The sequence below is a fragment of the Squalius cephalus genome, assembly GCF_949319135.1.
Source record: "Squalius cephalus genome assembly, chromosome: 14".
NCBI classification, from domain to species: domain Eukaryota; kingdom Metazoa; phylum Chordata; class Actinopteri; order Cypriniformes; family Leuciscidae; genus Squalius; species Squalius cephalus.
This window is the reverse complement of record NC_137135.1, coordinates 9,197,137-9,269,225: the sequence shown is the minus strand read 5'-3', so window position 1 is coordinate 9,269,225 and position 72,089 is coordinate 9,197,137.

Sequence of the window (72,089 nt, the reverse complement as noted above, 5' to 3'; positions counted from 1 at the left end):
TGACCTCCTGAACATATTTCTGGCCAAAGAGTCCTCGATCTTGGGCTTTCTATACATACTCATAGACTCCTTCTGATGCTTCATAAGCCATATAGATGTCCATATCTGACCTTTTGAACTTATCTGTGGTCAAAGTCTCCTCAAAATTTTTCAAACTATATAAAGTTATAGAATCCTTTTGATGATCAGCAAATTCAGAGGTTTTGACCTCCTGAACATATTTCTGGCCAAAGAGTCCTCGATCTTGGGCTTTCTACACATACTCATAGACTCCTTCTGATGCTTCATAAGCCATATAGATGTCCATATCTGACCTTTTGAACTTATTTGTGGTCAAAGTGTCCTCAAAATTTTTCAAACTATATAAAGTTATAGATTCTTTCGATGATAAATCAGCTATTCAGAGGTCACCTTTTGACCTCCTGAACATATTTCTGGCCAAAGAGTCCTCGATCTTGGGCTTTCTATACATACTCATAGACTCCCTCTGATGCTTCATAAGCCATATAGATGTCCATATCTGACCTTTTGAACTTATTTCAGGTTAAAGGGTCTTCAAAAATTTTCAAACTATATAAAGTTATAGACTCCTTTTGATGATAAATCAGCTATTCAGAGGTCCCTTTTTGACCTCACGAACATATTTCTGGCCAAAGAGTCCTCGATCTTGGGCTTTCTATACATACTCATAGACTCCTTCTGATGCTTCATAAGCCATATAGATGTCATATCAGACCTTTTGAACTTATTAGTGGTCAAAGTGTCCTCAAAAATTTTCAAACTATATAAAGTTATAGAATCCTTTTGATGATCAGCAAATTCAGAGGTTTTGACCTCCTGAACATATTTCTGGCCAAAGAGTCCTTGATCTTGGGCTTTCTACACATACTCATAGACTCCTTCTGATGCTTCATAAGCCATATATATGTCCATATCTGACCTTTTGAACTTATTTGTGGTCAAAGTGTCCTCAAAATTTTTCAAACTATTTAAAGTTATAGATTCTTTCGATGATAAATCAGCTATTCAGAGGTCCCCTTTTGACCTCCTGAACATATTTCTGGCCAAAGAGTCCTCGATCTTGGGCTTTCTATACATACTCATAGACTCCTTCTGATGCTTCATAAGCCATATAGATGTCCATATCTGACCTTTTGAACTTATTTCTGGTTAAAGTGTCCTCAAAATTTTTCAAATTATATAAAGTTATAGACTCCTTTTGATGATAAATCAGCTATTCAGAGGTCCCCTTTTGACTTCCTGAACATATTTCTGGCCAAAGAGTCCTCGATCTTGGGCTTTCTATACATACTAATAGACTCCTTCTGATGCTTCATAAGCCATATAGATGTCCATATCTGACCTTTTGAACTTATCTGTGGTCAAAGTGTCCTCAAAATTTTTCAAACTATATAAAGTTATAGAATCCTTTTGATGATCAGCAAATTCAGAGGTTTTGACCTCCTGAACATATTTCTGGCCAAAGAGTCCTCGATCTTGGGCTTTCTACACATACTCATAGACTCCTTCTGATGCTTCATAAGCCATATAGATGTCCATATCTGACCTTTTGAACTTATTTGTGGTCAAAGTGTCCACAAAATTTTTCAAACTATTTAAAGTTATAGAATCCTTTTGATGATCAGCAAATTCAGAGGTTTTGACCTCCTGGACATATTTCTGGCCAAAGAGTCCTCGATTTTGGGCTTTCTACACATACCCATAGACTCCTTCTGATGCTTCATAAGCCATATAAATGTCCATATCTGACCTTTTGAACATTTGTGGTCAAAGTGTCCTCAAAATTTTTCAAACTATATAAAGTTATAGATTCTTTCGATGATAAATCAGCTATTCAGAGGTCACCTTTTGACCTCCTGAACATATTTCTGGCCAAAGAGTCCTCGATCTGGGGCTTTCTATACATACTCATAGACTCCTTCTGATGCTTCATAAGCCATATAGATGTCCATATCTGACCTTTTGAACTTATTTCTGGTCAAAGGGTCCTCAAAATTTTTCAAACTATATAACTTTATAGACTCTTTCTGATGATAAATCAGCTATTCAGATGTCCCCTTTTGACCTACTGAACATATTTCTGGCCAAACAGTCCTAAAAGATTAATACAATACATTCAGACTGAAATCTTCGGATGTTACATCCTCCTGACAAAAGTCCAATTTTGACATACTGAATTTTTTTCTGGCTAAGGAGTATTCGAATCTTGGGCTTTCTATCAATACTCCTTCTGATGCTTCATATAAGCCATATATATGTCCATATCTGACCTTTTGAACTTATTTGTGGTCAAAGTGTCCTCAAAGTTTTTCAAACTATATAAAGTTATAGAATCCTTTTGATGATAAATCAGCTATTCAGAGGTTTTGACCTTCTGAACATATTTCTGGCCAAAGAGTCCTCGATCTTTGGTTTTCTATACATACTCATAGACTCACTCTGATGCTTTAAAACCCATATAGATGTCCATATCTGATCATTTGAACTTATTTCTGGTCAAGGGTCCTCAAAATTTTTCAAACTATATAAAGTTAAAGACTCTTTCTGATGATAAATCAGCTATTCAGAGGTCCCCTTTTGACCTACTGAACATATGTCTGGCCAAACAGTCCTAAAAGATTAATACTGTACATTCAGACTGATATCTTCGGATGTTATATCCTCCTGACAAAAGTCCATATTTGACATACTGAATTTTTTTCTGGCTAAGGAGTATTCGAAACTTGGGCTTTCTATACATAATCCTTCTGATGCTTCATAAGCCATATATATGTCCATATCTGACCTTTTGAACTTATTTGTGGTCAAAGTGTCCTCAAAATTTTTCAAAATATATAAAGTTATAGAATCCTTTTGATGATAAATCAGCTATTTAGAGGTTTTGACCTCCTGAACATATTTCTGGCCAAAGAGTCCTCGATCTTGGGCTTTCTATACATACTCATAGACTCCTTCTGATGCTTCATAAGCCATATAGATGTCCATATCTGACCTTTTGAACTTATTTGTGGTCAAAGTGTCCTCAAAATTTTTCAAACTATATAAAGTTATAGAATTCTTTTGATGATAAATCAGCTATTCAGAGGTTTTGACCTCCTGAACATATTTCTGGCCAAAGAGTCCTAAAAGATTAATACAATACATTCAGACTGATATCTTCGGATGTTATATGCTCCTGACAAAAGTCCATATTTGACAAACTGAATCTTTTTCTGGCCAAGGAGTATTCGAAACTTGGGCTTTCCATACATACTCCTTCTGATGCTTCATAAGCCATATCTATGTCCATATCTGACCTTTTGAACTTATTTGTGGTCAAAGTGTCCTCAACATTTTTCAAACTATATAAAGTTATAGAATTCTTTTGATGATAAATCAGCTATTCAGAGGTCCCTTTTTGACCTCCTGAACATATTTCTGGCCAAAGAGTCCTCGATCTTGGGCTTTCTATACATACTCATAGACTCCTTCTGATGCTTCATAAGCCATATAGATGCCCATATCTGACCCTTTGAACTTATTTGTGGTCAAAGTGTCCTCAAAAATTTTCAAACTATATAAAGTTATAGAATCCTTTTGATGATCAGCAAATTCAGAGGTTTTGACCTCCTGAACATATTTCTGGCCAAAGAGTCCTCGATCTTGAGCTTTCTATATATACTCATAGACTCCCTCCGAAGCTTCAAAAGCCATATAGATGTCCATATCTGACCTTTTGAACTTATTTCTGGTCAAAGGGTCCTCAAAATTTTTCAAACTATATAAAGTTATAGATTCTTTCTGATGATAAATCAGCTATTCTGAGGTCCCCTTTTGACCTACTGAACATATTTCTGGCCAAAGAGTCCTAAAAGATTAATACTGATATCTTCAGACTGATATCATCGGATTCTATATCCTCCTGACAAAAGTCCATATTTGACATACTAAATTTTTTTCTGGCCAAGGAGTATTCGAAACTTGGGCTTTCTATACATAATCTTTCTGATGCTTCAAAAGCCATATAGATGTCCATATCTGACCTTTTGAACTTATTTGTGGTCAAAGTCTCCTCAAAATTTTTCAAACTATATAAAGTTATAGAATTATTTTTATGATAAATCAGCTATTCAGAGGTCCCCTTTTGACCTAATGAACATATTTCTGGCCAAAGCGTCCTCGATCTTTGGTTTTCTATACATACTCATAGACTCCTTTTGATGCATCATAAGCCATATAGATGTCCATATCTGACCTTTTGAAATTATTTGTAGTCAAAGTGTCCTCAAAAATGTTCAAACTATATAAAGTTATAGAATCCTTTTGATGATAAATCAGCCATTCAGTGGTTTTCACCTCCTGAACATATTTCTGGCCAAAGAGTCCTCGATCTTGGGCTTTCTATACAAACTCGTAGACTCCTTCTGATGCATCACAAGCCATATAGATGTCCGTATCTGACCTTTTGAACTTATTTGTGGTCAAAGTGTCCTCAAAAATTTTCAAACTATATAAAGTTATAGAATTATTTTGATGATAAATCAGCTATTCAGACGTCCCCTTTTGACCTACTGAACATATTTCTGGCCAAAGAGTCCTCGATCTTGGGCTTTCTATACATACTCATAGACTCCTTCTGATGCTTCATAAGCCATATAGATGTCTGGTTAAAGTGTCCTCAAAAGTCTATGAGTATGTATAGAAAGCCCAAGATCGAGGAATCTTTGGCCAGAAATATGTTCAGGAGGTCAAAAAGGGACCTCTGAATAGCTGATTTATCATCAAAAGGAGTCTATAACTTTATATAGTTTGAAAATTTTTGAAGACCCTTTAACCAGAAATAAGTTCAAAAGGTCAGATATGGACATCTATATGGCTTATGAAGCATCAGAAGGAGTCTATGATTATGTATAGAAAGCCAAAGATCGAGGACTCTGGCCAGAAATATGTTCAGGAGGTCAAAAGGGGACCTCTGAATAGCTGATTTATCATAAAAAGCATTCTATAACTTTATATAGTTTAAAAATTTTGAGGACACTTTGACCACAAATAAGTTCAAAAGGTCAGATATGACTATCTATATGGCTTATGATGCATCAGAAGGAGTCTATGAGTATGTATAGAAAGCCCAAGATCGAGGACGGTTTGGCCAGAAATATGTTCAGGAGGTCAAAACCTCTGAATAGCTGATTTATCATCAAAAGTATTCTATAACTCTATATAGTTTGAAAAATTTTGAGGACACTTTGACCACAAATAAGTTCAAAAGGTCAGATATGGACATCTATATGGCTTATGAAGCATCAGAAGGAGTCTATGAGTATGTATAGAAAGCCCAAGATCGAGGACTCTTTGGCCAGAAATATGTTCAGGAGGTCAAAAGGGGACCTCTGAATAGCTGATTTATCATCAGAGAGAATCTATAACTTTATATACTTTGAAAACTTGTGAGGACCCTTTGACCACAAATAAGTTCAAAAGGTCAGATATGGACATCTATATGGCTTATGAAGCATCAGAGGGAGTCTATGAGTATATATAGAAAGCCCAAGATCGAGGACTCTTTGGCCAGAAATATGTTCAGGAGGTCAAAACCTCTGAATAGCTGATTTATCATCAAAAGAATTCTATAACTTTATATAGTTTGAAAAATTTTGAGGAGACATTGACCACATATAAGTTCAAAAGGTGAGATATGGACATCTATAAGCTTATGATGCATCAGAAGGAGTCTATGAGTATGTATAGAAAGCCCAAGATCGAGGACTCTTTGGCCAGAAATGTGTTCAGGAGGTCAAAAGGGGACCTCTGAATAGCTGATTTATCATAAAAAGCATTCTATAACTTTATATAGTTTAAAAATTTTGAGGACACTTTGACCACAAATAAGTTCAAAAGGTCAGATATGACTATCTATATGGCTTATGATGCATCAGAAGGAGTCTATGAGTATGTATAGAAAGCCCAAGATCGAGGACGGTTTGGCCAGAAATATGTTCAGGAGGTCAAAACCTCTGAATAGCTGATTTATCATCAAAAGGATTCTATAACTCTATATAGTTTGAAAAATTTTGAGGACACTTTGACCACAAATAAGTTCAAAAGGTCAGATATGGACATCTATATGGCTTATGATGCATCAGAAGGAGTCTATGAGTATGTATAGAAAGCCCAAGATCGAGGACTCTTTGGCCAGAAATATCTTTAGTAGGTCAAAACCTCTGAATAGCTGATTTATCATCAAAAGGAGTCTATAACTTTATATAGTTTGAAATATTTTGAGGACACTTTGACCACAAATAAGTTCAAAAGGTCAGATATGGACATCTATATGGCTTATGAAGCATCAGAAGGAGTCTATGAGTATGTAAAGAATGCACAAGATCGAGGACTCTTTGGGCAGAAATATGTTCAGGAGGTCAAAAGGGGACCTCTGAATAGCTGATTTATCATAAAAAGCATTCTATAACTTTATATAGTTTGAAAAATTTTGAGGACACTTTGACCACAAATAAGTTCAAAAGGTCAGATATGGACATCTATATGGCTTATGAAGCATCAGAAGGAGTCTATGAGTATGTGTAGAAAGCCCAAGATCGAGGACTCTTTGGCCAGAAATATATTCAGGAGGTCAAAACCTCTGAATTTGCTGATCATCAAAAGGATTCTATAACTTTATATAGTTTGAAAAATTTTGAGGACACTTTGACCACAAATAAGTTCAAAAGGTCAGATATGGACATCTATATGGCTTATGATGCATCAGAAGGAGTCTATGAGTATGTATAGAAAGCCCAAGATCGAGGACTCTTTGGCCAGAAATATGTTCAGGAAGTCAAAAGGGGACCTCTGAATAGCTGATTTATCATAAAAAGCATTCTATAACTTTATATAGTTTGAAAAATTTTGAGGACACTTTGACAACAAATAAGTTCAAAAGGTCAGATATGGACATCTATATGGCTTATGAAGCATCAGAAGGAGTCTATGAGTATGTATAGAAAGCCCAAGATCGAGGACTCTTTGGCCAGAAATATGTTCAGGAGGTCAAAAGGGGACCTCTGAATAGCTGATTTATCATCGAAAGAATCTATAACTTTATATAGTTTGAAAAATTTTGAGGACACTTTGACCACAAATAAGTTCAAAAGGTCAGATATGGACATCTATATGGCTTATGATGCATCAGAAGGAGTCTATGAGTATGTATAGAAAGCCCAAGATCGAGGACTCTTTGGCCAGAAATATGTTCAGGAAGTCAAAAGAGGACCTCTGAATAACTGATTTATCATAAAAAGGAGTCTATAACTTTATATAGTTTGAAAAATTTTTAGGACCCTTTAACCAGAAATAAGTTCAAAAGGTCAGATATGGACATCTATATGGCTCATGAAGCATCGATGGAGTCTATGAGTATGTATAGAAAGCCCAAGATCGAGGACTCTTTGGCCAGAAATATGTTCAGGAGGTCAAAACCTCTGAATTTGCTGATCATCAAAAGGATTCTATAACTTTATATAGTTTGAAAAATTTTGAGGACACTTTGACCACAAATAAGTTCAAAAGGTCAGATATGGACATCTATATGGCTTATGAAGCATCAGAAGGAGTCAATGAGTATGTATAGAAAGCCCAAGATCGAGGACTCTTTGGCCAGAAATATGTTCAGGAGGTCAAAAGGGGACCTCTGAATTGCTGATTTATCATAAAAAGCATTCTATAACTTTAAATAGTTTGAAACATTTTGAGGACACTTTGACCACAAATAAGTTCAAAAGGTCATATATGGACATATATATGGCTTATGAAGCATCAGAAGGAGTCTATGAGTATGTATAGAAAGCCCAAGATCGAGGACTCTTTGGCCAGAAATATGTTCAGGAGGTCAAAAGGGGACCTCTGAATAGCTGATTTATCATCGAAAGAATCTATAACTTTATATAGTTTTAAAAATTTTGAGGACACTTTGACCACAAATAAGTTCAAAAGGTCAGATATGGACATCTATATGGCTTATGAAGCATCAGAAGGAGTCTATGAGTCTGTGTAGAAAGCCCAAGATCGAGGACTCTTTGGCCAGAAATATGTTCAGGAGGTCAAAACCTCTGAATTTGCTGATCATCAAAAGGATTCTATAACTTTATATAGTTTGAAAATTTTATAGGACACTTTGACCACAAATAAGTTCAAAAGGTCAGATATGGACATCTATATGGCTTATGAAGCATCAGAAGTTGTCTATGAGTATGTAGAAAGCTCAAGATCGAGGACTCTTTGGCCAGAAATATGTTCAGGAGGTCAAAAAGGGACCTCTGAATAGCTGATTTATCATCAAAAGGAGTCTATAACTTTATATGGTTTGAAAAATTTTGAGGACCCTTTAAGCAGAAAGAAGTTCAAAAGGTCAGATATGGACATCTATATGGCTTATGAAGCATCAGAAGGAGTCAATGAGTATGTATAGAAAGCCCAAGATCGAGGACTCTTTGGCCAGAAATATGTTCAGGAGGTCAAAAGGGGACCTTTGAATTGCTGATTTATCATAAAAAGCATTCTATAACTTTATATAGTTTGAAAAATTTTGAGGACACTTTGACCACAAATAAGTTCAAAAGGTCATATATGGACATCTATATGGCTTATGAAGCATCAGAAGGAGTCTATGAGTATGTATAGAAAGCCCAAGATCGAGGACTCTTTGGCCAGAAATATGTTCAGGAGGTCAAAAGGGGACCTCTGAATAGCTGATTTATCATCGAAAGAATCTATAACTTTATATAGTTTGAAAAATTTTGAGGACACTTTGACCACAAATAAGTTCAAAAGGTCAGATATGGACATCTATATGGCTTATGAAGCATCAGAAGGAGTCTATGAGTATGTATAGAAAGACCAAGATCGAGGACTCTTTGGCCAGAAATATGTTCAGGAAGTCAAAAGGGGACCTCTGAATAGCTGATTTATCATAAAAAGCATTCTATAACTTTATATAGTTTGAAAAATTTTGAGGACACTTTGACCACAAATAAGTTCAAAAGGTCAGAAATGGACATCTATATGGCTTATGAAGCATCAGAAGGAGTCTATGAGTATGTATAGAAAGCCCAAGATCGAGGACTCTTTGGCCAGAAATATGTTCAGGAGGTCAAAAGGGGACCTCTGAATAGCTGATTTATCATCGAAAGAATCTATAACTTTATATAGTTTGAAAAATTTTGAGGACACTTTGACCACAAATAAGTTCAAAAGGTCAGATATGGACATCTATATGGCTTATGAAGCATCAGAAGGAGTCTATGAGTATGTATAGAAAGACCAAGATCGAGGACTCTTTGGCCAGAAATATGTTCAGGAAGTCAAAAGAGGACCTCTGAATAACTGATTTATCATAAAAAGGAGTCTATAACTTTATATAGTTTGAAAAATTTTGAGGACCCTTTAACCAGAAATAAGTTCAAAAGGTCAGATATGGACATCTATATGGCTCATGAAGCATCGATGGAGTCTATGAGTATGTATAGAAAGCCCAAGATCGAGGACTCTTTGGCCAGAAATATGTTCAGGAGGTCAAAACCTCTGAATTTGCTGATCATCAAAAGGATTCTATAACTTTATATAGTTTGAAAAATTTTGAGGACACTTTGACCACAAATAAGTTCAAAAGGTCAGATATGGACATCTATATGGCTTATGAAGCATCAGAAGGAGTCAATGAGTATGTATAGAAAGCCCAAGATCGAGGACTCTTTGGCCAGAAATATGTTCAGGAGGTCAAAAGGGGACCTCTGAATTGCTGATTTATCATAAAAAGCATTCTATAACTTTATATAGTTTGAAACATTTTGAGGACACTTTGACCACAAATTAGTTCAAAAGGTCATATATGGACATATATATGGCTTATGAAGCATCAGAAGGAGTCTATGAGTATGTCTGAATAGCTGATTTATCATCGAAAGAATCTATAACTTTATATAGTTTTAAAAATTTTGAGGACACTTTGACCACAAATAAGTTCAAAAGGTCAGATATGGACATCTATATGGCTTATGAAGCATCAGAAGGAGTCTATGAGTCTGTGTAGAAAGCCCAAGATCGAGGACTCTTTGGCCAGAAATATGTTCAGGAGGTCAAAACCTCTGAATTTGCTGATCATCAAAAGGATTCTATAACTTTATATAGTTTGAAAATTTTATAGGACACTTTGACCACAAATAAGTTCAAAAGGTCAGATATGGACATCTATATGGCTTATGAAGCATCAGAAGGAGTCTATGAGTATGTAGAAAGCTCAAGATCGAGGACTCTTTGGCCAGAAATATGTTCAGGAGGTCAAAAAGGGACCTCTGAATAGCTGATTTATCATCAAAAGGAGTCTATAACTTTATATGGTTTGAAAAATTTTGAGGACCCTTTAAGCAGAAAGAAGTTCAAAAGGTCAGATATGGACATCTATATGGCTTATGAAGCATCAGAAGGAGTCAATGAGTATGTATAGAAAGCCCAAGATCGAGGACTCTTTGGCCAGAAATATGTTCAGGAGGTCAAAAGGGGACCTTTGAATTGCTGATTTATCATAAAAAGCATTCTATAACTTTATATAGTTTGAAAAATTTTGAGGACACTTTGACCACAAATAAGTTCAAAAGGTCATATATGGACATATATATGGCTTATGAAGCATCAGAAGGAGTCTATGAGTATGTATAGAAAGCCCAAGATCGAGGACTCTTTGGCCAGAAATATGTTCAGGAGGTCAAAAGGGGACCTCTGAATAGCTGATTTATCATCGAAAGAATCTATAACTTTATATAGTTTGAAAAATTTTGAGGACACTTTGACCACAAATAAGTTCAAAAGGTCATATATGGACATATATATGGCTTATGAAGCATCAGAAGGAGTCTATGAGTCTGTGTAGAAAGCCCAAGATCGAGGACTCTTTGGCCAGAAATATGTTCAGGAGGTCAAAACCTCTGAATTTGCTGATCATCAAAAGGATTCTATAACTTTATATAGTTTGAAAATTTTATAGGACACTTTGACCACAAATAAGTTCAAAAGGTCAGATATGGACATCTATATGGCTTATGAAGCATCAGAAGGAGTCTATGAGTATGACCACAAATAAGTTCAAAATGTCAGATATGGACATCTATATGGCTTATGAAGCGTCAGATGGAGTCTATGAGTATGTATAGAAAGCCCAAGATCGAGGACTCTTTGGCCAGAAATATATTCAGGAGGTCAAAAAGGGACCTTTGAATAGCTGATTTATCATCAAAAGGAGTCTATAACTTTATATAGTTTGAAAAATTTTGAGGACCCTTTAACCAGAAAGAAGGTCAAAAGGTCAGATATGGACATCTATATGGCTTATGAAGCATCAGAAGGAGTCTATGAGTATGTGTAGAAAGCCCAAGATCAAGGACTCTTTGGCCAGAAATATGTTCAGGAGGTCAAAACCTCTGAATTTGCTGATCATCAAAAGGATTTTATAACTTTATATAGTTTGAAAAATTTTGAGGACACTTTGACCACACATAAGTTCAAAAGGTCAGATATGGACATCTATATGGCTTATGAAGCATCAGAAGGAGTCTATGAGTATGTATAGAAAGCCCAAGATCGAGGAATCTTTGGCCAGAAATATGTTCAGGAGGTCAAAAACGGACCTCTGAATAGCTGATTTATCATCAAAAGGAGTCTATAACTTTATATAGTTTGAAAATTTTTGAAGACCCTTTAACCAGAAATAAGTTCAAAAGGTCAGATATGGACATCTATATGGCTTATGAAGCATCAGAAGGAGTCTATGAGTATGTATAGAAAGCCCAAGATCGAGGACTCTTTGGCCAGAAATATGTTCAGGAGGTCAAAAGGGGACCTCTGAATAGATGATTTATCATCGAAAGAATCTATAACTTTATATAGTTTGAAAAATTTTGAGGTCACTTTGACCACAAATAAGTTCAAAAGGTCAGATATGGACATCTATATGGCTTATGAAGCATCAGAAGGAGTCTATGAGTATGTATAGAAAGCCCAAGATCGAGGACTCTTTGGCCAGAAATATGTTCAGGAAGTCAAAAGGGGACCTCTGAATAGCTGATTTATCATAAAAAGGAGTCTATAACTTTATATAGTTTGAAAAATTTTGAGGACCCTTTAACCAGAAATAAGTTCAAAAGGTCAGATATGGACATCTATATGGCTCATGAACCATCGATGATTATGTATAGAAAGCCCAAGATCGAGGACTCTTTGGCCAGAAATATGTTCAGGAGGTCAAAACCTCTGAATTTGCTGATCATTAAAAGGATTCTATAACTTTATATAGTTTGAAAAATTTTGAGGACACTTTGACCACAAATAAGTTCAAAAGGTCAGATATGGACATATATATGGCTTATGAAGCATCAGAAGGAGTCTATGAGTATGTATAGAAAGCCCAAGATCGAGGACTCTTTGGCCAGAAATATGTTCAGGAGGTCAAAAGGGGACCTCTGAATAGCTGATTTATCATCGAAAGAATCTATAACTTTATATAGTTTGAAAAATTTTGAGGACACTTTGACCACAAATAAGTTCAAAAGGTCATATATGGACATCTATATGGCTTATGAAGCATCAGAAGGAGTCTATGTGTATGTGTAGAAAGCCCAAGATCGAGGACTCTTTGGCCAGAAAAATGTTCAGGAGGTCAAAACCTCTGCATTTGCTGATCATCAAAAGGATTCTATAACTTTAAATAGTTTGAAAATTTTATAGGACACTTTGACCACAAATAAGTTCAAAAGGTCAGCTATGGACATCTATATGGCTTATGAAGCATCAGAAGGAGTCTATGAGTATGTATAGAAAGCCCAAGATCGAGGACTCTTTGGCCAGAAATATGTTCAAGAGGTCAAAAAGGGACCTCTGAATAGCTGATTTATCATAAAAAGGAGTCTATAACTTTATATAGTTTGAAAAATTTTGAGGACACTTTGACCACAAATAAGTTCAAAAGGTCAGATATGGACATATATATGGCTTATGAAGCATCAGAAGGAGTCTATGAGTATGTATAGAAAGCCCAAGATCGAGGACTCTTTGGCCAGAAATATGTTCAGGAGGTCAAAAGGGGACCTCTGAATAGCTGATTTATCATCGAAAGAATCTATAACTTTATATAGTTTGAAAAATTTTGAGGACACTTTGACCACACATAAGTTCAAAAGGTCAGATATGGACATCTATATGGCTTATGAAGCATCAGAAGGAGTCTATGAGTATGTATAGAAAGCCCAAGATCGAGGAATCTTTGGCCAGAAATATGTTCAGGAGGTCAAAAAGGGACCTCTGAATAGCTGATTTATCATCAAAAGGAGTCTATAACTTTATATAGTTTGAAAATTTTTGAAGACCCTTTAACCAGAAATAAGTTCAAAAGGTCAGATATGGACATCTATATGGCTTATGAAGCATCAGAAGGAGTCTATGAGTATGTATAGAAAGCCCAAGATCGAGGACTCTTTGGCCAGAAATATGTTCAGGAGGTCAAAAGGGGACCTCTGAATAGATGATTTATCATCGAAAGAATCTATAACTTTATATAGTTTGAAAAATTTTGAGGTCACTTTGACCACAAATAAGTTCAAAAGGTCAGATATGGACATCTATATGGCTTATGAAGCATCAGAAGGAGTCTATGAGTATGTATAGAAAGCCCAAGATCGAGGACTCTTTGGCCAGAAATATGTTCAGGAAGTCAAAAGGGGACCTCTGAATAGCTGATTTATCATAAAAAGGAGTCTATAACTTTATATAGTTTGAAAAATTTTGAGGACCCTTTAACCAGAAATAAGTTCAAAAGGTCAGATATGGACATCTATATGGCTCATGAACCATCGATGATTATGTATAGAAAGCCCAAGATCGAGGACTCTTTGGCCAGAAATATGTTCAGGAGGTCAAAACCTCTGAATTTGCTGATCATTAAAAGGATTCTATAACTTTATATAGTTTGAAAAATTTTGAGGACACTTTGACCACAAATAAGTTCAAAAGGTCAGATATGGACATATATATGGCTTATGAAGCATCAGAAGGAGTCTATGAGTATGTATAGAAAGCCCAAGATCGAGGACTCTTTGGCCAGAAATATGTTCAGGAGGTCAAAAGGGGACCTCTGAATAGCTGATTTATCATCGAAAGAATCTATAACTTTATATAGTTTGAAAAATTTTGAGGACACTTTGACCACAAATAAGTTCAAAAGGTCATATATGGACATCTATATGGCTTATGAAGCATCAGAAGGAGTCTATGTGTATGTGTAGAAAGCCCAAGATCGAGGACTCTTTGGCCAGAAAAATGTTCAGGAGGTCAAAACCTCTGCATTTGCTGATCATCAAAAGGATTCTATAACTTTAAATAGTTTGAAAATTTTATAGGACACTTTGACCACAAATAAGTTCAAAAGGTCAGCTATGGACATCTATATGGCTTATGAAGCATCAGAAGGAGTCTATGAGTATGTATAGAAAGCCCAAGATCGAGGACTCTTTGGCCAGAAATATGTTCAAGAGGTCAAAAAGGGACCTCTGAATAGCTGATTTATCATAAAAAGGAGTCTATAACTTTATATAGTTTGAAAAATTTTGAGGACACTTTGACCACAAATAAGTTCAAAAGGTCAGATATGGACATATATATGGCTTATGAAGCATCAGAAGGAGTCTATGAGTATGTATAGAAAGCCCAAGATCGAGGACTCTTTGGCCAGAAATATGTTCAGGAGGTCAAAAGGGGACCTCTGAATAGCTGATTTATCATCGAAAGAATCTATAACTTTATATAGTTTGAAAAATTTTGAGGACACTTTGACCACAAATAAGTTCAAAAGGTCATATATGGACATCTATATGGCTTATGAAGCATCAGAAGGAGTCTATGTGTATGTGTAGAAAGCCCAAGATCGAGGACTCTTTGGCCAGAAAAATGTTCAGGAGGTCAAAACCTCTGCATTTGCTGATCATCAAAAGGATTCTATAACTTTAAATAGTTTGAAAATTTTATAGGACACTTTGACCACAAATAAGTTCAAAAGGTCAGCTATGGACATCTATATGGCTTATGAAGCATCAGAAGGAGTCTATGAGTATGTATAGAAAGCCCAAGATCGAGGACTCTTTGGCCAGAAATATGTTGAAGAGGTCAAAAAGGGACCTCTGAATAGCTGATTTATCATAAAAAGGAGTCTATAACTTTATATAGTTTGAAAAATTTTGAGGACCCTTTAACCAGAAATAAGTTCAAAAGGTCAGATATGGACATCTATATGGCTTATGAAGCATCAGAAGGAGTCTATGAGTATGTATAGAAAGCCCAATATCGAGGACTCTTTGGCCAGAAATATGATCAGGAGGTCAAAACCTCTGAATATGCTGATCATCAAAAGGATTCTATAACTTTATATAGTTTGAAAAATTTTGAGGACACTTTGACCACAAATAAGTTCAAAATGTCAGATATGGACATCTATATGGCTCTTGAACCATCGATGGAGTCTATGAGTATGTATAGAAAGACCAAGATCGAGGACTCTTTGGCCAGAAATATGTTCAGGAGGTCAAAACCTCTGAATTTGCTGATCATTAAAAGGATTCTATAACTTTATATAGTTTGAAAAATTTTGAGGACACTTTGACCACAAATAAGTTCAAAAGGTCAGATATGGACACCTATATGGCTTATGAAGCATCAGAAGGAGTCTATGAGTATGTATAGAAAGCCCAAGATCGAGGACTCTTTGGCCAGAAATATGTTCAGGAGGTCAAAAAGGAACCTCTGAATAGCTGATTTATCATCAAAAGGAGTCTATAACTTTACATGGTTTAAAAAATTTTGAGGACCCTTTAACCAGAAAGAAGTTCAAAAGGTCAGATATGGACATCTATATAGCTTATGAAACATTAGAAGAAGTCAATGAGTATGTATAGAAAGCCCAAGATCGAGGACTCTTTGGCCAGAAATATGTTCAGGAGGTCAAAAGGGGACCTCTGAATAGCTGATTTATCATAAAAAGCATTCTATAACTTTATATAGTTTGAAAAATTTTGAGGACACTTTGACCACAAATAAGTTCAAAAGGTCATATATGGACATATATATGGCTTATGAATCATCAGAAGGAGTCTATGAGTATGTATAGAAAGCCCAAGATCGAGGACTCTTTGGCCAGAAATATGTTCAGGAGGTCAAAAGGGGACCTCTGAATAGCTGATTTATCATCGAAAGAATCTATAATTTTATATAGTTTGAAAAATTTTGAGGACACTTTGACCACAAATAAGTTCAAAAGGTCATATATGGACATCTATATGGCTTATGAAGCATCAGAAGGAGTCTATGTGTATGTGTAGAAAGCCCAAGATCGAGGACTCTTTGGCCAGAAAAATGTTCAGGAGGTCAAAACCTCTGCATTTGCTGATCATCAAAAGGATTCTATAACTTTAAATAGTTTGAAAATTTTATAGGACACTTTGACCACAAATAAGTTCAAAAGGTCAGCTATGGACATCTATATGGCTTATGAAGCATCAGAAGGAGTCTATGAGTATGTATAGAAAGCCCAAGATCGAGGACTCTTTGGCCAGAAATATGTTCAAGAGGTCAAAAAGGGACCTCTGAATAGCTGATTTATCATAAAAAGGAGTCTATAACTTTATATAGTTTGAAAAATTTTGAGGACCCTTTAACCAGAAATAAGTTCAAAAGGTCAGATATGGACATCTATATGGCTTATGAAGCATCAGAAGGAGTCTATGAGTATGTATAGAAAGCCCAATATCGAGGACTCTTTGGCCAGAAATATGTTCAGGAGGTCAAAACCTCTGAATTTGCTGATCATCAAAAGGATTCTATAACTTTATATAGTTTGAAAAATTTTTGAGGACACTTTGACCACAAATAAGTTCAAAAGGTCATATATGGACATCTATATGGCTTATGAAGCATCAGAAGGAGTCTATGAGTATGTATAGAAAGCCCAAGATCAAGGACTCTTTGGCCAGAAATATGTTCAGGAGGTCAAAAGGGGACCTCTGAATAGCTGATTTATCATAAAAAGCATTCTATAACTTTATATAGTTAGAAAAATTTTGAGGACACTTTGACCACAAATAAGTTCAAAAGGTCAGATATGGACATCTATATGGCTTATGAAGCATCAGAAGGAGTCTATGAGTATGTATAGAAAGCCCAAGATCGAGGACTCTTTGGCCAGAAATATGTTCAGGAGGTCAAAAAGGGACCTCTGAATAGCTGATTTATCATCAAAAGGAGTCTATAACTTTATATAGTTTGAAAAATTTTGAGGACCTTTAACCAGAAATAAGTTCAAAAGGTCAGATATGGACATCTATTTGGCTTATGAAGCATCAGAAAGAGTCTATGAGTATGTATAGAAAGCCCAATATCGAGGACTCTTTGGCCAGAAATATGTTCAGGAGGTCAAAACCTCTGAATTTGCTGATCATCAAAAGGATTCTATAACTTTATATAGTTTGAAAAATTTTGAGGACACTTTGACCACAAATAAGTTCAAAAGGTCAGATATGGACATCTATATGGCTTATGAAGCATCAGAAGGAGTCTATGAGTATGTATAGAAAGCCCAAGATCGAGGACTCTTTGGCCAGAAATATGTTCAGGAGGTCAAAACCTCTGAATTTGCTGATCATCAAAAGGATTCTATAACTTTATATAGTTTGAACAATTTTGAGGACACTTTGACCACAAATAAGTTCAAAAGGTCAGAAATGGACATCTATATGGCTTATGAAGCATCAGAAGGAGTCTATGAGTATGACCACAAATAAGTTCAAAAGGTCAGATATGGACATCTATATGGCTTATGAAGCATCAGGAGTCGTCTATGAGTATGTATAGAAAGCCCAAGATCGAGGACTCTTTGGCCAGAAATATGTTCAGGAGGTCAAAAAGGGACCTCTGAATAGCTGATTTATCATCAAAAGGATTCTGTAACTTTATATAGTTTGAAAAATTTTGAGGACCCTTTAACCAGAAAGAAGTTCAAAAGGTCAGATATGGACATCTATGGCTTATGAAGCATCAGAAGGAGTCAATGAGTATGTATAGACAGCCCAAGATCGAGGACTCTTTGGCCAGAAATATGTTCAGGAGGTCAAAACCTCTGAATTTGCTGATCATAAAAAGGATTCTATAACTTTATATAGTTTGAAAAATTTTGAGGACACTTTGACCACAAATAAGTTCAAAAGGTCAGATATGGACATCTATATTGCTTATGAAGCATCAGAAGGAGTCTATGAGTATGTATAGAAAGCCCAAGATCGAGGACTCTTTGGCCAGAAATATGTTCAGGAGGTCAAAAAGGGACCTCTGAATAGCTGATTTATCATCAAAAGGAGTCTATAACTTTATATAGTTTGAAAAATTTTGAGGACCTTTAACCAGAAATAAGTTCAAAAGGTCAGATATGGACATCTATATGGCTTATGAAGCATCAGAAAGAGTCTATGAGTATGTATAGAAAGCCCAATATCGAGGACTCTTTGGCCAGAAATATGTTCAGGAGGTCAAAAGGGGACCTCTGAATAGCTGATTTATCATCACAAGGAGTCTATAACTTTATATAGTTTGAAAAATTTTGAGGACACTTTGACCACAAATAAGTTCAAAAGGTCAGATATGGACATCTATATGGCTTATGAAGCATCAGAAGGAGTCTATGAGTATGTATAGAAAGCCCAAGATCGAGGACTCTTTGGCCAGAAATATGTTCAGGAGGTCAAAAAGGGACCTCTGAATAGCTGATTTATCATCAAAAGGAGTCTGTAACTTTATATAGTTTGAAAAATTTTGAGGACCCTTTAACCAGAAAGAAGTTCAAAAGGTCAGATATGGACATCTATATGGCTTATGAAGCATCAGGAGGAGTCAATGAGTATGTATAGACAGCCCAAGATCGAGGACTCTTTGGCCAGAAATATGTTCATGAGGTCAAAAGGGGACCTCTGAATAGCTGATTTATCATCACAAGGAGTCTATAACTTTATATAGTTTGAAACATTTTGAGGACACTTTGACCACAAATAAGTTCAAAAGGTCAGATATGGACATCTATATGCCTTATGAAGCATCAGAAGGAGTCTATTAGAAAGCCCAAGATCGAGGACTCTTTGGCCAGAAATATATTCAGGAGGTCAAAAGGGGACCTCTGAATAGCTGATTTATCATCAAAAGGATTCTATAACTTTATATAGTTTGAAAAATTTTGAGGACACTTTGACCACAAATAAATTCAAAAGGTCAGATATGGACATCTATATCGCTTATGAAGCATTCGAAACAGTCTATGAATATGCATAGATAGCCCAAGATCGAGGACTCTTTGGCCAGAAAAATTTTCCTTGGGTCAAAAATGGACTTCTGTATGGTTTCCGTAACATCAGAAAGAGTCAACGTGTATATATGGAAAGGTCAAGTTTCGAGTACTCCTTGGCCAAAAAAAAATTCAGTATGTCAAATATGGACTTTTGTCAGGATGATTTAACATAAGGATGTTATATATCAGTCTGAATGTATTGTATAAATCGTTTAGGACTCTTTGGCCAGAAATATGTTCAGGAGGTCAAAAGGGGACCTCTGTATAGCTGATTTATCATCAAAAGGAGTTTATAACTTTATATAGTTTGAAAAATTTTGAGGACTCTTTGATCACAAATAAGTTCAAAAGGTCAGACATAGACTACAGTCTGGCTGATATAACATCATGAGAAGTCTGTATAGTAGAAGAAATATATGGTTCAAGGTCTCTGGCCAGAAATAGGTTCAAAAGGTAAGCCATAAGCCATATAGATATCCATATCTGTATGCTTATGAAGCATCAGGAGTCAATGTTACTTTGGTCAAATAAGGACTTCTGTATGGCTGACGTAACATCAGGAGTCGAAGAGTATGTATAGAAAGTTAACATCAGTGACTGAATGTATAAGTAGGTTAATGTGCATTGAAGGAAAATCATTACACTAGCTGTTGCATTACAATGGACACAATTAACTTATTCCTTTGGGCAACGATAGAATGCAATGAAGATTAAACATATAGATAATGCACTTTTCGCATTGCATTGCAGACTAGATCTAATTCATTCCCATGTTCATTAAAGAGATAACATGTGTTGTTGCATTGCATTGCACAAACGATCTATCGCTGTGCATCATTGAAGAAAAACATATAGACTATGCACTTCTATCCCTGCATTGCACACCAGAACTAACTCCTTCAAATATTTATTAAAGAGATAACGTTTTGCATTGCATTGCACAAACGATCTAACGTTGTGTGCATTGAAGAATAATATAGGCTATGCATTTCTTGCATTACATTGAACACCCGAACTAACTCATTCGCATTTTCTTTAACGAGATAAGTTGAAATGTTGTTGCACTGCACAAACGATCTAACGTTGTGTGCATTGAAGAGTAACATAGACCATGCACTTTTTGCATTGCATTGCATTGCACACTAGATCTAACTCCTTCCCATGTTCAGTAAAGAGATAACATGTTGCATTGCATTGCAAAAACGATCTAACGCTGTGCACTGCAGAATAATATATAAGCTATGCACTTTTTGCATTGCATTGCATTGAACACCAGAACTAACTCCTTCCCATGTTCAATAAAGAGATAACATTTTGCATTGCATTGCATTGCAGAAACGATCTAACTTTGTGCACTGAAGAATAATATTTAGGGTATGCACTTTTTGCATTGCATTGCACACCAGAACTAACTCCTTCAAATGTTTATCAAAGAGATAAAATTTTGCATTGCATTACACAATCTAACGTTGTGCATTGAAGAGTAACATATAGGTCATGCCCTTTTTGCATTGCATTGCACACCAGAACTAACTCCTTCACATGTTTATTAAAGAGATAACAATTTGCATTGCATTGCACAAACGATCTAACGTTGTGTGCATTGAAGAATAATATAGGCTATGCAATTCTTGCATTACATTGCACACCCGAACTAACTCATTCCCATTTTCTTTAAAGAGATAAGTTGCAATGTTGTTGCATTGCATTGCACAAACGATCTAACGTTGTGCATTGAAGAGTAACATAGACCATGCACTTTTTGCATTGCATTGCATTGCACGCTACATCTAACTCCTTCCCATGTTCAGTAAAGAGATAACATGTTGCATTGCATTGCAGAAACGATCTAACGTTGTGTGCATTGAAGAGTAACATAGGACATGCACTTTTTGCATTGCATTGCACATTACAACTAACTACTTCAAATGTTTATTAAAGAGATAACATTTTGCATTGCATTGCACAATCGATCTTACGTTGTGCATTGAAGAATAACATTCATGCCCTTTTTGCATTGCATTGCACACCAGAACTAACTCCTTCAAATGTTTGTTAAAGAGATAACATTTTGCATTGCATTGCAACAAACGATCTAACGCTGTGCACTGAAGAATAACATATAGGCTAAATGCATGCATTGTATTGCATTGCACACCCATTCCCATTTTCTTTAAAGAGATAAGTTGCAATGTTGTTGCATTGCATTGCACAAACGATCTAACGTTGTGCTTTGAAGAGTAACATAGACCATGCACTTTTTGCATTGCATTGCATTGCACACTACATCTAACTCCTTCCCATGTTCAGTAAAGAGATAACATGTTGCATTGCATTGCAGAAACGATCTAACGTTGTGTGCATTGAAGAATAACATAGGACATGCACTTTTTGCATTGCATTGCACATTAGAACCAACTACTTCAAATGTTTATTAAAGAGATAACATTTTGCATTGCATTGCACAATCGATCTTACGTTGTGCATTGAAGTTATCATTTATGCCCTTTTTGCATTGCATTGCACACCAGAACTATCTCCTTAAAATGTTTATTAAAGAGATAACATATGTTATGCAACATTTCATTGTTTTGCACAAACGATCTAACGTTGTGCATTGGCTACTATGTATATAACTATGCACTTTTTGCTTTGCATTGCATTGCACACCAGAACTAACTCCTTCCCATGTTCATTAAAGGGATAACAAGTTGCATTGCATTGTATTGCACAAACGATCTATCGTTGTGCATCATTGAAGAAAAACATATAGACTATGCACTTCTATCCCTGCATTGCACACCAGAACTAACTCCTTCACATGTTCATTAAAAAGATAACATTCTGCATTAACATTCTGCATTGCATTGCACAAACGATCTAACTTTGTGCACTGAAGAATAACATTCATGCCCTTTTTGCATTGCATTGCACACCAGAACTAACTCCTTCAAATGTTTATTAAAGAGATAACATTTTGCATTGCATTGCACAAACGATCTAACGTTGTGTGCATTGAATAATAATATAGGCTATGCAATTCTTGCATTACATTGCACACCCGAACTAACTCATTCTCATTTTCTTTAGAGATAAGTTGCAATGTTGTTGTATTGCATTGCACAAACGATCTAACGTTGTGCATTGAAGAGTAACATAGACCATGCACTTTTTGCATTGCATTGCACACTAGATCTAACTCCTTCCCATGTTCAGTAAAGAGATAACATGTTGCATTGCATTGCAAAAACGATCTAACGCTGGGCACTGCAGAATAATATACAAGCTATGCACTTTTTGCATTGCATTACACACCAGAACTAACTCCTTCAAATGTTTATCAAAGAGATACAATTTTGCATTGCATTGCACAATCTAACGTTGTGCATTGAAGAGTAACATATAGGTCATGCACTTTTTGCATTGCATTGCATTGAACACCAGAACTAACTTCTTCCCATGTTCATTAAAGAGATAACATGTTGCATTGCATTGCATTGCAGAAACGATCTAACTTTGTGCACTGAAGAATAACATTTAGGTCATGCCCTTTTTGCATTGCATTGCACACCAGAACTAACTCCTTCACATGTTTATTAAAGAGATAACAATTTGCATTGCATTGCACAAACGATCTAACGTTGTGTGCATTGAAGAATAATATAGGCTATGCAATTCTTGCATTACATTGCACACCCGAACTAACTCATTCGCATTTTCTTTAACGAGATAAGTTGAAATGTTGTTGCACTGCACAAACGATCTAACGTTGTGTGCATTGAAGAGTAACATAGACCATGCACTTTTTGCATTGCATTGCATTGCACACTAGATCTAACTCCTTCCCATGTTCAGTAAAGAGATAACATGTTGCATTGCATTGCAAAAACGATCTAACGCTGTGCACTGCAGAATAATATATAAGCTATGCACTTTTTGCATTGCATTGCATTGAACACCAGAACTAACTCCTTCCCATGTTCAATAAAGAGATAACATTTTGCATTGCATTGCATTGCAGAAACGATCTAACTTTGTGCACTGAAGAATAATATTTAGGGTATGCACTTTTTGCATTGCATTGCACACCAGAACTAACTCCTTCAAATGTTTATCAAAGAGATAAAATTTTGCATTGCATTACACAATCTAACGTTGTGCATTGAAGAGTAACATATAGGTCATGCCCTTTTTGCATTGCATTGCACACCAGAACTAACTCCTTCACATGTTTATTAAAGAGATAACAATTTGCATTGCATTGCACAAACGATCTAACGTTGTGTGCATTGAAGAATAATATAGGCTATGCAATTCTTGCATTACATTGCACACCCGAACTAACTCATTCCCATTTTCTTTAAAGAGATAAGTTGCAATGTTGTTGCATTGCATTGCACAAACGATCTAACGTTGTGCATTGAAGAGTAACATAGACCATGCACTTTTTGCATTGCATTGCATTGCACGCTACATCTAACTCCTTCCCATGTTCAGTAAAGAGATAACATGTTGCATTGCATTGCAGAAACGATCTAACGTTGTGTGCATTGAAGAGTAACATAGGACATGCACTTTTTGCATTGCATTGCACATTACAACTAACTACTTCAAATGTTTATTAAAGAGATAACATTTTGCATTGCATTGCACAATCGATCTTACGTTGTGCATTGAAGAATAACATTCATGCCCTTTTTGCATTGCATTGCACACCAGAACTAACTCCTTCAAATGTTTGTTAAAGAGATAACATTTCGCATTGCATTGCAACAAACGATCTAACGCTGTGCACTGAAGAATAACATATAGGCTAAATGCATGCATTGTATTGCATTGCACACCCATTCCCATTTTCTTTAAAGAGATAAGTTGCAATGTTGTTGCATTGCATTGCACAAACGATCTAACGTTGTGCTTTGAAGAGTAACATAGACCATGCACTTTTTGCATTGCATTGCATTGCACACTACATCTAACTCCTTCCCATGTTCAGTAAAGAGATAACATGTTGCATTGCATTGCAGAAACGATCTAACGTTGTGTGCATTGAAGAATAACATAGGACATGCACTTTTTGCATTGCATTGCACATTAGAACCAACTACTTCAAATGTTTATTAAAGAGATAACATTTTGCATTGCATTGCACAATCGATCTTACGTTGTGCATTGAAGTTATCATTTATGCCCTTTTTGCATTGCATTGCACACCAGAACTATCTCCTTAAAATGTTTATTAAAGAGATAACATATGTTATGCAACATTTCATTGTTTTGCACAAACGATCTAACGTTGTGCATTGGCTACTATGTATATAACTATGCACTTTTTGCTTTGCATTGCATTGCACACCAGAACTAACTCCTTCCCATGTTCATTAAAGGGATAACAAGTTGCATTGCATTGTATTGCACAAACGATCTATCGTTGTGCATCATTGAAGAAAAACATATAGACTATGCACTTCTATCCCTGCATTGCACACCAGAACTAACTCCTTCACATGTTCATTAAAAAGATAACATTCTGCATTAACATTCTGCATTGCATTGCACAAACGATCTAACTTTGTGCACTGAAGAATAACATTCATGCCCTTTTTGCATTGCATTGCACACCAGAACTAACTCCTTCAAATGTTTATTAAAGAGATAACATTTTGCATTGCATTGCACAAACGATCTAACGTTGTGTGCATTGAATAATAATATAGGCTATGCAATTCTTGCATTACATTGCACACCCGAACTAACTCATTCTCATTTTCTTTAGAGATAAGTTGCAATGTTGTTGTATTGCATTGCACAAACGATCTAACGTTGTGCATTGAAGAGTAACATAGACCATGCACTTTTTGCATTGCATTGCACACTAGATCTAACTCCTTCCCATGTTCAGTAAAGAGATAACATGTTGCATTGCATTGCAAAAACGATCTAACGCTGGGCACTGCAGAATAATATACAAGCTATGCACTTTTTGCATTGCATTACACACCAGAACTAACTCCTTCAAATGTTTATCAAAGAGATACAATTTTGCATTGCATTGCACAATCTAACGTTGTGCATTGAAGAGTAACATATAGGTCATGCACTTTTTGCATTGCATTGCATTGAACACCAGAACTAACTTCTTCCCATGTTCATTAAAGAGATAACATGTTGCATTGCATTGCATTGCAGAAACGATCTAACTTTGTGCACTGAAGAATAATATTTAGGTCATGCCCTTTTTGCATTGCATTGCACACCAGAACTAACTCCTTCACATGTTTATTAAAGAGATAACAATTTGCATTGCATTGCACAAACGATCTAACGTTGTGTGCATTGAAGAATAATATAGGCTATGCAATTCTTGCATTACATTGCACACCCGAACTAACTCATTCCCATTTTCTTTAAAGAGATAAGTTGCAATGTTGTTGCATTGCATTGCACAAACGATCTAACGTTGTGCATTGAAGAGTAACATAGACCATGCACTTTTTGCATTGCATTGCACGCTACATCTAACTCCTTCCCATGTTCAGTAAAGAGATAACATGTTGCATTGCATTGCATTGCAGAAACGATCTAACGTTGTGTGCATTGAAGAGTAACATAGGACATGCATTTTTTGCATTGCATTGCACATTACAACTAACTACTTCAAATGTTTAATAAAGAGATAACAATTTGCATTGCATTGCAACAAACGATCTAACGCTGTGCACTGAAGAATAACATATAGGCTAAATGCATGCATTGTATTGCATTGCACACCCGAACTAACTCATTCCCATTTTCTTTAAAGAGATAAGTTGCAATGTTGTTGCATTGCATTGCACAAACGATCTAACGTTGTGCTTTGAAGAGTAATATAGACCATGCACTTTTTGCATTGCATTGCATTGCACACTACATCTAACTCCTTCCCATGTTCAGTAAAGAGATAACATGTTGCATTGCATTGCAGAAACGATCTAACGTTGTGTGCATTGAAGAGTAACATAGGACATGCACTTTTTGCATTGCATTGCACATTAGAACTAACTACTTCAAATGTTTATTAAAGAGATAACATTTTGCATTGCATTGCACAATCGATCTTACGTTGTGCATTGAATAATAACATTTATGCCCTTTATGCATTGTATTGCACACCAGAACTAACTCCTTCAAATGTTTATTAAAGAGATAACATATGTTATGCAACATTTCATTGTTTTGCACAAACGATCTAACGTTGTGCATTGAAGAGTAACATTTATGCACTTTTTGCATTGCATTGAATTGCACACCAGAACTAACTCCTTCCCATGTTCATTAAAGGGATAACAAGTTGCATTGCATTGTATTGCACAAACGATCTAACGCTGTGCACTGAAGAATAACATATAGGCTAAATGCATGCATTGTATTGCATTGCACACCCGAACTAACTCCGTCCCATGTTCATTAAAGAGATAACATATGTTATGCAACATTTCATTGTTTTGCACAAACGATCTAACGTTGTGCATTGAAGAGTAACATAGGCTACTATGCACTTTTTGCTTTGCATTGCATTGTATTGCACAAACGTTGTGCACTGAAGAATAACATTTATGCACTTTTTGCATTGCATTGCATTGAATTGCACACCAGAACTAACTCCTTCAAATGTTTATTAAAGAGATAATATTTTGCATTGTATTGCACAAACGATCTAACGTTTGCATTGAAGAGTAACATAGGCTAAATGCATGCATTGTATTGCATTGCACACCAGAACATGTGTTGCATGTACAGCCGAACTAACTCCTTCCCATGTTCATTAAAAAGATAACATATGCTCTGCAACATTGCGATTTAATGAACATGGGAAGGAGTTAGTTCTGGTGTGCAATGCAATACAATGCATGCATTTAACCATTATTCTTCAATGCACAACATTGATCGTTGAGACAAACGATCGTTTTGTGCAATGCTATTCAAAATATTATCTCTTTAATGAACATGGGAAGGAGTTAGTTCTGGTGTGCAATGCAATGCAAAAAGTGCATAAATGTTATTCTTCAGTGCACATCGTTAGATCGTTTGTGCAAAGCAATGCAATGTTGCATAACATATGTTATCTCTTTAATGAACATGTGAAGGAGTTAGTTCGGGTGTGCAATGCAATACAATGCATGCATTTAGCCTGTATGTTATTCTTCAATGCACAACGTTAGATCGTTTGTGCAATGCTATGTATATGTATTATATTAATGTATATTATTAAACATATTATCTCTTTACTGAACATGGGAAGGAGTTTGATCTGATGTGCAATGCAATGCAATGCAAAAAGTGCATGGCCTATGTTACTCTTCATTGCACAACATTAGATCGTTTGTGCAATGCAATGCAACAACAGATGTTATCTCTTTAATGAACATGGGAAGGAGTTAGTTCTGGTGTGCAATGCAATGCAATCCAAGAAGTGCATAGCCTATATGTTACTGTTCAGTGGACAACGTTAGGTCGTTTGTGCAATGCAATGCAACAACATAAATGTTATCTCTTTAATGAACATGGGAAGGAGTTAGTTCTGGTGTGCAATGCAATGCAATGCAAAAAGTGCATGACCTATATATTACTCTTCAATGCACAACGTTAGATTGTGCAATGCAATGCAAAATGTTATCTCTTTGATAACCATTTGAAGGAGTTAGTTCTGGTGTGCAATGCAATGCAAAAAGTGCATAGCTTATATATTATTCTGCAGTGCACAGCGTTAGATCGTTTTTGCAATGCAATGCAATGCAACATGTTATCTCTTTACTGAACATGGGAAGGAGTTAGATCTAGTGTGCAATGCAATGCAGTGCAAAAAGTGCATGGTCTATGTTACTCTTCAATGCACAACGTTAGATCGTTTGTGCAATGCAACAACATTATGCATTATGCATTATCTATATGTTTATTCTTTAGTGCATTCTATCGTTGTCCAACGGAATGAGTTCATTGTGTCCATTGTAAAGCAAAAGCCAGTGCAATGATTTTCCTTTACTGCACATTAATTAATCTACTTATACATTCAGTCAGCTGATTTTAACTTTCTATACATACTCTTCGACTCCTGATCCAGCCATACAGAAGTCCATATTTGACCAAAGTAACATATTTCTGGCCAAAGATTCCTCGATCTTGGGCTTTCTACACAGACTCCTTCTGATGCTTCATAAGCCATATAGATGTCCATATCTGACCTTTTGAACTTATTTGTGGTCAAAGTGTCCTGCAATTTTTTCAAACTATATAAAGTTATAGAATGCTTTTTATGATAAATCAGCTATTCAGAGGTCCCCTTTTGACTTCCTGAACATATTTCTGGCCAAATAGTCCTCGATCTTGGGCTTTCTATACATACTCATAGACTCCTTCTGATGCTTCATAAGCCATATAGATATCTGACCTTTTGAACTTATTTGTGGTCAGTGTCCTGCAATTTTTTCAAACTATATAAAGTTATAGAATGCTTTTTATGATATATCAGCTATTCAGAGGTCCCCTTTTGACCTCCTGAACATATTTCTGGCCAAAGAGTCCTCGATCTTGGGCTTTCTATACATACTCATAGACTCCTTCTGATGCTTCATAAGCCATATAGATGTCCATATCTGACCTTTTGCACTTATTTCTGGTTAAAGGGTCTTCAAAAATTTTCAAACTATATAAAGTTATAGACTCCTTTTGATGACTAATCAGCTATTCAGAGGTCCTTTTTTGACTTCATGAACATATTTCTGGCCAAAGAGTCCTCGATCTTGGGCTTTCTATACATACTCATAGACTCCTTCTGATGCTTCATAAGCCATATAGATGTCCATATCTGACCTTTTGAACTTGTGGTCAAAGTGTCCTCAAAATTTTTCAAACTATATAAAGTTATAGAATCCTTTTGATGATCAGCAAATTCAGAGGTTTTGACCTCCTGAACATATTTCTGGCCAAAGAGCCCTCGATCTTGAGCTTTCTACACATACTCATAGACTCCTTCTGATGCTTCATAAGCCATATAGATGTCCATATCTGACCTTTTGAACTTATTTGCGGTCAAAGTGTCCTCAAAATTTTTCAAACTATATGAAGTTATAGAATCCTTTTGATGATCAGCAAATTCAGAGGTTTTGACCTCCTGAACATATTTCTGGCCAAAGAGTCCTCGATCTTGGGCTTTCTATACATACTCATAGACTCCTTCTGATGCTTCATAAGCCATATAGATGTCCATATCTGACCTTTTGAACTTATTTGTGGTCAAAGTGTCCTCAAAATTTTTCAAACTATATAAAGTTATAGAATCCTTTTGATGATCAGCAAATTCAGAGGTTTTGACCTTCTGAACATATTTCTGGCCAAACAGTCCTCGATCTTGGGCTTTCTATACATACTCATAGACTCCTTCTGATGCTTCATAAGCCATATAGATGTCCATATCTGACCTTTTGAACTTATTTCTGGTTAAAGGGTCCTCAAAATTTTTCAAACTATATAAAGTTATAGACTCCTTTTGATGATAAATCAGCTATTTAGAGGTCCCTTTTTGACCTCCTGAACATATTTTTGGCCAAAGAGTCCTCGATCTTGGGCTTTCTACACATACTCATAGACTCCTTCTGATGCTTCATAAGCCATATAGATGTCCATATCTGACCTTTTGAACTTATTTGTGGTCAAAGTGTCCTCAAAATTTTTCAAACTATTTAAAGTTATAGAATCCTTTTGATGATCAGCAAATTCAGAGGTTTTGACCTCCTGAACATATTTCTGGCCAAAGAGTCCTCGATCTTGGGCTTTCTACACATACTCATAGACTCCTTCTGATGCTTCATAAGCCATATAGATGTCCATATCTGACCTTTTGAACTTATTTCTGGTTAAAGTGTCCTCAAAATTTTTCAAACTATATAAAGTTATAGACTCCTTTTGATGATAAATAAGCTATTTAGAGGTCCCTTTTTGACCTCCTGAACATATTTCTGGCCAAAGAGTCCTCGATCTTGGGCTTTCTATACATACTCATAGACTCCTTCTGATGCTTCATAAGCCATATAGATGTCCATATCTGACCTTTTGAACTTATTTGTGGTCAAAGTGTCCTCAAAATTTTTCAAACTATATAAAGTTATAGACTCCTTTTGATGATAAATAAGCTATTTAGAGGTCCCTTTTTGACCTCCTGAACATATTTCTGGCCAAAGAGTCCTCGATCTTGGGCTTTCTATACATACTCATAGACTCCTTCTGATGCTTCATAAGCCATATAGATGTCCATATCTGACCTTTTGAACTTATTTGTGGTCAAAGTGTCCTCAAAATTTTTCAAACTATATAAAGTTATAGAATTCTTTTGATGATCAGCAAATTCAGAGGTTTTGACCTCCTGAACATATTTCTGGCCAAACAGTCCTCGATCTTGGGCTTTCTATACATACTCATAGACTCCTTCTGATGCTTCATAAGCCATATAGATGTCCATATCTGACCTTTTGAACTTCTTTCTGGTTAAAGGGTCCTCAAAATTTTTCAAACTATATAAAGTTATAGACTCCTTTTGATGATAAATCAGCTATTTAGAGGTCCCTTTTTGACCTCCTGAACATATTTCTGGCCAAAGAGTCCTCGATCTTGGGCTTTCTATACATACTCATAGACTCATTCTGATGCTTCATAAGCCATATAGATGTCCATATCTGACCTTTTGAACTTATTTGTGGTCAAAGTTTCCTCCAATTTTTTCAAACTATATAAAGTTATAGAATGCTTTTTATGATAAATCAGCTATTCAGAGGTCCCTTTTTGACCTCCTGAACATATTTCTGGCCAAAGAGTCCTCGATCTTGGGCTTTCTACACATACTCATAGACTTCTTCTGATGCTTCATAAGCCATATAGATGTCCATATCTGACCTTTTGAACTTATTTCTGGTTAAAGTGTCCTCAAAATTTTTCAAACTATATAAAGTTATAGATTCTTTCGATGATAAATCAGCTATTCAGAGGTCCCCTTTTGACCTCCTGAACATATTTCTGGCCAAAGAGTCCTCGATCTTGGGCTTTCTATACATACTCATAGACTCCTTCTGATGCTTCATAAGCCATATAGATGTCCATATCTGACCTTTTGAACTTATTTCTGGTTAAAGTGTCCTCAAAATTTTTCAAACTATATAAAGTTATAGACTCCTTTTGATGATAAATCAGCTATTCAGAGGTCCCCTTTTGACCTACTGAACATATTTCTGGCCAAAGAGTCCTCGATCTTGGGCTTTCTATACATACTCATAGACTCCTTCTGATGCTTCATAAGCCATATAGATGTCCATATCTGACCTTTTGAACTTATTTGTGGTCAAAGTTTCCTCCAATTTTTTCAAACTATATAAAGTTATAGAATGCTTTTTATGATAAATCAGCTATTCAGAGGTCCCTTTTTGACCTCCTGAACATATTTCTGGCCAAAGAGTCCTCGATCTTGGGCTTTCTACACATACTCATAGACTTCTTCTGATGCTTCATAAGCCATATAGATGTCCATATCTGACCTTTTGAACTTATTTCTGGTTAAAGTGTCCTCAAAATTTTTCAAACTATATAAAGTTATAGATTCTTTCGATGATAAATCAGCTATTCAGAGGTCCCCTTTTGACCTCCTGAACATATTTCTGGCCAAAGAGTCCTCGATCTTGGGCTTTCTATACATACTCATAGACTCCTTCTGATGCTTCATAAGCCATATAGATGTCCATATCTGACCTTTTGAACTTATTTCTGGTTAAAGTGTCCTCAAAATTTTTCAAACTATATAAAGTTATAGACTCCTTTTGATGATAAATCAGCTATTCAGAGGTCCCCTTTTGACCTACTGAACATATTTCTGGCCAAAGAGTCCTCGATCTTGGGCTTTCTATACATACTCATAGACTCCTTCTGATGCTTCATAAGCCATATAGATGTCCATATCTGACCTTTTGAACTTATTTGTGGTCAAAGTGTCCTCAAAATTTTTCAAACTATATAAAGTTATAGAATCCTTTTGATGATCAGCAAATTCAGAGGTTTTGACCTCCTGAACATATTTCTGGTCAAACAGTCCTCGATCTTGGGCTTTCTATACATACTCATAGACTCCTTCTGATGCTTCATAAGCCATATAGATGTCCATATCTGACCTTTTGAACTTATTTCTGGTTAAAGTGTCCTCAAAATTTTTCAAACTATATAAAGTTATAGACTCCTTTTGATGATAAATAAGCTATTTAGAGGTCCCTTTTTGACCTCCTGAACATATTTTTGGCCAAAGAGTCCTCGATCTTGGGCTTTCTATACATACTCATAGACTCCTTCTGATGCTTCATAAGCCATATAGATGTCCATATCTGACCTTTTGAACTTATTTGTGGTCAAAGTGTCCTCAAAATTTTTCAAACTATTTAAAGTTATAGAATCCTTTTGATGATCAGCAAATTCAGAGGTTTTGACCTCCTGAACATATTTCTGGCCAAAGAGTCCTCGATCTTGGGCTTTCTACACATACTCATAGACTCCTTCTGATGCTTCATAAGCCATATAGATGTCCATATCTGACCTTTTGAACTTATTTCTGGTTAAAGTGTCCTCAAAATTTTTCAAATTATATAAAGTTATAGACTCCTTTTGATGATAAATCAGCTATTCAGAGGTCCCCTTTTGACTTCCTGAACATATTTCTGGCCAAAGAGTCCTCGATCTTGGGCTTTCTCTACATACTCATAGACTCCTTCTGATGCTTCATAAGCCATATAGATGTCCATATCTGACCTTTTGAACTTATTTGTGGTCAAAGTGTCCTCAAAATTTTTCAAACTATATAAAGTTATAGACTCCTTTTGATGATAAATAAGCTATTTAGAGGTCCCTTTTTGACCTCCTGAACATATTTCTGGCCAAAGAGTCCTCGATCTTGGGCTTTCTACACATACTCATAGACTCCTTCTGATGCTTCATAAGCCATATAGATGTCCATATCTGACCTTTTGAACTTATTTCTGGTTAAAGTGTCCTCAAAATTTTTCAAATTATATAAAGTTATAGACTCCTTTTGATGATAAATCAGCTATTCAGAGGTCCCCTTTTGACTTCCTGAACATATTTCTGGCCAAAGAGTCCTCGATCTTGGGCTTTCTATACATACTCATAGACTCCTTCTGATGCTTCATAAGCCATATAGATGTCCATATCTGACCTTTTGAACTTATTTGTGGTCAAAGTGTCCTCAAAATTTTTCAAACTATATAAAGTTATAGACTCCTTTTGATGATAAATAAGCTATTTAGAGGTCCCTTTTTGACCTCCTGAACATATTTCTGGCCAAAGAGTCCTCGATCTTGGGCTTTCTATACATACTCATAGACTCCTTCTGATGCTTCATAAGCCATATAGATGTCCATATCTGACCTTTTGAACTTATTTGTGGTCAAAGTGTCCTCAAAATTTTTCAAACTATATAAAGTTATAGAATCCTTTTGATGATCAGCAAATTCAGAGGTTTTGACCTCCTCAACATATTTCTGGCCAAACAGTCCTCGATCTTGGGCTTTCTATACATACTCATAGACTCCTTCTGATGCTTCATAAGCCATATAGATGTCCATATCTGACCTTTTGAACTTATTTCTGGTTAAAGGGTCCTCAAAATTTTTCAAACTATAAAAAGTTATAGAATCCTTTTTATGATCAGCAAATTCAGAGGTTTTGACCTCCTGAACATATTTCTGGCCAAAGAGTCCTTGATCTTGGGCTTTCTACACATACTCATAGACTCCTTCTGATGCTTCATAAGCCATATAGATGTCCATATCTGACCTTTTGAACTTATTTCTGGTTAAAGGGTCTTCAAAAATTTTCAAACTATATAAAGTTATAGACTCCTTTTGATGATAAATCAGCTATTCAGAGGTCCCTTTTTGACCTCCTGAACATATTTCTGGCCAAAGAGTCCTCGATCTTGGGCTTTCTACACATACTCATAGACTTCTTCTGATGCTTCATAAGCCATATAGATGTCCATATCTGACCTTTTGAACTTATTTGTGGTCAAAGTGTCCTCAAAATTTTTCAAACTATTTAAAGTTATAGAATCCTTTTGATGATCAGCAAATTCAGAGGTTTTGACCTCCTGAACATATTTCTGGCCAAAGAGTCCTCGATCTTGGGCTTTCTACACATACTCATAGACTCCTTCTGATGCTTCATAAGCCATATAGATGTCCATATCTGACCTTTTGAACTTATTTCTGGTTAAAGTGTCCTCAAAATTTTTCAAACTATATAAAGTTATAGACTCCTTTTGATGATAAATAAGCTATTTAGAGGTCCCTTTTTGACCTCCTGAACATATTTCTGGCCAAAGAGTCCTCGATCTTGGGCTTTCTATACATACTCATAGACTCCTTCTGATGCTTCATAAGCCATATAGATGTCCATATCTGACCTTTTGAACTTATTTGTGGTCAAAGTGTCCTCAAAATTTTTCAAACTATATAAAGTTATAGACTCCTTTTGATGATAAATAAGCTATTTAGAGGTCCCTTTTTGACCTCCTGAACATATTTCTGGCCAAAGAGTCCTCGATCTTGGGCTTTCTATACATACTCATAGACTCCTTCTGATGCTTCATAAGCCATATAGATGTCCATATCTGACCTTTTGAACTTATTTGTGGTCAAAGTGTCCTCAAAATTTTTCAAACTATATAAAGTTATAGAATTCTTTTGATGATCAGCAAATTCAGAGGTTTTGACCTCCTGAACATATTTCTGGCCAAACAGTCCTCGATCTTGGGCTTTCTATACATACTCATAGACTCCTTCTGATGCTTCATAAGCCATATAGATGTCCATATCTGACCTTTTGAACTTCTTTCTGGTTAAAGGGTCCTCAAAATTTTTCAAACTATATAAAGTTATAGACTCCTTTTGATGATAAATCAGCTATTTAGAGGTCCCTTTTTGACCTCCTGAACATATTTCTGGCCAAAGAGTCCTCGATCTTGGGCTTTCTATACATACTCATAGACTCATTCTGATGCTTCATAAGCCATATAGATGTCCATATCTGACCTTTTGAACTTATTTGTGGTCAAAGTTTCCTCCAATTTTTTCAAACTATATAAAGTTATAGAATGCTTTTTATGATAAATCAGCTATTCAGAGGTCCCTTTTTGACCTCCTGAACATATTTCTGGCCAAAGAGTCCTCGATCTTGGGCTTTCTACACATACTCATAGACTTCTTCTGATGCTTCATAAGCCATATAGATGTCCATATCTGACCTTTTGAACTTATTTCTGGTTAAAGTGTCCTCAAAATTTTTCAAACTATATAAAGTTATAGATTCTTTCGATGATAAATCAGCTATTCAGAGGTCCCCTTTTGACCTCCTGAACATATTTCTGGCCAAAGAGTCCTCGATCTTGGGCTTTCTATACATACTCATAGACTCCTTCTGATGCTTCATAAGCCATATAGATGTCCATATCTGACCTTTTGAACTTATTTCTGGTTAAAGTGTCCTCAAAATTTTTCAAACTATATAAAGTTATAGACTCCTTTTGATGATAAATCAGCTATTCAGAGGTCCCCTTTTGACCTACTGAACATATTTCTGGCCAAAGAGTCCTCGATCTTGGGCTTTCTATACATACTCATAGACTCCTTCTGATGCTTCATAAGCCATATAGATGTCCATATCTGACCTTTTGAACTTATTTGTGGTCAAAGTGTCCTCAAAATTTTTCAAACTATATAAAGTTATAGAATCCTTTTGATGATCAGCAAATTCAGAGGTTTTGACCTCCTGAACATATTTCTGGTCAAACAGTCCTCGATCTTGGGCTTTCTATACATACTCATAGACTCCTTCTGATGCTTCATAAGCCATATAGATGTCCATATCTGACCTTTTGAACTTATTTCTGGTTAAAGTGTCCTCAAAATTTTTCAAACTATATAAAGTTATAGACTCCTTTTGATGATAAATCAGCTATTTAGAGGTCCCTTTTTGACCTCCTGAACATATTTTTGGCCAAAGAGTCCTCGATCTTGGGCTTTCTATACATACTCATAGACTCCTTCTGATGCTTCATAAGCCATATAGATGTCCATATCTGACCTTTTGAACTTATTTGTGGTCAAAGTGTCCTCAAAATTTTTCAAACTATTTATAGTTATAGAATCCTTTTGATGATCAGCAAATTCAGAGGTTTTGACCTCCTGAACATATTTCTGGCCAAAGAGTCCTCGATCTTGGGCTTTCTACACATACTCATAGACTCCTTCTGATGCTTCATAAGCCATATAGATGTCCATATCTGACCTTTTGAACTTATTTCTGGTTAAAGTGTCCTCAAAATTTTTCAAATTATATAAAGTTATAGACTCCTTTTGATGATAAATCAGCTATTCAGAGGTCCCCTTTTGACTTCCTGAACATATTTCTGGCCAAAGAGTCCTCGATCTTGGGCTTTCTCTACATACTCATAGACTCCTTCTGATGCTTCATAAGCCATATAGTTGTCCATATCTGACCTTTTGAACTTATTTGTGGTCAAAGTGTCCTCAAAATTTTTCAAACTATATAAAGTTATAGACTCCTTTTGATGATAAATAAGCTATTTAGAGGTCCCTTTTTGACCTCCTGAACATATTTCTGGCCAAAGAGTCCTCGATCTTGGGCTTTCTACACATACTCATAGACTCCTTCTGATGCTTCATAAGCCATATAGATGTCCATATCTGACCTTTTGAACTTATTTCTGGTTAAAGTGTCCTCAAAATTTTTCAAATTATATAAAGTTATAGACTCCTTTTGATGATAAATCAGCTATTCAGAGGTCCCCTTTTGACTTCCTGAACATATTTCTGGCCAAAGAGTCCTCGATCTTGGGCTTTCTATACATACTCATAGACTCCTTCTGATGCTTCATAAGCCATATAGATGTCCATATCTGACCTTTTGAACTTATTTGTGGTCAAAGTGTCCTCAAAATTTTTCAAACTATATAAAGTTATAGACTCCTTTTGATGATAAATAAGCTATTTAGAGGTCCCTTTTTGACCTCCTGAACATATTTCTGGCCAAAGAGTCCTCGATCTTGGGCTTTCTATACATACTCATAGACTCCTTCTGATGCTTCATAAGCCATATAGATGTCCATATCTGACCTTTTGAACTTATTTGTGGTCAAAGTGTCCTCAAAATTTTTCAAACTATATAAAGTTATAGAATCCTTTTGATGATCAGCAAATTCAGAGGTTTTGACCTCCTCAACATATTTCTGGCCAAACAGTCCTCGATCTTGGGCTTTCTATACATACTCATAGACTCCTTCTGATGCTTCATAAGCCATATAGATGTCCATATCTGACCTTTTGAACTTATTTCTGGTTAAAGGGTCCTCAAAATTTTTCAAACTATAAAAAGTTATAGAATCCTTTTTATGATCAGCAAATTCAGAGGTTTTGACCTCCTGAACATATTTCTGGCCAAAGAGTCCTCGATCTTGGGCTTTCTATACATACTCATAGACTCCTTCTGATGCTTCATAAGCCATATAGATGTCCATATCTGACCTTTTGAACTTATTTGTGGTCAAAGTGTCCTCAAAATTTTTCAAACTATATAAAGTTATAGAATACTTTTGATGATCAGCAAATTCAGAGGTTTTGACCTCCTGAACATATTTCTGGCCAAAGAGTCCTCGATCTTGGGCTTTCTACACATACTCATAGACTCCTTCTGATGCTTCATAAGCCATATAGATGTCCATATCTGACCTTTTGAACTTATCTGTGGTCAAAGTGTCCTCAAAATTTTTCAAACTATATAAAGTTATAGAATCCTTTTGATGATCAGCAAATTCAGAGGTTTTGACCTCCTGAACATATTTCTGGCCAAAGAGTCCTCGATCTTGGGCTTTCTATACATACTCATAGACTCCTTCTGATGCTTCATAAGCCATATAGATGTCCATATCTGACCTTTTGAACTTATTTGTGGTCAAAGTGTCCTCAAAATTTTTCAAACTATATAAAGTTATAGAATCCTTTTGATGATCAGCAAATTCAGAGGTTTTGACCTCCTGAACATATTTCTGGCCAAAGAGTCCTCGATCTTGGGCTTTCTACACATACTCATAGACTCCTTCTGATGCTTCATAAGCCATATAGATATCCATATCTGACCTTTTGAACTTATTTGTGGTCAAAGTGTCCTCAAAATTTTTCAAACTATATAAAGTTATAGATTCTTTCGATGATAAATCAGCTATTCAGAGGTCACCTTTTGACCTCCTGAACATATTTCTGGCCAAAGAGTCCTCGATCTTGGGCTTTCTATACATACTCATAGACTCCTTCTGATGCTTCATAAGCCATATAGATGTCCATATCTGACCTTTTGAACTTATTTCAGGTTAAAGGGTCTTCAAAAATTTTCAAACTATATAAAGTTATAGACTCCTTTTGATGATAAATCAGCTATTCAGAGGTCCCTTTTTGACCTCACGAACATATTTCTGGCCAAAGAGTCCTCGATCTTGGGCTTTCTATACATACTCATAGACTCCTTCTGATGCTTCATAAGCCATATAGATGTCATATCAGACCTTTTGAACTTATTAGTGGTCAAAGTGTCCTCAAAAATTTTCACACTATATAAAGTTATAGAATCCTTTTGATGATCAGCAAATTCAGAGGTTTTGACCTCCTGAACATATTTCTGGCCAAAGAGTCCTTGATCTTGGGCTTTCTACACATACTCATAGACTCCTTCTGATGCTTCATAAGCCATATATATGTCCATATCTGACCTTTTGAACTTATTTGTGGTCAAAGTGTCCTCAAAATTGTTCAAACTATTTAAAGTTATAGATTCTTTCGATGATAAATCAGCTATTCAGAGGTCCCCTTTTGACCTCCTGAACATATTTCTGGCCAAAGAGTCCTCGATCTTGGGCTTTCTATACATACTCATAGACTCCTTCTGATGCTTCATAAGCCATATAGATGTCCATATCTGACCTTTTGAACTTATTTGTGGTCAAAGTGTCCTCAAAATTTTTCAAACTATATAAAGTTATAGATTCTTTCGATGATAAATCAGCTATTCAGAGGTCACCTTTTGACCTCCTGAACATATTTCTGGCCAAAGAGTCCTCGATCTTGGGCTTTCTATACATACTCATAGACTCCTTCTGATGCTTCATAAGCCATATAGATGTCCATATCTGACCTTTTGAACTTATTTCAGGTTAAAGGGTCTTCAAAAATTTTCAAACTATATAAAGTTATAGACTCCTTTTGATGATAAATCAGCTATTCAGAGGTCCCTTTTTGACCTCACGAACATATTTCTGGCCAAAGAGTCCTCGATCTTGGGCTTTCTATACATACTCATAGACTCCTTCTGATGCTTCATAAGCCATATAGATGTCATATCAGACCTTTTGAACTTATTAGTGGTCAAAGTGTCCTCAAAAATTTTCACACTATATAAAGTTATAGAATCCTTTTGATGATCAGCAAATTCAGAGGTTTTGACCTCCTGAACATATTTCTGGCCAAAGAGTCCTTGATCTTGGGCTTTCTACACATACTCATAGACTCCTTCTGATGCTTCATAAGCCATATATATGTCCATATCTGACCTTTTGAACTTATTTGTGGTCAAAGTGTCCTCAAAATTGTTCAAACTATTTAAAGTTATAGATTCTTTCGATGATAAATCAGCTATTCAGAGGTCCCCTTTTGACCTCCTGAACATATTTCTGGCCAAAGAGTCCTCGATCTTGGGCTTTCTATACATACTCATAGACTCCTTCTGATGCTTCATAAGCCATATAGATGTCCATATCTGACCTTTTGAACTTATTTCTGGTTAAAGTGTCCTCAAAATTTTTCAAATTATATAAAGTTATAGACTCCTTTTGATGATAAATCAGCTATTCAGAGGTCCCCTTTTGACTTCCTGAACATATTTCTGGCCAAAGAGTCCTCGATCTTGGGCTTTCTATACATACTCATAGACTCCTTCTGATGCTTCATAAGCCATATAGATGTCCATATCTGACCTTTTGAACTTATTTGTGGTCAAAGTGTCCTCAAAATTTTTCAAACTATATAAAGTTATAGACTCCTTTTGATGATAAATAAGCTATTTAGAGGTCCCTTTTTGACCTCCTGAACATATTTCTGGCCAAAGAGTCCTCGATCTTGGGCTTTCTATACATACTCATAGACTCCTTCTGATGCTTCATAAGCCATATAGATGTCCATATCTGACCTTTTGAACTTATTTGTGGTCAAAGTGTCCTCAAAATTTTTCAAACTATATAAAGTTATAGAATCCTTTTGATGATCAGCAAATTCAGAGGTTTTGACCTCCTGAACATATTTCTGGCCAAACAGTCCTCGATCTTGGGCTTTCTATACATACTCATAGACTCCTTCTGATGCTTCATAAGCCATATAGATGTCCATATCTGACCTTTTGAACTTATTTCTGGTTAAAGTGTCCTCAAAATTTTTCAAACTATATAAAGTTATAGACTCCTTTTGATGATAAATCAGCTATTTAGAGGTCCCTTTTTGACCTCCTGAACATATTTCTGGCCAAAGAGTCCTCGATCTTGGGCTTTCTATACATACTCATAGACTCCTTCTGATGCTTCATAAGCCATATAGATGTCCATATCTGACCTTTTGAACTTATTTTTGGTTAAAGGTCCTCAAAATTTTTCAAACTATATAAAGTTATAGACTCCTTTTGATGATAAATAAGCTATTTAGAGGTCCCTTTTTGACCTCCTGAACATATTTCTGGCCAAAGAGTCCTCGATCTTGGGCTTTCTATACATACTCATAGACTCCTTCTGATGCTTCATAAGCCATATAGATGTCCATATCTGACCTTTTGAACTTATTTGTGGTCAAAGTGTCCTCAAAATTTTTCAAACTATATAAAGTTATAGAATCCTTTTGATGATCAGCAAATTCAGAGGTTTTGACCTCCTGAACATATTTCTGGCCAAACAGTCCTCGATCTTGGGCTTTCTATACATACTCATAGACTCCTTCTGATGCTTCATAAGCCATATAGATGTCCATATCTGACCTTTTGAACTTATTTCTGGTTAAAGTGTCCTCAAAATTTTTCAAACTATATAAAGTTATAGACTCCTTTTGATGATAAATCAGCTATTTAGAGGTCCCTTTTTGACCTCCTGAACATATTTCTGGCCAAAGAGTCCTCGATCTTGGGCTTTCTATACATACTCATAGACTCCTTCTGATGCTTCATAAGCCATATAGATGTCCATATCTGACCTTTTGAACTTATTTGTGGTCAAAGTTTCCTCCAATTTTTTCAAACTATATAAAGTTATAGAATGCTTTTTATGATAAATCAGCTATTCAGAGGTCCCCTTTTGACCTCCTGAACATATTTCTGGCCAAAGAGTCCTCGATCTTGGGCTTTCTATACATACTCATAGACTCCTTCTTATGCTTCATAAGCCATATAGATGTCCATATCTGACCTTTTGAACTTATTTCTGGTTAAAGGGTCTTCAAAAATTTTCAAACTATATAAAGTTATAGACTCCTTTTGATGATAAATCAGCTATTCAGAGGTCCCTTTTTGACCTCCTGAACATATTTCTGGCCAAAGAGTCCTCGATCTTGGGCTTTCTACACATACTCATAGACTTCTTCTGATGCTTCATAAGCCATATAGATGTCCATATCTGACCTTTTGAACTTATTTCTGGTTAAAGTGTCCTCAAAATTTTTCAAACTATATAAAGTTATAGATTCTTTCGATGATAAATCAGCTATTCAGAGGTCCCCTTTTGACGTCCTGAACATATTTCTGGCCAAAGAGTCCTCGATCTTGGGCTTTCTATACATACTCATAGACTCTTTCTGATGCTTCATAAGCCATATAGATGTCCATATCTGACCTTTTGAACTTATTTGTGGTCAAAGTGTCCTCAAAATTTTTCAAACTATATAAAGTTATAGAATCCTTTTGATGATCAGCAAATTCAGAGGTTTTGACCTCCTGAACATATTTCTGGCCAAAGAGTCCTCGATCTTGGGCTTTCTACACATACTCATAGACTCCTTCTGATGCTTCATAAGCCATATAGATGTCCATATCTGACCTTTTGAACTTATCTGTGGTCAAAGTGTCCTCAAAATTTTTCAAACTATATAAAGTTAGAGAATCCTTTTGATGATCAGCAAATTCAGAGGTTTTGACCTCCTGAACATATTTCTGGCCAAAGAGTCCTCGATCTTGGGCTTTCTATACATACTCATAGACTCCTTCTGATGCTTCATAAGCCATATAGATGTCCATATCTGACCTTTTGAACTTATCTGTGGTCAAAGTGTCCTCAAAATTTTTCAAACTATATAAAGTTATAGAATCCTTTTGATGATCAGCAAATTCAGAGGTTTTGACCTCCTGAACATATTTCTGGCCAAAGAGTCCTCGATCTTGGGCTTTCTACACATACTCATAGACTTCTTCTGATGCTTCATAAGCCATATAGATGTCCATATCTGACCTTTTGAACTTATTTGTGGTCAAAGTGTCCTCAAAATTTTTCAAACTATATAAAGTTATAGAATCCTTTTGATGATCAGCAAATTCAGAGGTTTTGACCTCCTGAACATATTTCTGGCCAAAGAGTCCTCGATCTTGGGCTTTCTACACATACTCATAGACTCCTTCTGATGCTTCATAAGCCATATAGATGTCCATATCTGACCTTTTGAACTTATCTGTGGTCAAAGTGTCCTCAAAATTTTTCAAACTATTTAAAGTTAGAGAATCCTTTTGATGATCAGCAAATTCAGAGGTTTTGACCTCCTGAACATATTTCTGGCCAAAGAGTCCTCGATCTTGGGCTTTCTATACATACTCATAGACTCCTTCTGATGCTTCATAAGCCATATAGATGTCCATATCTGACCTTTTGAACTTATCTGTGGTCAAAGTCTCCTCAAAATTTTTCAAACTATATAAAGTTATAGAATCCTTTTGATGATCAGCAAATTCAGAGGTTTTGACCTCCTGAACATATTTCTGGCCAAAGAGTCCTCGATCTTGGGCTTTCTACACATACTCATAGACTCCTTCTGATGCTTCATAAGCCATATAGATGTCCATATCTGACCTTTTGAACTTATTTGTGGTCAAAGTGTCCTCAAAATTTTTCAAACTATATAAAGTTATAGATTCTTTCGATGATAAATCAGCTATTCAGAGGTCACCTTTTGACCTCCTGAACATATTTCTGGCCAAAGAGTCCTCGATCTTGGGCTTTCTATACATACTCATAGACTCCCTCTGATGCTTCATAAGCCATATAGATGTCCATATCTGACCTTTTGAACTTATTTCAGGTTAAAGGGTCTTCAAAAATTTTCAAACTATATAAAGTTATAGACTCCTTTTGATGATAAATCAGCTATTCAGAGGTCCCTTTTTGACCTCACGAACATATTTCTGGCCAAAGAGTCCTCGATCTTGGGCTTTCTATACATACTCATAGACTCCTTCTGATGCTTCATAAGCCATATAGATGTCATATCAGACCTTTTGAACTTATTAGTGGTCAAAGTGTCCTCAAAAATTTTCAAACTATATAAAGTTATAGAATCCTTTTGATGATCAGCAAATTCAGAGGTTTTGACCTCCTGAACATATTTCTGGCCAAAGAGTCCTTGATCTTGGGCTTTCTACACATACTCATAGACTCCTTCTGATGCTTCATAAGCCATATATATGTCCATATCTGACCTTTTGAACTTATTTGTGGTCAAAGTGTCCTCAAAATTTTTCAAACTATTTAAAGTTATAGATTCTTTCGATGATAAATCAGCTATTCAGAGGTCCCCTTTTGACCTCCTGAACATATTTCTGGCCAAAGAGTCCTCGATCTTGGGCTTTCTATACATACTCATAGACTCCTTCTGATGCTTCATAAGCCATATAGATGTCCATATCTGACCTTTTGAACTTATTTCTGGTTAAAGTGTCCTCAAAATTTTTCAAATTATATAAAGTTATAGACTCCTTTTGATGATAAATCAGCTATTCAGAGGTCCCCTTTTGACTTCCTGAACATATTTCTGGCCAAAGAGTCCTCGATCTTGGGCTTTCTATACATACTCATAGACTCCTTCTGATGCTTCATAAGCCATATAGATGTCCATATCTGACCTTTTGAACTTATCTGTGGTCAAAGTGTCCTCAAAATTTTTCAAACTATATAAAGTTATAGAATCCTTTTGATGATCAGCAAATTCAGAGGTTTTGACCTCCTGAACATATTTCTGGCCAAAGAGTCCTCGATCTTGGGCTTTCTACACATACTCATAGACTCCTTCTGATGCTTCATAAGCCATATAGATGTCCATATCTGACCTTTTGAACTTATTTGTGGTCAAAGTGTCCACAAAATTTTTCAAACTATTTAAAGTTATAGAATCCTTTTGATGATCAGCAAATTCAGAGGTTTTGACCTCCTGGACATATTTCTGGCCAAAGAGTCCTCGATTTTGGGCTTTCTACACATACCCATAGACTCCTTCTGATGCTTCATAAGCCATATAAATGTCCATATCTGACCTTTTGAACATTTGTGGTCAAAGTGTCCTCAAAATTTTTCAAACTATATAAAGTTATAGATTCTTTCGATGATAAATCAGCTATTCAGAGGTCACCTTTTGACCTCCTGAACATATTTCTGGCCAAAGAGTCCTCGATCTGGGGCTTTCTATACATACTCATAGACTCCTTCTGATGCTTCATAAGCCATATAGATGTCCATATCTGACCTTTTGAACTTATTTCTGGTCAAAGGGTCCTCAAAATTTTTCAAACTATATAACTTTATAGACTCTTTCTGATGATAAATCAGCTATTCAGATGTCCCCTTTTGACCTACTGAACATATTTCTGGCCAAACAGTCCTAAAAGATTAATACAATACATTCAGACTGAAATCTTCGGATGTTACATCCTCCTGACAAAAGTCCAATTTTGACATACTGAATTTTTTTCTGGCTAAGGAGTATTCGAATCTTGGGCTTTCTATCAATACTCCTTCTGATGCTTCATATAAGCCATATATATGTCCATATCTGACCTTTTGAACTTATTTGTGGTCAAAGTGTCCTCAAAGTTTTTCAAACTATATAAAGTTATAGAATCCTTTTGATGATAAATCAGCTATTCAGAGGTTTTGACCTTCTGAACATATTTCTGGCCAAAGAGTCCTCGATCTTTGGTTTTCTATACATACTCATAGACTCACTCTGATGCTTTAAAACCCATATAGATGTCCATATCTGATCATTTGAACTTATTTCTGGTCAAGGGTCCTCAAAATTTTTCAAACTATATAAAGTTAAAGACTCTTTCTGATGATAAATCAGCTATTGAGAGGTCCCCTTTTGACCTACTGAACATATGTCTGGCCAAACAGTCCTAAAAGATTAATACTGTACATTCAGACTGATATCTTCGGATGTTATATCCTCCTGACAAAAGTCCATATTTGACATACTGAATTTTTTTCTGGCTAAGGAGTATTCGAAACTTGGGCTTTCTATACATAATCCTTCTGATGCTTCATAAGCCATATATATGTCCATATCTGACCTTTTGAACTTATTTGTGGTCAAAGTGTCCTCAAAATTTTTCAAAATATATAAAGTTATAGAATCCTTTTGATGATAAATCAGCTATTTAGAGGTTTTGACCTCCTGAACATATTTCTGGCCAAAGAGTCCTCGATCTTGGGCTTTCTATACATACTCATAGACTCCTTCTGATGCTTCATAAGCCATATAGATGTCCATATCTGACCTTTTGAACTTATTTGTGGTCAAAGTGTCCTCAAAATTTTTCAAACTATATAAAGTTATAGAATTCTTTTGATGATAAATCAGCTATTCAGAGGTTTTGACCTCCTGAACATATTTCTGGCCAAAGAGTCCTAAAAGATTAATACAATACATTCAGACTGATATCTTCGGATGTTATATGCTCCTGACAAAAGTCCATATTTGACAAACTGAATCTTTTTCTGGCCAAGGAGTATTCGAAACTTGGGCTTTCCATACATACTCCTTCTGATGCTTCATAAGCCATATCTATGTCCATATCTGACCTTTTGAACTTATTTGTGGTCAAAGTGTCCTCAACATTTTTCAAACTATATAAAGTTATAGAATTCTTTTGATGATAAATCAGCTATTCAGAGGTCCCTTTTTGACCTCCTGAACATATTTCTGGCCAAAGAGTCCTCGATCTTGGGCTTTCTATACATACTCATAGACTCCTTCTGATGCTTCATAAGCCATATAGATGCCCATATCTGACCCTTTGAACTTATTTGTGGTCAAAGTGTCCTCAAAAATTTTCAAACTATATAAAGTTATAGAATCCTTTTGATGATCAGCAAATTCAGAGGTTTTGACCTCCTGAACATATTTCTGGCCAAAGAGTCCTCGATCTTGAGCTTTCTATATATACTCATAGACTCCCTCCGAAGCTTCAAAAGCCATATAGATGTCCATATCTGACCTTTTGAACTTATTTCTGGTCAAAGGGTCCTCAAAATTTTTCAAACTATATAAAGTTATAGATTCTTTCTGATGATAAATCAGCTATTCTGAGGTCCCCTTTTGACCTACTGAACATATTTCTGGCCAAAGAGTCCTAAAAGATTAATACTGATATCTTCAGACTGATATCATCGGATTCTATATCCTCCTGACAAAAGTCCATATTTGACATACTAAATTTTTTTCTGGCCAAGGAGTATTCGAAACTTGGGCTTTCTATACATAATCTTTCTGATGCTTCAAAAGCCATATAGATGTCCATATCTGACCTTTTGAACTTATTTGTGGTCAAAGTCTCCTCAAAATTTTTCAAACTATATAAAGTTATAGAATTATTTTTATGATAAATCAGCTATTCAGAGGTCCCCTTTTGACCTAATGAACATATTTCTGGCCAAAGCGTCCTCGATCTTTGGTTTTCTATACATACTCATAGACTCCTTTTGATGCATCATAAGCCATATAGATGTCCATATCTGACCTTTTGAAATTATTTGTAGTCAAAGTGTCCTCAAAAATGTTCAAACTATATAAAGTTATAGAATCCTTTTGATGATAAATCAGCCATTCAGTGGTTTTCACCTCCTGAACATATTTCTGGCCAAAGAGTCCTCGATCTTGGGCTTTCTATACAAACTCGTAGACTCCTTCTGATGCATCACAAGCCATATAGATGTCCGTATCTGACCTTTTGAACTTATTTGTGGTCAAAGTGTCCTCAAAAATTTTCAAACTATATAAAGTTATAGAATTATTTTGATGATAAATCAGCTATTCAGACGTCCCCTTTTGACCTACTGAACATATTTCTGGCCAAAGAGTCCTCGATCTTGGGCTTTCTATACATACTCATAGACTCCTTCTGATGCTTCATAAGCCATATAGATGTCCATATCTGACCTTTTGAACTTATTTCTGGTTAAAGTGTCCTCAAAAGTCTATGAGTATGTATAGAAAGCCCAAGATCGAGGAATCTTTGGCCAGAAATATGTTCAGGAGGTCAAAAAGGGACCTCTGAATAGCTGATTTATCATCAAAAGGAGTCTATAACTTTATATAGTTTGAAAATTTTTGAAGACCCTTTAACCAGAAATAAGTTCAAAAGGTCAGATATGGACATCTATATGGCTTATGAAGCATCAGAAGGAGTCTATGATTATGTATAGAAAGCCAAAGATCGAGGACTCTGGCCAGAAATATGTTCAGGAGGTCAAAAGGGGACCTCTGAATAGCTGATTTATCATAAAAAGCATTCTATAACTTTATATAGTTTAAAAATTTTGAGGACACTTTGACCACAAATAAGTTCAAAAGGTCAGATATGACTATCTATATGGCTTATGATGCATCAGAAGGAGTCTATGAGTATGTATAGAAAGCCCAAGATCGAGGACGGTTTGGCCAGAAATATGTTCAGGAGGTCAAAACCTCTGAATAGCTGATTTATCATCAAAAGTATTCTATAACTCTATATAGTTTGAAAAATTTTGAGGACACTTTGACCACAAATAAGTTCAAAAGGTCAGATATGGACATCTATATGGCTTATGAAGCATCAGAAGGAGTCTATGAGTATGTATAGAAAGCCCAAGATCGAGGACTCTTTGGCCAGAAATATGTTCAGGAGGTCAAAAGGGGACCTCTGAATAGCTGATTTATCATCAGAGAGAATCTATAACTTTATATACTTTGAAAACTTGTGAGGACCCTTTGACCACAAATAAGTTCAAAAGGTCAGATATGGACATCTATATGGCTTATGAAGCATCAGAGGGAGTCTATGAGTATGTATAGAAAGCCCAAGATCGAGGACTCTTTGGCCAGAAATATGTTCAGGAGGTCAAAACCTCTGAATAGCTGATTTATCATCAAAAGAATTCTATAACTTTATATAGTTTGAAAAATTTTGAGGAGACATTGACCACATATAAGTTCAAAAGGTGAGATATGGACATCTATAAGCTTATGATGCATCAGAAGGAGTCTATGAGTATGACCACAAATAAGTTCAAAATGTCAGATATGGACATCTATATGGCTTATGAAGCGTCAGATGGAGTCTATGAGTATGTATAGAAAGCCCAAGATCGAGGACTCTTTGGCCAGAAATATATTCAGGAGGTCAAAAAGGGACCTTTGAATAGCTGATTTATCATAAAAAGGAGTCTATAACTTTATATAGTTTGAAAAATTTTTAGGACCCTTTAACCAGAAATAAGTTCAAAAGGTCAGATATGGACATCTATATGGCTCATGAAGCATCGATGGAGTCTATGAGTATGTATAGAAAGCCCAAGATCGAGGACTCTTTGGCCAGAAATATGTTCAGGAGGTCAAAACCTCTGAATTTGCTGATCATCAAAAGGATTCTATAACTTTATATAGTTTGAAAAATTTTGAGGACACTTTGACCACAAATAAGTTCAAAAGGTCAGATATGGACATCTATATGGCTTATGAAGCATCAGAAGGAGTCAATGAGTATGTATAGAAAGCCCAAGATCGAGGACTCTTTGGCCAGAAATATGTTCAGGAGGTCAAAAGGGGACCTCTGAATTGCTGATTTATCATAAAAAGCATTCTATAACTTTAAATAGTTTGAAACATTTTGAGGACACTTTGACCACAAATAAGTTCAAAAGGTCATATATGGACATATATATGGCTTATGAAGCATCAGAAGGAGTCTATGAGTATGTATAGAAAGCCCAAGATCGAGGACTCTTTGGCCAGAAATATGTTCAGGAGGTCAAAAGGGGACCTCTGAATAGCTGATTTATCATCGAAAGAATCTATAACTTTATATAGTTTTAAAAATTTTGAGGACACTTTGACCACAAATAAGTTCAAAAGGTCAGATATGGACATCTATATGGCTTATGAAGCATCAGAAGGAGTCTATGAGTCTGTGTAGAAAGCCCAAGATCGAGGACTCTTTGGCCAGAAATATGTTCAGGAGGTCAAAACCTCTGAATTTGCTGATCATCAAAAGGATTCTATAACTTTATATAGTTTGAAAATTTTATAGGACACTTTGACCACAAATAAGTTCAAAAGGTCAGATATGGACATCTATATGGCTTATGAAGCATCAGAAGTTGTCTATGAGTATGTAGAAAGCTCAAGATCGAGGACTCTTTGGCCAGAAATATGTTCAGGAGGTCAAAAAGGGACCTCTGAATAGCTGATTTATCATCAAAAGGAGTCTATAACTTTATATGGTTTGAAAAATTTTGAGGACCCTTTAAGCAGAAAGAAGTTCAAAAGGTCAGATATGGACATCTATATGGCTTATGAAGCATCAGAAGGAGTCAATGAGTATGTATAGAAAGCCCAAGATCGAGGACTCTTTGGCCAGAAATATGTTCAGGAGGTCAAAAGGGGACCTTTGAATTGCTGATTTATCATAAAAAGCATTCTATAACTTTATATAGTTTGAAAAATTTTGAGGACACTTTGACCACAAATAAGTTCAAAAGGTCATATATGGACATCTATATGGCTTATGAAGCATCAGAAGGAGTCTATGAGTATGTATAGAAAGCCCAAGATCGAGGACTCTTTGGCCAGAAATATGTTCAGGAGGTCAAAAGGGGACCTCTGAATAGCTGATTTATCATCGAAAGAATCTATAACTTTATATAGTTTGAAAAATTTTGAGGACACTTTGACCACAAATAAGTTCAAAAGGTCAGATATGGACATCTATATGGCTTATGAAGCATCAGAAGGAGTCTATGAGTATGTATAGAAAGACCAAGATCGAGGACTCTTTGGCCAGAAATATGTTCAGGAAGTCAAAAGGGGACCTCTGAATAGCTGATTTATCATAAAAAGCATTCTATAACTTTATATAGTTTGAAAAATTTTGAGGACACTTTGACCACAAATAAGTTCAAAAGGTCAGAAATGGACATCTATATGGCTTATGAAGCATCAGAAGGAGTCTATGAGTATGTATAGAAAGCCCAAGATCGAGGACTCTTTGGCCAGAAATATGTTCAGGAGGTCAAAAGGGGACCTCTGAATAGCTGATTTATCATCGAAAGAATCTATAACTTTATATAGTTTTAAAAATTTTGAGGACACTTTGACCACAAATAAGTTCAAAAGGTCAGATATGGACATCTATATGGCTTATGAAGCATCAGAAGGAGTCTATGAGTATGTATAGAAAGACCAAGATCGAGGACTCTTTGGCCAGAAATATGTTCAGGAAGTCAAAAGAGGACCTCTGAATAACTGATTTATCATAAAAAGGAGTCTATAACTTTATATAGTTTGAAAAATTTTGAGGACCCTTTAACCAGAAATAAGTTCAAAAGGTCAGATATGGACATCTATATGGCTCATGAAGCATCGATGGAGTCTATGAGTATGTATAGAAAGCCCAAGATCGAGGACTCTTTGGCCAGAAATATGTTCAGGAGGTCAAAACCTCTGAATTTGCTGATCATCAAAAGGATTCTATAACTTTATATAGTTTGAAAAATTTTGAGGACACTTTGACCACAAATAAGTTCAAAAGGTCAGATATGGACATCTATATGGCTTATGAAGCATCAGAAGGAGTCAATGAGTATGTATAGAAAGCCCAAGATCGAGGACTCTTTGGCCAGAAATATGTTCAGGAGGTCAAAAGGGGACCTCTGAATTGCTGATTTATCATAAAAAGCATTCTATAACTTTATATAGTTTGAAACATTTTGAGGACACTTTGACCACAAATTAGTTCAAAAGGTCATATATGGACATATATATGGCTTATGAAGCATCAGAAGGAGTCTATGAGTATGTATAGAAAGCCCAAGATCGAGGACTCTTTGGCCAGAAATATGTTCAGGAGGTCAAAAGGGGACCTCTGAATAGCTGATTTATCATCGAAAGAATCTATAACTTTATATAGTTTTAAAAATTTTGAGGACACTTTGACCACAAATAAGTTCAAAAGGTCAGATATGGACATCTATATGGCTTATGAAGCATCAGAAGGAGTCTATGAGTCTGTGTAGAAAGCCCAAGATCGAGGACTCTTTGGCCAGAAATATGTTCAGGAGGTCAAAACCTCTGAATTTGCTGATCATCAAAAGGATTCTATAACTTTATATAGTTTGAAAATTTTATAGGACACTTTGACCACAAATAAGTTCAAAAGGTCAGATATGGACATCTATATGGCTTATGAAGCATCAGAAGGAGTCTATGAGTATGTAGAAAGCTCAAGATCGAGGACTCTTTGGCCAGAAATATGTTCAGGAGGTCAAAAAGGGACCTCTGAATAGCTGATTTATCATCAAAAGGAGTCTATAACTTTATATGGTTTGAAAAATTTTGAGGACCCTTTAAGCAGAAAGAAGTTCAAAAGGTCAGATATGGACATCTATATGGCTTATGAAGCATCAGAAGGAGTCAATGAGTATGTATAGAAAGCCCAAGATCGAGGACTCTTTGGCCAGAAATATGTTCAGGAGGTCAAAAGGGGACCTTTGAATTGCTGATTTATCATAAAAAGCATTCTATAACTTTATATAGTTTGAAAAATTTTGAGGACACTTTGACCACAAATAAGTTCAAAAGGTCATATATGGACATATATATGGCTTATGAAGCATCAGAAGGAGTCTATGAGTATGTATAGAAAGCCCAAGATCGAGGACTCTTTGGCCAGAAATATGTTCAGGAGGTCAAAAGGGGACCTCTGAATAGCTGATTTATCATCGAAAGAATCTATAACTTTATATAGTTTGAAAAATTTTGAGGACACTTTGACCACAAATAAGTTCAAAAGGTCATATATGGACATATATATGGCTTATGAAGCATCAGAAGGAGTCTATGAGTCTGTGTAGAAAGCCCAAGATCGAGGACTCTTTGGCCAGAAATATGTTCAGGAGGTCAAAACCTCTGAATTTGCTGATCATCAAAAGGATTCTATAACTTTATATAGTTTGAAAATTTTATAGGACACTTTGACCACAAATAAGTTCAAAAGGTCAGATATGGACATCTATATGGCTTATGAAGCATCAGAAGGAGTCTATGAGTATGACCACAAATAAGTTCAAAATGTCAGATATGGACATCTATATGGCTTATGAAGCGTCAGATGGAGTCTATGAGTATGTATAGAAAGCCCAAGATCGAGGACTCTTTGGCCAGAAATATATTCAGGAGGTCAAAAAGGGACCTTTGAATAGCTGATTTATCATCAAAAGGAGTCTATAACTTTATATAGTTTGAAAAATTTTGAGGACCCTTTAACCAGAAAGAAGGTCAAAAGGTCAGATATGGACATCTATATGGCTTATGAAGCATCAGAAGGAGTCTATGAGTATGTGTAGAAAGCCCAAGATCAAGGACTCTTTGGCCAGAAATATGTTCAGGAGGTCAAAACCTCTGAATTTGCTGATCATCAAAAGGATTTTATAACTTTATATAGTTTGAAAAATTTTGAGGACACTTTGACCACACATAAGTTCAAAAGGTCAGATATGGACATCTATATGGCTTATGAAGCATCAGAAGGAGTCTATGAGTATGTATAGAAAGCCCAAGATCGAGGAATCTTTGGCCAGAAATATGTTCAGGAGGTCAAAAAGGGACCTCTGAATAGCTGATTTATCATCAAAAGGAGTCTATAACTTTATATAGTTTGAAAATTTTTGAAGACCCTTTAAAAAGAAATAAGTTCAAAAGGTCAGATATGGACATCTATATGGCTTATGAAGCATCAGAAGGAGTCTATGAGTATGTATAGAAAGCCCAAGATCGAGGACTCTTTGGCCAGAAATATGTTCAGGAGGTCAAAAGGGGACCTCTGAATAGATGATTTATCATCGAAAGAATCTATAACTTTATATAGTTTGAAAAATTTTGAGGTCACTTTGACCACAAATAAGTTCAAAAGGTCAGATATGGACATCTATATGGCTTATGAAGCATCAGAAGGAGTCTATGAGTATGTATAGAAAGCCCAAGATCGAGGACTCTTTGGCCAGAAATATGTTCAGGAAGTCAAAAGGGGACCTCTGAATAGCTGATTTATCATAAAAAGGAGTCTATAACTTTATATAGTTTGAAAAATTTTGAGGACCCTTTAACCAGAAATAAGTTCAAAAGGTCAGATATGGACATCTATATGGCTCATGAACCATCGATGATTATGTATAGAAAGCCCAAGATCGAGGACTCTTTGGCCAGAAATATGTTCAGGAGGTCAAAACCTCTGAATTTGCTGATCATTAAAAGGATTCTATAACTTTATATAGTTTGAAAAATTTTGAGGACACTTTGACCACAAATAAGTTCAAAAGGTCAGATATGGACATATATATGGCTTATGAAGCATCAGAAGGAGTCTATGAGTATGTATAGAAAGCCCAAGATCGAGGACTCTTTGGCCAGAAATATGTTCAGGAGGTCAAAAGGGGACCTCTGAATAGCTGATTTATCATCGAAAGAATCTATAACTTTATATAGTTTGAAAAATTTTGAGGACACTTTGACCACAAATAAGTTCAAAAGGTCATATATGGACATCTATATGGCTTATGAAGCATCAGAAGGAGTCTATGTGTATGTGTAGAAAGCCCAAGATCGAGGACTCTTTGGCCAGAAAAATGTTCAGGAGGTCAAAACCTCTGCATTTGCTGATCATCAAAAGGATTCTATAACTTTAAATAGTTTGAAAATTTTATAGGACACTTTGACCACAAATAAGTTCAAAAGGTCAGCTATGGACATCTATATGGCTTATGAAGCATCAGAAGGAGTCTATGAGTATGTATAGAAAGCCCAAGATCGAGGACTCTTTGGCCAGAAATATGTTCAAGAGGTCAAAAAGGGACCTCTGAATAGCTGATTTATCATAAAAAGGAGTCTATAACTTTATATAGTTTGAAAAATTTTGAGGACACTTTGACCACAAATAAGTTCAAAAGGTCAGATATGGACATATATATGGCTTATGAAGCATCAGAAGGAGTCTATGAGTATGTATAGAAAGCCCAAGATCGAGGACTCTTTGGCCAGAAATATGTTCAGGAGGTCAAAAGGGGACCTCTGAATAGCTGATTTATCATCGAAAGAATCTATAACTTTATATAGTTTGAAAAATTTTGAGGACACTTTGACCACACATAAGTTCAAAAGGTCAGATATGGACATCTATATGGCTTATGAAGCATCAGAAGGAGTCTATGAGTATGTATAGAAAGCCCAAGATCGAGGAATCTTTGGCCAGAAATATGTTCAGGAGGTCAAAAAGGGACCTCTGAATAGCTGATTTATCATCAAAAGGAGTCTATAACTTTATATAGTTTGAAAATTTTTGAAGACCCTTTAACCAGAAATAAGTTCAAAAGGTCAGATATGGACATCTATATGGCTTATGAAGCATCAGAAGGAGTCTATGAGTATGTATAGAAAGCCCAAGATCGAGGACTCTTTGGCCAGAAATATGTTCAGGAGGTCAAAAGGGGACCTCTGAATAGATGATTTATCATCGAAAGAATCTATAACTTTATATAGTTTGAAAAATTTTGAGGTCACTTTGACCACAAATAAGTTCAAAAGGTCAGATATGGACATCTATATGGCTTATGAAGCATCAGAAGGAGTCTATGAGTATGTATAGAAAGCCCAAGATCGAGGACTCTTTGGCCAGAAATATGTTCAGGAAGTCAAAAGGGGACCTCTGAATAGCTGATTTATCATAAAAAGGAGTCTATAACTTTATATAGTTTGAAAAATTTTGAGGACCCTTTAACCAGAAATAAGTTCAAAAGGTCAGATATGGACATCTATATGGCTCATGAACCATCGATGATTATGTATAGAAAGCCCAAGATCGAGGACTCTTTGGCCAGAAAAATGTTCAGGAGGTCAAAACCTCTGCATTTGCTGATCATCAAAAGGATTCTATAACTTTAAATAGTTTGAAAATTTTATAGGACACTTTGACCACAAATAAGTTCAAAAGGTCAGCTATGGACATCTATATGGCTTATGAAGCATCAGAAGGAGTCTATGAGTATGTATAGAAAGCCCAAGATCGAGGACTCTTTGGCCAGAAATATGTTGAAGAGGTCAAAAAGGGACCTCTGAATAGCTGATTTATCATAAAAAGGAGTCTATAACTTTATATAGTTTGAAAAATTTTGAGGACCCTTTAACCAGAAATAAGTTCAAAAGGTCAGATATGGACATCTATATGGCTTATGAAGCATCAGAAGGAGTCTATGAGTATGTATAGAAAGCCCAATATCGAGGACTCTTTGGCCAGAAATATGATCAGGAGGTCAAAACCTCTGAATATGCTGATCATCAAAAGGATTCTATAACTTTATATAGTTTGAAAAATTTTGAGGACACTTTGACCACAAATAAGTTCAAAATGTCAGATATGGACATCTATATGGCTCTTGAACCATCGATGGAGTCTATGAGTATGTATAGAAAGACCAAGATCGAGGACTCTTTGGCCAGAAATATGTTCAGGAGGTCAAAACCTCTGAATTTGCTGATCATTAAAAGGATTCTATAACTTTATATAGTTTGAAAAATTTTGAGGACACTTTGACCACAAATAAGTTCAAAAGGTCAGATATGGACACCTATATGGCTTATGAAGCATCAGAAGGAGTCTATGAGTATGTATAGAAAGCCCAAGATCGAGGACTCTTTGGCCAGAAATATGTTCAGGAGGTCAAAACCTCTGAATTTGCTGATCATCAAAAGGATTCTATAACTTTATATAGTTTGAAAATTTTATAGGACACTTTGACCACAAATAAGTTCAAAAGGTCAGATATGGACATCTATATGGCTTATGAAGCATCAGAAGGAGTCTATGAGTATGTAGAAAGCTCAAGATCGAGGACTCTTTGGCCAGAAATATGTTCAGGAGGTCAAAAAGGGACCTCTGAATAGCTGATTTATCATCAAAAGGAGTCTATAACTTTATATGGTTTGAAAAATTTTGAGGACCCTTTAAGCAGAAAGAAGTTCAAAAGGTCAGATATGGACATCTATATGGCTTATGAAGCATCAGAAGGAGTCAATGAGTATGTATAGAAAGCCCAAGATCGAGGACTCTTTGGCCAGAAATATGTTCAGGAGGTCAAAAGGGGACCTTTGAATTGCTGATTTATCATAAAAAGCATTCTATAACTTTATATAGTTTGAAAAATTTTGAGGACACTTTGACCACAAATAAGTTCAAAAGGTCATATATGGACATATATATGGCTTATGAAGCATCAGAAGGAGTCTATGAGTATGTATAGAAAGCCCAAGATCGAGGACTCTTTGGCCAGAAATATGTTCAGGAGGTCAAAAGGGGACCTCTGAATAGCTGATTTATCATCGAAAGAATCTATAACTTTATATAGTTTGAAAAATTTTGAGGACACTTTGACCACAAATAAGTTCAAAAGGTCATATATGGACATATATATGGCTTATGAAGCATCAGAAGGAGTCTATGAGTCTGTGTAGAAAGCCCAAGATCGAGGACTCTTTGGCCAGAAATATGTTCAGGAGGTCAAAACCTCTGAATTTGCTGATCATCAAAAGGATTCTATAACTTTATATAGTTTGAAAATTTTATAGGACACTTTGACCACAAATAAGTTCAAAAGGTCAGATATGGACATCTATATGGCTTATGAAGCATCAGAAGGAGTCTATGAGTATGACCACAAATAAGTTCAAAATGTCAGATATGGACATCTATATGGCTTATGAAGCGTCAGATGGAGTCTATGAGTATGTATAGAAAGCCCAAGATCGAGGACTCTTTGGCCAGAAATATATTCAGGAGGTCAAAAAGGGACCTTTGAATAGCTGATTTATCATCAAAAGGAGTCTATAACTTTATATAGTTTGAAAAATTTTGAGGACCCTTTAACCAGAAAGAAGGTCAAAAGGTCAGATATGGACATCTATATGGCTTATGAAGCATCAAAAGGAGTCTATGAGTATGTGTAGAAAGCCCAAGATCAAGGACTCTTTGGCCAGAAATATGTTCAGGAGGTCAAAACCTCTGAATTTGCTGATCATCAAAAGGATTTTATAACTTTATATAGTTTGAAAAATTTTGAGGACACTTTGACCACACATAAGTTCAAAAGGTCAGATATGGACATCTATATGGCTTATGAAGCATCAGAAGGAGTCTATGAGTATGTATAGAAAGCCCAAGATCGAGGAATCTTTGGCCAGAAATATGTTCAGGAGGTCAAAAAGGGACCTCTGAATAGCTGATTTATCATCAAAAGGAGTCTATAACTTTATATAGTTTGAAAATTTTTGAAGACCCTTTAACCAGAAATAAGTTCAAAAGGTCAGATATGGACATCTATATGGCTTATGAAGCATCAGAAGGAGTCTATGAGTATGTATAGAAAGCCCAAGATCGAGGACTCTTTGGCCAGAAATATGTTCAGGAGGTCAAAAGGGGACCTCTGAATAGATGATTTATCATCGAAAGAATCTATAACTTTATATAGTTTGAAAAATTTTGAGGTCACTTTGACCACAAATAAGTTCAAAAGGTCAGATATGGACATCTATATGGCTTATGAAGCATCAGAAGGAGTCTATGAGTATGTATAGAAAGCCCAAGATCGAGGACTCTTTGGCCAGAAATATGTTCAGGAAGTCAAAAGGGGACCTCTGAATAGCTGATTTATCATAAAAAGGAGTCTATAACTTTATATAGTTTGAAAAATTTTGAGGACCCTTTAACCAGAAATAAGTTCAAAAGGTCAGATATGGACATCTATATGGCTCATGAACCATCGATGATTATGTATAGAAAGCCCAAGATCGAGGACTCTTTGGCCAGAAATATGTTCAGGAGGTCAAAACCTCTGAATTTGCTGATCATTAAAAGGATTCTATAACTTTATATAGTTTGAAAAATTTTGAGGACACTTTGACCACAAATAAGTTCAAAAGGTCAGATATGGACATATATATGGCTTATGAAGCATCAGAAGGAGTCTATGAGTATGTATAGAAAGCCCAAGATCGAGGACTCTTTGGCCAGAAATATGTTCAGGAGGTCAAAAGGGGACCTCTGAATAGCTGATTTATCATCGAAAGAATCTATAACTTTATATAGTTTGAAAAATTTTGAGGACACTTTGACCACAAATAAGTTCAAAAGGTCATATATGGACATCTATATGGCTTATGAAGCATCAGAAGGAGTCTATGTGTATGTGTAGAAAGCCCAAGATCGAGGACTCTTTGGCCAGAAAAATGTTCAGGAGGTCAAAACCTCTGCATTTGCTGATCATCAAAAGGATTCTATAACTTTAAATAGTTTGAAAATTTTATAGGACACTTTGACCACAAATAAGTTCAAAAGGTCAGCTATGGACATCTATATGGCTTATGAAGCATCAGAAGGAGTCTATGAGTATGTATAGAAAGCCCAAGATCGAGGACTCTTTGGCCAGAAATATGTTCAAGAGGTCAAAAAGGGACCTCTGAATAGCTGATTTATCATAAAAAGGAGTCTATAACTTTATATAGTTTGAAAAATTTTGAGGACACTTTGACCACAAATAAGTTCAAAAGGTCAGATATGGACATATATATGGCTTATGAAGCATCAGAAGGAGTCTATGAGTATGTATAGAAAGCCCAAGATCGAGGACTCTTTGGCCAGAAATATGTTCAGGAGGTCAAAAGGGGACCTCTGAATAGCTGATTTATCATCGAAAGAATCTATAACTTTATATAGTTTGAAAAATTTTGAGGACACTTTGACCACACATAAGTTCAAAAGGTCAGATATGGACATCTATATGGCTTATGAAGCATCAGAAGGAGTCTATGAGTATGTATAGAAAGCCCAAGATCGAGGAATCTTTGGCCAGAAATATGTTCAGGAGGTCAAAAAGGGACCTCTGAATAGCTGATTTATCATCAAAAGGAGTCTATAACTTTATATAGTTTGAAAATTTTTGAAGACCCTTTAACCAGAAATAAGTTCAAAAGGTCAGATATGGACATCTATATGGCTTATGAAGCATCAGAAGGAGTCTATGAGTATGTATAGAAAGCCCAAGATCGAGGACTCTTTGGCCAGAAATATGTTCAGGAGGTCAAAAGGGGACCTCTGAATAGATGATTTATCATCGAAAGAATCTATAACTTTATATAGTTTGAAAAATTTTGAGGTCACTTTGACCACAAATAAGTTCAAAAGGTCAGATATGGACATCTATATGGCTTATGAAGCATCAGAAGGAGTCTATGAGTATGTATAGAAAGCCCAAGATCGAGGACTCTTTGGCCAGAAATATGTTCAGGAAGTCAAAAGGGGACCTCTGAATAGCTGATTTATCATAAAAAGGAGTCTATAACTTTATATAGTTTGAAAAATTTTGAGGACCCTTTAACCAGAAATAAGTTCAAAAGGTCAGATATGGACATCTATATGGCTCATGAACCATCGATGATTATGTATAGAAAGCCCAAGATCGAGGACTCTTTGGCCAGAAAAATGTTCAGGAGGTCAAAACCTCTGCATTTGCTGATCATCAAAAGGATTCTATAACTTTAAATAGTTTGAAAATTTTATAGGACACTTTGACCACAAATAAGTTCAAAAGGTCAGCTATGGACATCTATATGGCTTATGAAGCATCAGAAGGAGTCTATGAGTATGTATAGAAAGCCCAAGATCGAGGACTCTTTGGCCAGAAATATGTTGAAGAGGTCAAAAAGGGACCTCTGAATAGCTGATTTATCATAAAAAGGAGTCTATAACTTTATATAGTTTGAAAAATTTTGAGGACCCTTTAACCAGAAATAAGTTCAAAAGGTCAGATATGGACATCTATATGGCTTATGAAGCATCAGAAGGAGTCTATGAGTATGTATAGAAAGCCCAATATCGAGGACTCTTTGGCCAGAAATATGATCAGGAGGTCAAAACCTCTGAATATGCTGATCATCAAAAGGATTCTATAACTTTATATAGTTTGAAAAATTTTGAGGACACTTTGACCACAAATAAGTTCAAAATGTCAGATATGGACATCTATATGGCTCTTGAACCATCGATGGAGTCTATGAGTATGTATAGAAAGACCAAGATCGAGGACTCTTTGGCCAGAAATATGTTCAGGAGGTCAAAACCTCTGAATTTGCTGATCATTAAAAGGATTCTATAACTTTATATAGTTTGAAAAATTTTGAGGACACTTTGACCACAAATAAGTTCAAAAGGTCAGATATGGACACCTATATGGCTTATGAAGCATCAGAAGGAGTCTATGAGTATGTATAGAAAGCCCAAGATCGAGGACTCTTTGGCCAGAAATATGTTCAGGAGGTCAAAAAGGAACCTCTGAATAGCTGATTTATCATCAAAAGGAGTCTATAACTTTACATGGTTTAAAAAATTTTGAGGACCCTTTAACCAGAAAGAAGTTCAAAAGGTCAGATATGGACATCTATATAGCTTATGAAACATTAGAAGAAGTCAATGAGTATGTATAGAAAGCCCAAGATCGAGGACTCTTTGGCCAGAAATATGTTCAGGAGGTCAAAAGGGGACCTCTGAATAGCTGATTTATCATAAAAAGCATTCTATAACTTTATATAGTTTGAAAAATTTTGAGGACACTTTGACCACAAATAAGTTCAAAAGGTCATATATGGACATATATATGGCTTATGAATCATCAGAAGGAGTCTATGAGTATGTATAGAAAGCCCAAGATCGAGGACTCTTTGGCCAGAAATATGTTCAGGAGGTCAAAAGGGGACCTCTGAATAGCTGATTTATCATCGAAAGAATCTATAATTTTATATAGTTTGAAAAATTTTGAGGACACTTTGACCACAAATAAGTTCAAAAGGTCATATATGGACATCTATATGGCTTATGAAGCATCAGAAGGAGTCTATGTGTATGTGTAGAAAGCCCAAGATCGAGGACTCTTTGGCCAGAAAAATGTTCAGGAGGTCAAAACCTCTGCATTTGCTGATCATCAAAAGGATTCTATAACTTTAAATAGTTTGAAAATTTTATAGGACACTTTGACCACAAATAAGTTCAAAAGGTCAGCTATGGACATCTATATGGCTTATGAAGCATCAGAAGGAGTCTATGAGTATGTATAGAAAGCCCAAGATCGAGGACTCTTTGGCCAGAAATATGTTCAAGAGGTCAAAAAGGGACCTCTGAATAGCTGATTTATCATAAAAAGGAGTCTATAACTTTATATAGTTTGAAAAATTTTGAGGACCCTTTAACCAGAAATAAGTTCAAAAGGTCAGATATGGACATCTATATGGCTTATGAAGCATCAGAAGGAGTCTATGAGTATGTATAGAAAGCCCAATATCGAGGACTCTTTGGCCAGAAATATGTTCAGGAGGTCAAAACCTCTGAATTTGCTGATCATCAAAAGGATTCTATAACTTTATATAGTTTGAAAAATTTTTGAGGACACTTTGACCACAAATAAGTTCAAAAGGTCATATATGGACATCTATATGGCTTATGAAGCATCAGAAGGAGTCTATGAGTATGACCACAAATAAGTTCAAAAGGTCAGATATGGACATCTATATGGCTTATGAAGCATCAGGAGTCGTCTATGAGTATGTATAGAAAGCCCAAGATCGAGGACTCTTTGGCCAGAAATATGTTCAGGAGGTCAAAAAGGGACCTCTGAATAGCTGATTTATCATCAAAAGGATTCTGTAACTTTATATAGTTTGAAAAATTTTGAGGACCCTTTAACCAGAAAGAAGTTCAAAAGGTCAGATATGGACATCTATGGCTTATGAAGCATCAGAAGGAGTCAATGAGTATGTATAGACAGCCCAAGATCGAGGACTCTTTGGCCAGAAATATGTTCAGGAGGTCAAAACCTCTGAATTTGCTGATCATAAAAAGGATTCTATAACTTTATATAGTTTGAAAAATGTTGAGGACCTTTAACCAGAAATAAGTTCAAAAGGTCAGATATGGACATCTATATGGCTTATGAAGCATCAGAAAGAGTCTATGAGTATGTATAGAAAGCCCAATATCGAGGACTCTTTGGCCAGAAATATGTTCAGGAGGTCAAAAGGGGACCTCTGAATAGCTGATTTATCATCACAAGGAGTCTATAACTTTATATAGTTTGAAAAATTTTGAGGACACTTTGACCACAAATAAGTTCAAAAGGTCAGATATGGACATCTATATGGCTTATGAAGCATCAGAAGGAGTCTATGAGTATGTATAGAAAGCCCAAGATCGAGGACTCTTTGGCCAGAAATATGTTCAGGAGGTCAAAAAGGGACCTCTGAATAGCTGATTTATCATCAAAAGGAGTCTGTAACTTTATATAGTTTGAAAAATTTTGAGGACCCTTTAACCAGAAAGAAGTTCAAAAGGTCAGATATGGACATCTATATGGCTTATGAAGCATCAGGAGGAGTCAATGAGTATGTATAGACAGCCCAAGATCGAGGACTCTTTGGCCAGAAATATGTTCATGAGGTCAAAAGGGGACCTCTGAATAGCTGATTTATCATCACAAGGAGTCTATAACTTTATATAGTTTGAAACATTTTGAGGACACTTTGACCACAAATAAGTTCAAAAGGTCAGATATGGACATCTATATGCCTTATGAAGCATCAGAAGGAGTCTATTAGAAAGCCCAAGATCGAGGACTCTTTGGCCAGAAATATATTCAGGAGGTCAAAAGGGGACCTCTGAATAGCTGATTTATCATCAAAAGGATTCTATAACTTTATATAGTTTGAAAAATTTTGAGGACACTTTGACCACAAATAAATTCAAAAGGTCAGATATGGACATCTATATCGCTTATGAAGCATTCGAAACAGTCTATGAATATGCATAGATAGCCCAAGATCGAGGACTCTTTGGCCAGAAAAATTTTCCTTGGGTCAAAAATGGACTTCTGTATGGTTTCCGTAACATCAGAAAGAGTCAACGTGTATATATGGAAAGGTCAAGTTTCGAGTACTCCTTGGCCAAAAAAAAATTCAGTATGTCAAATATGGACTTTTGTCAGGATGATTTAACATAAGGATGTTATATATCAGTCTGAATGTATTGTATAAATCGTTTAGGACTCTTTGGCCAGAAATATGTTCAGGAGGTCAAAAGGGGACCTCTGTATAGCTGATTTATCATCAAAAGGAGTTTATAACTTTATATAGTTTGAAAAATTTTGAGGACTCTTTGATCACAAATAAGTTCAAAAGGTCAGACATAGACTACAGTCTGGCTGATATAACATCATGAGAAGTCTGTATAGTAGAAGAAATATATGGTTCAAGGTCTCTGGCCAGAAATAGGTTCAAAAGGTAAGCCATAAGCCATATAGATATCCATATCTGTATGCTTATGAAGCATCAGGAGTCAATGTTACTTTGGTCAAATAAGGACTTCTGTATGGCTGACGTAACATCAGGAGTCGAAGAGTATGTATAGAAAGTTAACATCAGTGACTGAATGTATAAGTAGGTTAATGTGCATTGAAGGAAAATCATTACACTAGCTGTTGCATTACAATGGACACAATTAACTTATTCCTTTGGGCAACGATAGAATGCAATGAAGATTAAACATATAGATAATGCACTTTTCGCATTGCATTGCAGACTAGATCTAATTCATTCCCATGTTCATTAAAGAGATAACATGTGTTGTTGCATTGCATTGCACAAACGATCTATCGCTGTGCATCATTGAAGAAAAACATATAGACTATGCACTTCTATCCCTGCATTGCACACCAGAACTAACTCCTTCAAATATTTATTAAAGAGATAACGTTTTGCATTGCATTGCACAAACGATCTAACGTTGTGTGCATTGAAGAATAATATAGGCTATGCATTTCTTGCATTACATTGAACACCCGAACTAACTCATTCGCATTTTCTTTAACGAGATAAGTTGAAATGTTGTTGCACTGCACAAACGATCTAACGTTGTGTGCATTGAAGAGTAACATAGACCATGCACTTTTTGCATTGCATTGCATTGCACACTAGATCTAACTCCTTCCCATGTTCAGTAAAGAGATAACATGTTGCATTGCATTGCAAAAACGATCTAACGCTGTGCACTGCAGAATAATATATAAGCTATGCACTTTTTGCATTGCATTGCATTGAACACCAGAACTAACTCCTTCCCATGTTCAATAAAGAGATAACATTTTGCATTGCATTGCATTGCAGAAACGATCTAACTTTGTGCACTGAAGAATAATATTTAGGGTATGCACTTTTTGCATTGCATTGCACACCAGAACTAACTCCTTCAAATGTTTATCAAAGAGATAAAATTTTGCATTGCATTACACAATCTAACGTTGTGCATTGAAGAGTAACATATAGGTCATGCCCTTTTTGCATTGCATTGCACACCAGAACTAACTCCTTCACATGTTTATTAAAGAGATAACAATTTGCATTGCATTGCACAAACGATCTAACGTTGTGTGCATTGAAGAATAATATAGGCTATGCAATTCTTGCATTACATTGCACACCCGAACTAACTCATTCCCATTTTCTTTAAAGAGATAAGTTGCAATGTTGTTGCATTGCATTGCACAAACGATCTAACGTTGTGCTTTGAAGAGTAACATAGACCATGCACTTTTTGCATTGCATTGCATTGCACGCTACATCTAACTCCTTCCCATGTTCAGTAAAGAGATAACATGTTGCATTGCATTGCAGAAACGATCTAACGTTGTGTGCATTGAAGAATAACATAGGACATGCACTTTTTGCATTGCATTGCACATTACAACTAACTACTTCAAATGTTTATTAAAGAGATAACATTTTGCATTGCATTGCACAATCGATCTTACGTTGTGCATTGAAGTTATCATTTATGCCCTTTTTGCATTGCATTGCACACCAGAACTAACTCCTTCAAATGTTTGTTAAAGAGATAACATTTTGCATTGCATTGCAACAAACGATCTAACGCTGTGCACTGAAGAATAACATATAGGCTAAACATATAGGCATGCATTGTATTGCATTGCACACCCATTCCCCATTAGTTGTTTATTAAAGAGATAACATATGTTATGCAACATTTCATTGTTTTGCACAAACGATCTAACGTTGTGCATTGGCTACTATGTATATAACTATGCACTTTTTGCTTTGCATTGCATTGCACACCAGAACTAACTCCTTCCCATGTTCATTAAAGGGATAACAAGTTGCATTGCATTGTATTGCACAAACGATCTATCGTTGTGCATCATTGAAGAAAAACATATAGACTATGCACTTCTATCCCTGCATTGCACACCAGAACTAACTCCTTCACATGTTCATTAAAAAGATAACATTCTGCATTGAACATTGAAGAGTAACATAGACCATGCACTTTTTGCATTGCATTGCACACTAGATCTAACTCCTTCCCATGTTCAGTAAAGAGATAACATGTTGCATTGCATTGCAAAAACGATCTAACGCTGGGCACTGCAGAATAATATACAAGCTATGCACTTTTTGCATTGCATTACACACCAGAACTAACTCCTTCAAATGTTTATCAAAGAGATACAATTTTGCATTGCATTGCACAATCTAACGTTGTGCATTGAAGAGTAACATATAGGTCATGCACTTTTTGCATTGCATTGCATTGAACACCAGAACTAACTTCTTCCCATGTTCATTAAAGAGATAACATGTTGCATTGCATTGCATTGCAGAAACGATCTAACTTTGTGCACTGAAGAATAATATTTAGGTCATGCCCTTTTTGCATTGCATTGCACACCAGAACTAACTCCTTCACATGTTTATTAAAGAGATAACAATTTGCATTGCATTGCACAAACGATCTAACGTTGTGTGCATTGAAGAATAATATAGGCTATGCAATTCTTGCATTACATTGCACACCCGAACTAACTCATTCCCATTTTCTTTAAAGAGATAAGTTGCAATGTTGTTGCATTGCATTGCACAAACGATCTAACGTTGTGCATTGAAGAGTAACATAGACCATGCACTTTTTGCATTGCATTGCACGCTACATCTAACTCCTTCCCATGTTCAGTAAAGAGATAACATGTTGCATTGCATTGCATTGCAGAAACGATCTAACGTTGTGTGCATTGAAGAGTAACATAGGACATGCATTTTTTGCATTGCATTGCACATTACAACTAACTACTTCAAATGTTTAATAAAGAGATAACAATTTGCATTGCATTGCAACAAACGATCTAACGCTGTGCACTGAAGAATAACATATAGGCTAAATGCATGCATTGTATTGCATTGCACACCCGAACTAACTCATTCCCATTTTCTTTAAAGAGATAAGTTGCAATGTTGTTGCATTGCATTGCACAAACGATCTAACGTTGTGCTTTGAAGAGTAATATAGACCATGCACTTTTTGCATTGCATTGCATTGCACACTACATCTAACTCCTTCCCATGTTCAGTAAAGAGATAACATGTTGCATTGCATTGCAGAAACGATCTAACGTTGTGTGCATTGAAGAGTAACATAGGACATGCACTTTTTGCATTGCATTGCACATTAGAACTAACTACTTCAAATGTTTATTAAAGAGATAACATTTTGCATTGCATTGCACAATCGATCTTACGTTGTGCATTGAATAATAACATTTATGCCCTTTATGCATTGTATTGCACACCAGAACTAACTCCTTCAAATATTTATTAAAGAGATAACATATGTTATGCAACATTTCATTGTTTTGCACAAACGATCTAACGTTGTGCATTGAAGAGTAACATTTATGCACTTTTTGCATTGCATTGAATTGCACACCAGAACTAACTCCTTCCCATGTTCATTAAAGGGATAACAAGTTGCATTGCATTGTATTGCACAAACGATCTAACGCTGTGCACTGAAGAATAACATATAGGCTAAATGCATGCATTGTATTGCATTGCACACCCGAACTAACTCCGTCCCATGTTCATTAAAGAGATAACATATGTTATGCAACATTTCATTGTTTTGCACAAACGATCTAACGTTGTGCATTGAAGAGTAACATAGGCTACTATGCACTTTTTGCTTTGCATTGCATTGTATTGCACAAACGTTGTGCACTGAAGAATAACATTTATGCACTTTTTGCATTGCATTGCATTGAATTGCACACCAGAACTAACTCCTTCAAATGTTTATTAAAGAGATAATATTTTGCATTGTATTGCACAAACGATCTAACGTTTGCATTGAAGAGTAACATAGGCTAAATGCATGCATTGTATTGCATTGCACACCAGAACATGTGTTGCATGTACAGCCGAACTAACTCCTTCCCATGTTCATTAAAAAGATAACATATGCTCTGCAACATTGCGATTTAATGAACATGGGAAGGAGTTAGTTCTGGTGTGCAATGCAATACAATGCATGCATTTAACCATTATTCTTCAATGCACAACATTGATCGTTGAGACAAACGATCGTTTTGTGCAATGCTATTCAAAATATTATCTCTTTAATGAACATGGGAAGGAGTTAGTTCTGGTGTGCAATGCAATGCAAAAAGTGCATGAATGTTATTCTTCAGTGCACATCGTTAGATCGTTTGTGCAAAGCAATGCAATGTTGCATAACATATGTTATCTCTTTAATGAACATGTGAAGGAGTTAGTTCGGGTGTGCAATGCAATACAATGCATGCATTTAGCCTGTATGTTATACTTCAATGCACAACGTTAGATCGTTTGTGCAATGCAATGTATATGTATTATATTAATGTATATTATTAAACATATTATCTCTTTACTGAACATGGGAAGGAGTTTGATCTGGTGTGCAATGCAATGCAATGCAAAAAGTGCATGGCCTATGTTACTCTTCATTGCACAACATTAGATCGTTTGTGCAATGCAATGCAACAACAGATGTTATCTCTTTAATGAACATGGGAAGGAGTTAGTTCTGGTGTGCAATGCAATGCAATCCAAGAAGTGCATAGCCTATATGTTACTGTTCAGTGGACAACGTTAGGTCGTTTGTGCAATGCAATGCAACAACATAAATGTTATCTCTTTAATGAACATGGGAAGGAGTTAGTTCTGGTGTGCAATGCAATGCAATGCAAAAAGTGCATGACCTATATATTACTCTTCAATGCACAACGTTAGATTGTGCAATGCAATGCAAAATTTTATCTCTTTGATAACCATTTGAAGGAGTTAGTTCTGGTGTGCAATGCAATGCAAAAAGTGCATAGCTTATATATTATTCTGCAGTGCACAGCGTTAGATCGTTTTTGCAATGCAATGCAATGCAACATGTTATCTCTTTACTGAACATGGGAAGGAGTTAGATCTAGTGTGCAATGCAATGCAGTGCAAAAAGTGCATGGTCTATGTTACTCTTCAATGCACAACGTTAGATAGTTTGTGCAATGCAACAACATTATGCATTATGCATTATCTATATGTTTATTCTTTAGTGCATTCTATCGTTGTCCAACGGAATGAGTTCATTGTGTCCATTGTAAAGCAAAAGCCAGTGCAATGATTTTCCTTTACTGCACATTAATTAATCTACTTATACATTCAGTCAGCTGATTTTAACTTTCTATACATACTCTTCGACTCCTGATCCAGCCATACAGAAGTCCATATTTGACCAAAGTAACATATTTCTGGCCAAAGATTCCTCGATCTTGGGCTTTCTACACAGACTCCTTCTGATGCTTCATAAGCCATATAGATGTCCATATCTGACCTTTTGAACTTATTTGTGGTCAAAGTGTCCTGCAATTTTTTCAAACTATATAAAGTTATAGAATGCTTTTTATGATAAATCAGCTATTCAGAGGTCCCCTTTTGACTTCCTGAACATATTTCTGGCCAAATAGTCCTCGATCTTGGGCTTTCTATACATACTCATAGACTCCTTCTGATGCTTCATAAGCCATATAGATGTCCATATCTGACCTTTTGCACTTATTTCTGGTTAAAGGGTCTTCAAAAATTTTCAAACTATATAAAGTTATAGACTCCTTTTGATGACTAATCAGCTATTCAGAGGTCCCTTTTTGACTTCATGAACATATTTCTGGCCAAAGAGTCCTCGATCTTGGGCTTTCTATACATACTCATAGACTCCTTCTGATGCTTCATAAGCCATATAGATGTCCATATCTGACCTTTTGAACTTGTGGTCAAAGTGTCCTCAAAATTTTTCAAACTATATAAAGTTATAGAATCCTTTTGATGATCAGCAAATTCAGAGGTTTTGACCTCCTGAACATATTTCTGGCCAAAGAGCCCTCGATCTTGAGCTTTCTACACATACTCATAGACTCCTTCTGATGCTTCATAAGCCATATAGATGTCCATATCTGACCTTTTGAACTTATTTGCGGTCAAAGTGTCCTCAAAATTTTTCAAACTATATGAAGTTATAGAATCCTTTTGATGATCAGCAAATTCAGAGGTTTTGACCTCCTGAACATATTTCTGGCCAAAGAGTCCTCGATCTTGGGCTTTCTATACATACTCATAGACTCCTTCTGATGCTTCATAAGCCATATAGATGTCCATATCTGACCTTTTGAACTTATTTGTGGTCAAAGTGTCCTCAAAATTTTTCAAACTATATAAAGTTATAGAATCCTTTTGATGATCAGCAAATTCAGAGGTTTTGACCTTCTGAACATATTTCTGGCCAAACAGTCCTCGATCTTGGGCTTTCTATACATACTCATAGACTCCTTCTGATGCTTCATAAGCCATATAGATGTCCATATCTGACCTTTTGAACTTATTTCTGGTTAAAGGGTCCTCAAAATTTTTCAAACTATATAAAGTTATAGACTCCTTTTGATGATAAATCAGCTATTTAGAGGTCCCTTTTTGACCTCCTGAACATATTTTTGGCCAAAGAGTCCTCGATCTTGGGCTTTCTACACATACTCATAGACTCCTTCTGATGCTTCATAAGCCATATAGATGTCCATATATGACCTTTTGAACTTATTTGTGGTCAAAGTATCCTCAAAATTTTTCAAACTATTTAAAGTTATAGAATCCTTTTGATGATCAGCAAATTCAGAGGTTTTGACCTCCTGAACATATTTCTGGCCAAAGAGTCCTCGATCTTGGGCTTTCTACACATACTCATAGACTCTTTCTGATGCTTCATAAGCCATATAGATGTCCATATCTGACCTTTTGAACTTATTTCTGGTTAAAGTGTCCTCAAAATTTTTCAAACTATATAAAGTTATAGACTCCTTTTGATGATAAATAAGCTATTTAGAGGTCCCTTTTTGACCTCCTGAACATATTTCTGGCCAAAGAGTCCTCGATCTTGGGCTTTCTATACATACTCATAGACTCCTTCTGATGCTTCATAAGCCATATAGATGTCCATATCTGACCTTTTGAACTTATTTGTGGTCAAAGTGTCCTCAAAATTTTTCAAACTATATAAAGTTATAGACTCCTTTTGATGATAAATAAGCTATTTAGAGGTCCCTTTTTGACCTCCTGAACATATTTCTGGCCAAAGAGTCCTCGATCTTGGGCTTTCTATACATACTCATAGACTCCTTCTGATGCTTCATAAGCCATATAGATGTCCATATCTGACCTTTTGAACTTATTTGTGGTCAAAGTGTCCTCAAAATTTTTCAAACTATAAAAAGTTATAGAATCCTTTTGATGATCAGCAAATTCAGAGGTTTTGACCTCCTGAACATATTACTGGCCAAAGAGTCCTCGATCTTTGGCTTTCTATACATAATCATAGACTCCTTCTGATGCTTCATAAGCCATATAGATGTCCATATCTGACCTTTTGAACTTATTTCTGGTTAAAGGGTCCTCAAAATTTTTCAAACTATATAAAGTTATAGACTCCTTTTGATGATAAATCAGCTATTTAGAGGTCCCTTTTTGACCTCCTG